We start from the raw sequence: 71,306 nt of genomic DNA, 5'->3' as shown, positions 1-71,306 counted from the left end.
TTATTTGTATATGGTGTTTTTAAAATTGTATATTGTGTTTTTTTTTTTATTGTATTTATACTTTGTATTCAATGTTACTGATACTGTTTTTGTATTTAATGTTACTTGTATGGGTCAGAGAGTAACGTAATTTCAATTCTCTGCATGTCCTGTACATGTGGCAGAATTGACAATAAAGCTGACTTGACTTGACTAAACAAAACCACCGCGCCTTGCACTGAACCAAGGGAAGTGGCGGAGTCCCACACGATCCTCGGGCTGGTGCGGTGCTCGTCAGCGGGGCCCTCCTCACGAGCGCTCTTGCATAAATGGCCAGGCAGGATCGTGAGACTCCGCAGGGGTCTGGGCCGTTGTACAAACACCCACGCTTGAAAGACACAAAGAAGATCAGACTCCGGTAGTCGCATTGTAGAATCGCTCTGTAGACTCTGGATCATGTGGGTCTTTTATAATGAGGCGGATTAGACTAAACCAGCCGCACCTGACGCTTGTTAGCCCGTGATCACTAGCCGTGCCGAAGGAGCCGATAAATCGCGGGGTGAGTTTGGTGCAGGGGAGTTTGTGGCGCAGGTCCCTCGTGGAGAGGCAGACCCGGTCACCTTCTCTGATAATAGCCACTGTCCGCCGCCGACGGTCAGCTTGGACTTTGAAGCGATGAACCGCTGACCGCAAGGAAGTATGTGCTCCTTCCCAGACCTGCTCAGCCCGCCGAAACCACTCATCCACTCGAGCCACCCCAGACTGTTCCCCATCCCAGGGACACAGAGGAGGCTGGCGCCCAAGCAGGCACTGGAAAGGAGTCAGGCCTGTGGTAGAGTGATGCATGGACTTCTGGGCATATTCTGCCCACACGAGGTACTCTGCCCAATCGTGTTGGTTGTACTGGCAGTACGCCCTTAAAAACCTGCTTAACACCTGCACCATCCTCTCTGCCTCTCCGTTGGACTGTGGGTGATACCCCGAGGTGAGGCTCACCGCAACCCCCAGCCTCCTGAAGAATGCCTTCCACACCTGGGGGGCCTCAGTCAGAGAGGATGTCCTCTGGGATGCCATAGACCTGAAAGAGGTGTTGGAAAAGGGCCTCGGCCACCTGGAGGGCAGAAGGAAGGGATCGAAATGGTATAAATTTACACCCCTTCGAGAATCGATCCACGACCACCAGAACCGTAGTGTAGCCTTTCGTCACGAAATCCACTGCTATGTGGAACCACGGTCTTTCCGGTACGGGAAGAGGCACTAATTTCACGGCAGGTAGGCTACGTGGACTCTTTGTGGTGGCACAAACAGTACAGGAGGAGACACTGGTCTGCACATCTTTCTGTAACGAGGGCCACCAATACTTCCTGGCCACCACTTCTCTCGTTCTGCGAATGCCCAGATGGCCAGTAGCTGGTGTCGTATGGGCCCATTCTATCACCCTCCCACGAAAGCGTTCCGGTACATATGTTTGCTCTGGAGGACATCCAGGAGGAGCCGGGTGATTCGGGGTCTCCTGAATGATGTCCTCGTCAAGGTCCCACATGACCGGGACAACAATCATGGAAGGGGGCAGAATGGGAGCAGGTTCTTTAGTGACCTCGCCTGCAGAATACTGCCAGGAGAGTGTGTCCGCTCTCCCATTTAGCTTCCCGGGCCGGTAGGTAATACTGAATGAGAAACGGGAGAAAAACACCACCGAGCCTGACGAGAGTTCATATGTTTCGCCTGCCAGATGTATTCCAGGTTCCGGTGATCAGTAATAACCTTGAAGGGATGTTGCGCTCCCTCAAGCAGGTGGCACCACTCCCCCAACGCTGCCCGTATGGCCAACAGTTCCTGGTTTTCCACATCATAGTTAATTTCGGCCTCCGTCAGCCTTCGCAAATAGAAGGCACACGGGTGAAGCTTCCCGGGGTTACCATGATACTGTGACAGCACCGCTGTCGTGGGCTCCGACCACTCAGCCACCGCCGTTACCTTAGGTTCCTCCATAGCGCTTCCCGTTAAGCTTATGTGATACCCCAGAAATATCACCTTCTTCATGAAGAAGGAGCACTTCTCAGCCTTCACATACAACTGATGCGTAAGCAAGCGGGAGAGGACTGCCCTCACATGCTGGAGGTGTTCCTTCCGGGTTTTGGAGAACACCAGGATGTCATCAATATACACTACCACAAACCTATCCAGCATGTCTCGGAGGACGTCTTTCACGAACCCCTGGAAAACGGCCGGAGCATTCGCAAGCCCGTAGGGCATCACCCTATACTCGTAATGCTCCGACGTGGTGCTGAATGCCATTTTCCATTAGTCTCCCGCTCGAACACGCATGAGATTGTAGGCACTCCGGAGGTCGAGCTTTGTGAAGAAAGTGCCCCCCCGGAGTCACTCGATGGTAACGGGGATCAGTGGAAGAGGCTATGAATACATCCTCGTGATCTCATTGAGCCCCCGGTAGTCAATGCATGGACGCAGACCCCCATCCTTCTTCTTCACAAAAAAACTGGCGGAGGCGGGAGAGCGTGAACGGCTAATATAACCTTGACGCAGGGCCTTGACAACATATTCCTCCATTGCCCGCTGCTCTGGTTCAGACAAGGAGTAAATACGGGACCAAGGAGGGTCGGCAGGAGGTCGATCGCACAATCCCACGGACGGTGCGGCGGTAGACGCATCACCTTATCAACAGAGAAGGCCTCGTGCAAATCCTGAAATTCGGGGGGAATGGCGTGCGCTTCCTGTGCCCGCGGGCTTTCGACTGTCGTTGCGTGCACAGGTGTTGGTGGAACAAAACACCGGGACGTACATGTAGGGGACCATGACAAAATGGTGTGCGTGTTCCAGTTTATGTATGGGTTGTGTGTGCGTAACCAGGGCAGACCTAATATTAGTTGGTGGGGGGACTGGGGTAGAACCATAAATGACATTTTCTCTGAATGAAACGGGGGAATGGAAACAAAAAGGGGGTCAGTTACTATGGATAAGGGTTCGTCCCCTAATGGTCGCCGTCCAGGGCTTTTACGGGGACTGCAGAGGATGGGTAGGGATATGACAAGTAGACACAACAGACCGTGCGATGAGTCTACAAGAGCAGGGAGAGAAACAAAAGGATGGTCAAGAACACACACAGACACTTGGATAAGAAATTGTCCATTGTTATTGGGGGAGAGAAGCTTTCTTGCTTGCCCCTCTGAGACAATTATATATAAGACCGAAGGTCCAACAGTAGGTAGAAGTTCTTTAAAAGATGTGATATTATGGCATCAGTTGGAGAACCAGAGAGATTCTATATTTTTCATTAAGGGAACACTTACAATTTGCAGGTAGGAGGAACATTGCGAGTGCCACTTATTGCTTTGTTTGCATTTGTCCCTATCTGTTTCATATTCAACTTCAATGCATTTCTATGATAATGATTCTTGTTTTTAAAGCTGCAATTACATGGCTTTAGCTGGGTTTAGCAATTGAAAAGATGGAGAGAAATAAGACTCACTGCTGAAATAGTCAAATGTCATCAGATATGCACTTACACACTCTTCAACTCAGTCTTTAGGAAAGGCTAACAATAGTTCTAAAGATACAACACCACATAAAATCGAAACAAAACAAAATGAGACAGAAACTCATGTGAAGCCTCTCTCAATTACACATACATACACCACTCGAATCCCAAACCGCCAAGGTGCCACTGAGATGCCACTGAGCAAAGCACTGTCCGGGTGCCTGTCATGGCTGCTCACTGCTCCCTAAGGGTGATGGGTTAAAAGCATAGGACACACTGCAGCACAGCACATGGTGCACACAAAGAAATGTATCACAATGACAATTACTTCACTTTCACTTCATAAGAAATATGGTGCCTGAAATATTCTCTAATACACAGTCTTGTTGGTTTATTTTCCTGAGCCATAACCCATTCACACTAATATGCAGTATTGTCTGTGAGCAAGTGCATCATCATACTGTTCTGTTTGGGCTAATTGATGCTTTTGCTTTGACTTTTCATTTAGTATTAGGAGCTGATTCCCCACAAGCTGGTGTCCCCAATGTTTGAAATTATTATACCCTAACAAAACATGAACAGCCTCAAGTACACATTTTATTGCACATCCAGACACACCCTGTGTAAACTTCCTGTCCCACTTTAGCAGTAAAAACCTGCAGCGCGTGGCTTCACTAAAGCGTTGCTTACAGTGACATGATGTATATTGGCTGTTCATTATTGCGCACAGTGCAGACAGTGGCTTCAACGTACAGCCATTTCATTGGAGGAAAACACAGTGTAAATCGAGCGTGAGGGGCAATTTAAAAAGTGTCTTCCTGAGCTGGCTGACACCGCAGTGAGGGGATGAAGTATGTAGTGCAGCCGGCAGCGCTCAGCAGAGCCTCAATAGAAGTGTCAAACATGCTTATGTGGGTGGTTTACTACCAACCTGGTTTGGAGGCTGGTGCTCTGGGAACAGCTTGACAGCATCGCCACACATTAACTGTAGACATTCATAACATTGTTTAAATATATGAAACTTACTGAAAAACTGACAATATACAAAGAATGATATAATTTGCACTGGAATTTTATATTATATAATATTTTTATATTGTATTATTATTATTATTATTATTGTTCACTTAATCACTTTCCATAACATATTAATCATGCCTATGACCATCTTGTGACATTGTCCATGCCCATCTGGTGTTCGTGCCAATAGACCAGTACACACATAATGATTCTTGTTTTTAAAGCTGCAATTACATGGTTTCAGCTGGGTTTAGCAATTGAAAAGATGGAGAGAAATAAGACTCACTGCTGAAATAGACAAATGTCATCAGATATGCACTTACACACGGGGCAGTGGTGGCCTAGCGGTTAAGGAAGCGGCCCTGTAATCAGAAGGTTGCTGGTTCGAATCCCGATCCGCCAAGCAAAGCACCGTCCCCACACACTGCTCCCCGGGCGCTGGTCATGGCTGCTCACTCAGGGTGATGGGTTAAATGCAGAGGACAAATTTCACTGTGTGCACTGTGTGCTGTGCTGCTGTGTATCACGTGTGACAATCACTTCACATGTCTAAACCTATTAATAATAATAATACCCCTATTATTTATATTATTTACACAATTTCTACACGTCACAATGGCTGGATGTGGCGAGGAAGGAGGAAGCATGCACACAACATCACGAGACAGGGGTTTATTACATGGAACACACAACAGTGGAAACATCACCAAAGAACCAGACGCGAACAGACACAAACAGTGAAGCTTTAGACAATCATACACAGGTGAGAACAATCAGGAAGCATAGCAAATCAGGATGAACATGAAACTCTGGTCCGAACCCTGGATCCGGAGTAAGCCCTTCCGGACCAGAACCTGACACTACGGTTTATGCATGTATAATACAAATATGTTGTATTATACCTTTAACAAAAACAGCAAACATAATTAACCATAACTCAGATCACCTTACCTACCTTATACCTTATCTACCACTTACACCACTTTCCATTGAAATTGTGAAAAATCTAAGTCCTGTTTTTTTTTTTATAATTTCTGAACATTGCAAGACCCCTCCCAAGTGATGGTTTTCAAATTTTCCTGAAAAAAAATCAGTTTCAACCATCTTGGTTGTATCCTTACTGCTTTATCAATTGAGCAGCAGTTGGTCACACAATGTTGTGTATAAACAATATCATAAAATATTGTGCAGCATCAGTGTGATGCTATAAGAGCTGAGTTGAAATAGTCAGATATAGCAGTGAACATTCATGGTTCCACAAACTGTCACTGTTTTGACAGTTCCCATGTTAAAAACCAACAGTCCATAAAATTACACTTTAATGAGAAACGTCTTTTTTTTCTTAACGGCTCATGTTCTGTTTCCATATATTTATGTAGTGGATTTTTTTTCTTCATCCAATTTCATTTGTCAAGCAGACAAAACAATAGTGAGACAAGTTTCCTGGCACAAACTCTGGTAGGAGTTTAAATATTCATTATGATAATACCAAAACATATAATAGTAATTGTGATAAATATTATAAAATATTTATTGCCAGGTTTTTAATATGCCAGGCTATACCAGATAAAGTGAAACAATAAGCTTACAAATGCACCTGTCGATTGTGAGAAGTGAGACTGAGTGAAGTTTGACACGGTTGAAGAAAACAGTTATATAAGGTCATTCAGCCTATAGGAGGAACAAAAAAAGAAAGTCGGGTTTCGATCTCAGTTTAGAAAAATCTCTAGTGAAAAACAGAAGTTGAATGAAACGCAGAGTTTATCATGGCTTAAAGCTAATGCTAAGAGCCGTGTCCATGATAGGGTGGGAGCTGAAATTGCCATGTCACTGCTTGTTCCAAGGGCCGTGTTAGCTGAACTCAAAAAGGAAAAATGTAAAAAATGAAACAAGTTGCCGTGAAAATGAAACCCTCAGCCTAAGGGGTTGAGACAGGGTTATGGCAGGACCATGCTAAAGAGAAATCCAAACAGAGCAGAGGAATAAACTTAATAAGAAGTGCAGCCTGTTGCTGTGGTGATTAGTGCTGTAGCTCATTTGACAAATATATATATATATATAAATCTTTGCAAATAAAATGCTAATGCCTTCCAGTCTCCTTCACTCACCCTGCAAGAAGCTGGCTTGTCACAGCCACAGAGATCATTTAAAAGTATAATTTCTTCATAACGAAGTGGAAAAGCTTTGATATGACACCCAGACTAGGACTAAGCTGACAGTTTGGAGAGAGAGAGAAATGTTGTGTTGTGAGAACAGCAATCAGGATACCGAGAGCCTATCTCTTCCCTCCAGTGAGTCCCTCATGCCAGATCAAAAAGACTGCCCAACTCAAAGATTTGACATCCTGTAATAGGCTGATGTTTTATTCATGTGTTTTATGCTGTGACATTAGACATATGTAGGCTGTTACTGTACATTACAAAAAATATGTACATGATGTACATGAGCTGCCTCCTAATCCAAACTCATTTGTAATCCTATGAATCCTATAATATTCTACCAGACCAAGAGTTCCAAAATATTAGTCTGTTTTTACTGCAGTCTTTTCTTCAAGTGGATTAAAGTGCAAATTCTGTCTGTATTCAATTGTACACCTTTGCCAACTGTATCCCACATATGATGGTGAATCACAAAGCTTTTATTTTCATATCCATTGTCTTTATTCATCATATATTATGTATAAATATAGCTATATATACATGACAGCACATCACCAACAACAGTTTTAACCACATCCTGTTGGCTAAAAATATATGTGCTTCAGCTGCATTTCAACTATTTAAAGCATGAAGGTGCAGTCAGCACAAGCAAATCAGCTTCTGAATGACACTGCTGGTTCCTGCTTATTAATCAGCTTCTGAGGGGTGAGAATATAATATGTTCATTTCTCTTTTTTTGTTCATGTTCTTGTCATGATTTCTTGTTTTGTGTTTAATTATGTTTGTTTTTGTCTTTATTATTTACTTGTTTGTCTGTTCTAAGCTTGATTTGTCTCAGTTTGTGAAAATCTTCTGTTTGGTGCTATAATTGAGCGGTTTCCTTTACTAACATAAACTATGCAAACAGGGACAGTATGTACCACTGGACTGTCCTGATTTATGTCCTGCTCACTAACTCCATCACTGCCTCCTCCCTGCGCATCCTTGAGACAGTGAAGGAGCTTGAGGAGACAGGATTTGGGCGTCCACCTCCACGCCATGGTTACGTGCTGCTGGTGTGGTACGTGCAAGTGTGTATTGACAACAACATGATGTCCTTGTGCAACCCTGCTGCAGGAGAGTACGGGTTCCATGTCTTTCAGAACCGGGGACCGAAGCCGCTGCTTCCCAAACTTGACAGGCTTGGAGGCTGCAAATACTATACCGTGGGCAACCTTCACTCCAAGCATGCTGAAGATCTGCCTTATGAGGTCAGGATGTACTATGACAAGCATGACCGCCGCAGCAACCAAGACCGCATGCTGGTGAAATATCTCACCAACAAGAACTATATTGAGGAGATCTACGCATCAGCGCATTATAACCAATCTCAGACTTACCTCATTAGTCCCTCACTCATTAGAGCACTCAGAAATCAGCAGGCTGACCAGCCCTTCATGCAACTGCCCTATCAGCACCAATACCCTCTGAGCAGACTGAAATAAGAGCAATTCACCTCATCATGTTTCTTCACTTAGCAGATGCTCCTATTTCAAAATTTTATTAAAAAAACTCATTTTTCAATTTCATATATAACAATTATTGCAATCCTTGCTAACAGCTTTAACCACATACACGCTCAAACAGCCAGACTCCTGTTAAGGTTTTTACAGACTGTTCCTTGAGGAGGGCATTAATAGTCAGTTATTTTCAAGTTCTTTGTGTAATAGTTCCAAATAAAACCAGACATTTGACAACAAAGACCAAAATCAATTGTGTTATTTCGTAACTGATATATTCTTAGTTGTTTTGTCCTTGAAAAACACTATTTACAATATCATTATGTATTTGTGCATTTATAAAGAACACAATGTTTTTATCCAAGATTGATTCCAAATGTCACCACTACGGACTTATGGGGGAAGGAAGCGCAGAGGTGTGACATGCTGGGAACTAGTGCTGCACGATGAATCTAATCTCAATCGTAATCGCGATGTCAGTCTGTGCGATTACATGAATGCAAAAAGCTATGATTTAAATGTGACGTGTTTGGTCACATGACTTTCTATTCGGTTCAATGGAGACCTCACATTCGTGACTCACATAGACATGTGGGTACACGTACGTCAACGTTGCCGCCATATTGCGAAAGGCTGTGCTGTTCAGTGAAGCATATACATGTCTATGGAGAGACGTGGATAAAAATGCCTCACTCTTGTGCTGCTTGGGGCTGTACAAACCGCTGTACGCTCCAAACCAGATCCCGGGGGATTACATTTCATAGGTAAGGCTGGACAATTGTTTTGAATATATTTGGCCATTATAAAATCCCGTTTTATAAGTCTTAACCTTAGCTAAGCTAGGCTAAGCTAGCAAAGTTATGCATCCCTGTGTTCAAGTCAGCCTCCAAACAATGTTTTGGTTAAACGTAAGAACTACAATACGGGATTTTATAATGGCTAAATATAATCAAAACAGTTGTTTAGCCTTACCAGGGTTTGTCGTTCGACAGTAATGTTTTTTAAAGTAAAGACTTTTTTTGTGATTATTTAATTTTGTAGAATATTGTATTTTGAAAGCACTGGGCATTTCAAGTTGTTATAAGTAGTTTGTATGTTTCACTTTGAAATTAAACATTTCACTATTAGTAATTTGTATGCAACATTTCATTAATATAGAAGCAAGTGCCCTTTATCATATCGCAATCACATATCGATCTCAATAATTGCAATATGTCTTTTTCCCCAAATCGTTCAGCCCTACTGGGAACCAGGTTTTATTATAAATAAACAATAAATAAATACAAATAAACAGTGCCGCGGTGGCCGAACAGGGAAATAGCAGGGGGACAACGTAAACAAACCCGCAGGCGTGTGCCGATTGCCAGAACTCAAAATCCAAACACATACACAGTTGCAAAGTCAAGTTCACGAAAATGCCGGAGATTCCGAAGGGGTGCGTTTTAAGCATTGTCAGGATTGGCCACCAGTGATGAGCCCAGCTGCAGTCAATCCTGACACCAAAACACAATCAAGGAAAGAGACATTTCATATCTGGACTAATCTTCTGGTTCATAGGCGAATTAATAAATCTTAATTTATTAATTATAATTCCTTAATTCCAGAATACTGTAAAATGGGAGATTCCAGGCATTCCATAACTTTTTTTAATGAAAGTGAAAGTAGACCCCTCACTTTCTCCAAGCTGTGGCCTTCCCCTCACCAACCAGGACAATCACCAGGGGGCCAAATGGGCAACAAGTGGCTTGATGGGAGAGACTTGTTGGGGATGGATGACCACTGTATTCCTATGTCAGGGGTTTTCTCTGGACTAAGCAAAAACTCTGAAGCCCAACTAAATGGGGAGGGTTTAGTCAGGACAGGAATCTAGTGTAAACTTTTGTTCAGACAACCTGATTGGTTCATCCGCTGTGGAGAGACAGGAGAAGAACAAGATTTAAGTATATGTTAAAATAGTTTTTAAAAACATAATTGTGAAAATGAATTGAAAAAAAAATAAAAACACCCTGAGTGCAATAGATCAAACCACTGATTAATTCTCTCTGAATGTACTGTGTTGGTGGTAAGTAGACTGAAAAGTGATACATTGCAGCACAGCACATGGTGCACACAACAAAATGTGTCCTCTGCTTTTAACCAACACACTTGGTGTGCAGTGGGAAGCCATGACAGGCAGACAGGGAGCAGTGTGTGGGGACTGTACCTCAGTACCTCAGCTGTGAACAGCCTTGAGTAACATTTACTGTGAGAAATTACCCTCTTTTAAACTTCACTTTGTCACCCTTTTCAGTTCTCAAATATCAGGCAAGCGTGTGCTTCATTCAAAGGCACTCAGTTATTAAAATTAGTTTAACCTGTCCTTGAGTTTTCATATCCTTTGAGGGAAGTACAATCTCTTCGGGCAAAATTATTGGCAGGAGAGACACTGACTGAATCATCTGATGAGTATAACAGCTTAATTACTTACCATGAGGGCACTGTCAGTGAATGAGTCTTTCTTTTACCCTTTCGCCTTGATCAAGCAACATGAATGGGTAAGATACACAGTGTGTGCAATGTGCACTTTTGCATTTATTGTCTAAAGATGACTTTCTGCTGTCATGGCAGTTTTTACTTTTAATTTTCCCTCAAATTCCACATTTCTTTAAACATTCAAATACTCCAAACTTAGCAGTAAGTGTCAATGTTATCTAAAATTGCTACTAAATTGCTATTTATATCTGTTACTTTAGCAGAATAATGTGGAAAGAGAAATAAAAACTGTTATATTCAGTGCATAATTCATTCTGAAAATGCATGACCACAGGCAGCTGCTTTTATTAACTTTTGTTAATCTTCACCAATTCTCCTGCACCACTTCACTGCTGTGTTCCCTCCTCTGGCTTCCTGTAGCTGTCCACATCAGATTAAAATTCCTGATGTTTGCCTACAAAGCCAAGGAAGGGTCACCCTCCTACCTCAGATCTCTAATCACTTTTCACTCTGCACCTCGAACTCTTCGATCTTCCACCACTGATTCACTGGTACCATCATATCTCAAGGTACTAGGAAATGGAATGGACTTTCAATAGATGTCCAAACTGCTGGGTCATTAAATATATTTTATATTTTTTATATTTAAAAAAAAAAACGTTTTGTTATAAGTTGTTATGTGAATGGTATCTACAGGCTGGGTCATAGTTTCAGTGGTGGATATTTAAAGCACTGATGTAAGTTGTGGACAAGAGCCAAATTAATGTAAATGTAATTTTTTTTTTTCTACTTTCAGGGCCATTCAGAGACAAAAATAGCACAACAATAGCGCACTGTACAGAGGAGTTTATAGAAAGGCTTTAAAAACAGATATTTTGCCCCGCCCTGCATTTGTGATTTCATGTCTGGAGAGGATCCTCCATTATAAATCAAGTCTTTTGATCAAGACAAACAAGTTGAATTTAAAGAAATAAGGAACAATGTCAATTAATTTATGCCATCCTGTTTCTCAAGGACAGCATTAAAGCCAATATTGTAACCAAATACTATATTCTATGTTGTGTATCCTAACCTGCTAAAGAACCTAGATCAGATAAACAGTAGCAACAAGTATGGGTGTGTTTGTCTCACTCTCAAACACACACACATAGCTACAATAGCAGTATTGGTATATTGCTATCATAATTTTCCTCCTCATCCTTAAATGAGAAAGAAATTAAATGGTCCAGATGGGTCTGCCAGTTCATGCTGAACTGAGGACACTTTCATTCTTTCACTCTTCTTTTTTCTTTACCGGAGAAATTCTTTGACAGAATTGTAAAGCAGCAGAATGAGCAGATGTCTAGGGATGATTAATGTGCCTCTTTGCTTCGGCTCAGAACAGTTGTGTGTGTGTGTGTGTGTGTGTGTGTGTGTATGTATGTGTGCACGGCTCTAAGCAGTAATAGCATCAGTGCGCCTACACATTTTATCTCACAGATTTTTTTTTTCATCACACTCTTCCACTCCTGTCTTCAGTGCAATTCCATTTAATTTAGCTCACCTTGGGGTACTTTACTGGCATGAAAACATGCACATTTGTATCATGCAAGTAGGGCTTCAACATATGAATCACCCAAATAACAACAAAACACAGAAAGAACACAATGAGAAGGGAAATAGACTACTTTGTGTATTTTATGGTTATGCTGTTGAATATACAAGTGTGGATCAACTGCACAGCAACTATATGCAACACTGACAACACTGCCATTGTCTAGGTAACATTTTGGTATAAATATTTATTCGGCTTTAAACATTTCTGACTGAAGAGAGCCCACAGTGTCATCTGTGATGGAAAGGGCTGTGCAGAGACCGTAGACAATCTTCCCCACTGAGTAGATTAAAATGGCTGCTAATGCAGGAATCAGACACAGAGTGATGACCCTACACACAGCGATGGGGTTTTATGCCTCTGACTGAGTGCTGACTGAGTTATGAGGGCTGATGCCTGTGGATGATGCTGCCTCCTTAGGTGAGCCATCTTTAGATGGGTCAACTGTTAAAACAGATATGGTTCTGCGAGACCAGTATATAGGTTTGCCTTCAGCCACCCTGGGTGTTAACACACACCCATGTAAAACGCAAGAAATTTCTGTGGAAGTTTGGGACAAGGCTGATACATGAAAAAAATCATTTTTGGAGTAGAAAGATGGTGAGTTTGTGTGTGTGTGTGTGTGTGTGTGTGTGTGTGTGTGTGTGTGTGTGTGTGTGTGTGCATGTGTGTATGTGGTTTAGAGGGCTGTGAGGCACTGCACTGCATATTCAACTCTACCCAGAGCCACCAAAGAGCAGGAATGGAGGATTTGTGTGTTCAGAGGATTAGCAGCTACAGCACAGAGATAGTACAGAGGGAGATGAACAGCTCAGGAGTGATGCTGCTGGCACTGACAGAATGAGAAAAGTGTTGCTACAGACACACTCTGGCAGTGTATGCCTGACCCCTAAATGTTGGTCTGGGAACTGCACTGTTTTGTTGCAAGATAAATTATGAATTGAGCAATAGAGAAATTTCTTTTCTTAGCTTGAAATGCATTCAAGTCTTTGCTGATGATAATTTGGTCTTGGAGTGTCTGTGGTTCCACCTGACATCCTGTCCATGGGTGTCCATGGCAGATAACACATATCTGGGATCAGCTTGATTTCCTGCATCCTTGCAAATGTAATAGTGTTTAAATCTGACCTCTATTTTTCATGTCTTTGCTTTTACTGTATGTCCAAATGCAACCTATAGTCAGCCCTGTCACGCACATTCCCCTACATACCTCACAACAACGCAGACCTCAGAATCTGTGAAGAATCTATTAAATTTGCGTCATGATTTCCAGCACATTTCTAGCTTTCTACATGCAGAGCCTACTGCAGCCAACATGCAGCTATAAATCAGCCTTCAGCAGTGTAGCGTGTAAGAGCCCACCCATTGTCCTCTCACGAGAAGCCTATTAAACTCCACAGCAGCAAGATGCTGGACACTATTCCACGGTAAAGGGCTCCTATTAAATATTTACACTCTGCTTAATATTTCACACAGCTATTTTGTATTTAAATTGAATTTAATATTTAATATAAATACAGGCATAAGTGGGGAAAATTATTCTCAAACATTTCACTGCAGTTTACCAAAGGCAAACAGAATCATAGACAATGAAGAAAAAAATGTACATTGGCCACATCAGCCACAACATTAAAATGATGATTAAATCAGTTTTATAAAGGTTTGCGTGAAGTATAAGAAGATTTACATTGTTAAACAGTGTATGCCCCGTTCCTATTGCTGTCCGTCACATTGTCAATTTCTAAGGACTGATCCATGGTTCCTTACATGCAGTTATCTAAAGTCTTTTTTAATTAAATCAATCTGATCACATGGGAAGTGCCACAGGGGCATCTAATAAAGTTTAGCAGAATAATCTCTTCCACCATGTTTTCATTCATGTTACACTTTCTTTTTACATTATGGTATAATTGCTTACAGTAGGGTGAATGGATGAGAGTTTTAAGCCTGATTTAAAGAAATTATGCAATTATAAATACAAATACGGTCACAAGAGGTTTTGAAAGGCCAAGTATTCTCCCTCATAAACAGCTCAAAGCTGTTGCTCCATGTAACAGGAAAAGACCTGGCACAGCGAAAGCAGAGGTGGGGCAGGTCAAGTGAGCAAACAGAGCAGATGATCAAGAGAGACTCGAGCCAGGCTGGAGAGCCTCTTGCCAATACACCTGAGCCAGCCAGGGTAATTGATCACCACCAACTAGAGCCAGGGTGGACATGTGGAAAGTCTCCCTTTGTGTCTGAAAGTGTCATTTCAGCACGTGGCGCAGCATGACCACAGCCATTTCTCTACTTGAAATTATTCATCGAGGAGCTGGGTACCAGCTTTTCAATGTGGGAGTAATGGCTCTGTTACCACTCTCAGACTCATGAGCATGAGCCACCTGCTATGATTTTTAAATGGGTTTCTGTGGGAAATTCAGCCCTGGCATTTATCTCCTAAATGACCATTAAACAGTGAATGGTGTGTATACATTATATTGATTTTCACAGTTCTTTGTGAAGACACTTTTGGCACATGAGCTGGACAGTCAGTCAAGATTTACCAATGAGTCCCAGGCCAAAGCTGAAAAATATATGGAATAACCTCTCCTAATAACCTAATAACCTATAATTCTTAAAGTTCCAAAAGTAAAGATGTGCTTTAGCTGTGTCACAGTGTTTTTGTGTATTGAAATCCTGGAAAAGCTATTTCAATGTGTTTCGCGATGTCATCCAATGTGATTAACATATCCATTCCTTAGCAGTCCAAAGCCCAGCAAATTACAATATTTTGTAATCTCATAAAAAATAAAGTTCTGTCATGGACAAACCTGCTTTCATTCTCTAAATACACGGCTGATCAATGTCAAATTGACAAAGCAAAAGAGGCAAAATAATCAAGGTCAAAAAACACACACCCTCACCACATGAAAACATGCATATCTCAAAGTCAAAGCAACAGGAAAGGTTGCTGCTTTCATTAAGCTAGTGCATCAGTTATCTTAAGATAGCACCAGGCTGGGGGTGGGGTTGGATGTAGAGGCGATGGAATGCCTGAAGTGGGAGGGCTGCACCAGCATCCCATCCCAATTACTCAAATGTTTATCTCAGGTCTGCACAGTGGTCCTGATTGGTCCTGCAGAGATGACTGGTATTTGGGGCTGAAACGATTCCTTGAATTAATTGAATAATTTGAATTTTAAAAAGGTGCGATTTTTTTGCAATAGCAGAAAACAGCGGCAAGCTTAAGAGGCAGAAAATATTTTCCGTTGCTGTGACAAATTTCCGCCATTAAAACCCTTGCGCTGTCTCCAGCATGACTAGTTTGGCAGTGGGTCAGTAATGGTGCGATGTGGCATTTCTTTGTGGGGCAGACAGCCCTCCATGTGCTTGCCAGAGGTAGAATAGTGGGGCAGTGGTGGCCTAGCGGTTAAGGAAGCGACCCTGTAATCAGAAGGTTGCCGGTTCGAATCCCGATCCGCCAAGGTGCCACTGAGGTGCCACTGAGCAAAGCACCGTCCCCACACACTGCTCCCCGGGCACCTGGGTGATGGGTTAAATGCAGAGGGCAAATTTCACTGTGTGCATCGTGTGCTGTGCTGCTGTGTATCACATGTGACAATCACTTCACAATAATTGCCATTAGGTACCGATATGAGATCCTCAGACCCCCTGTGAGACCTGGTGCGGTTGGACTGTGCAGCAGAGTTCTTCCTAATGCAGGACAAAGCTAAACCTCATTGGCTGAACTGTGTCAGCACTTCCTGTAAGACAAAGGCATTGATGCTATTGAGTGGCCCGCCCCGTTCCCCAGACCTTAATCCAATTGATCACATCTGGAACATCATGTCTCACTTCATCCACCACACACCACATTGCACCACTGACTGTCCAGGAGTTGGCGGATGCTTTAGTCCAGGTCTGGGAGGAGATCCCTCAGGAGAACATTCACAACCTCATCAAGAGCATTCCCAGGGATTGTAGGGAGGTCATACAGGCACATGAAGACCACACACAGCCTGTAGGGTGTTTTACAACTTTAATTTTTGACTCCAAAATTGTGTAACTCCAAATCCAAACATACATGGGATGATAAATTTGATTTCCATTGATAATTTTTGTGTGTATTTGTTTCCAGCACTGAAAGGTTTTTGTCACAACAAACTTGGGAGGCATCCTGTCACCTCTAAAGAACTACGAGAACCAGGAAACGTAAGCTGTCATTACAAAATGGTCACGTGAATGAAGCACAGGTGGTCTCCCACACAGACCATCATTTTCAGATGGTCACGAGAAGCAGGAATTAAGATCTTTCCCACAGACATCTCACCCTACGACATATCCTGTGGCTATTAAGAATTTTGCTACCCGTCTTTTTATCCAGTGCTGTGTGTAACATTGTTTAGGTATGTTGGATTGCTTTCTTATCATTCAATACTGTTTTATTTGGACAATAAGGAAATAATATTTACCACCTCTGCATAAGATTATGTATTATAATAAATAAGATTTTTGTGAACCATAAAGAGTTATAGTTATTCTGTCCCTGGTGTGATCAGTTTTTGTAAGTCGGTGCAAATCCTCAGGGTAATAAGTTCAAATTTATTTCAAATTCAGTTCGAATTTATTAACCAACTACTGTCCACTGATCAAGACATATTAAAGTCAGTGCAAATCCTCGGTGCAAGTCTTTGGTTCACCATAACCTTTATAAAGGTTTCCATTCCCTATTGTCATCGAAGATCAAAATTGCTCAATTGTAACATTTAGCATCAAGAATCGTCATACATGCTAAGTCCTTCACCGTTGTCACATGATTCCATCCATGTGACTGGGAGCAACATGGAAACGAGGTAACGTGACTCCTACAAATTGGCAAGATGGCCACTGCCAGCTACTCAGTCATTGATTGACACACATCAACAAGACTCTTTCTTCGAAAAGTAAGACTGCTCCTGACCTTATCTTATCCTCTCTCCTGAACTCCTTCCTCTCATCCTGTCCCGTCCTTTCAGATTCCGTCATGGGGCTGGTAGGCGGCTTTTTACAGCACATTCAACAATGTAAAAAAACAAAGTATTTAATAAGAATATTTAATTCATTCAGATCTAGATTAATTGAGCAGTGTATTTGTAAATGTTATGCTTTTAGTTATAATCTGATGAGTAATATTTAGTTAGATTTTTTTATATTAATTTTTTTTGGTGACACTGATTTGGTTGTGTTTTGTTCATTATCCTGATTGTGTGCAACTGTTGTATTTAACTGTTGTATTGAGTATTTAAATGTCGCCTCTTATATCACTTCCATGTTGGGTCCTTAATCTGTAAATCCTGTAATAGTAATAAAGTAATAAAACAGCTTAAAAAGGAGCCTTTTTTGGGGTGCCACCCAAAAGCTTGCCAAGGGCTCCGAATTGGTTAGGACCAGGCCTGCACCTTCAACCCTTGATTTGATTTGAAACTTTATTTGTTCTTACATACAGTATTTCACAGCAGGTTTATGTTACTGTGTGTATTTATTTGTTGAGTTGAAAAAAAGAATAACAGCCAATTGCTTCTGCATTTAAACAGACCTTTTATGTTACACAATGCACTATCAATATAATTTAAAATGCAAAATTAAATTTTATTCAAATACTACTTAATCTAATTAATCAATGAAAAAAAAAAAGGATAATCTATTAGTTTTATTAATATTGTATTAATAGTTAAATCCCTGGTATTAGAATGATTTTCATTGACGGGGACCGATTGGAGGGCCTATTGGAGGGAATTTAAATCACAGACGTTTAGCACAGACTAATGGTACAAACATCAGAGGGGGGAGCTGGAGAGGCAGGGACTTAAAGAGGGGAAGAAGGGGTAAGGGATTTTCTTTATTCCTGGATCCCCTGAAGGGGTTGACAGAATTACAGATTTTTTTGTCACACTGCTGATCCTGGGTAATGTGCATTCTTTGCACTCCGCAGACCTAAGCTGAAGGGCAGGAAACAAAAACAGGAATACCATAGTATACCATAATTAAGTAAGTACTTAGTGAGATGAAATATCATTCTCCTGGACCATTGGTGCAACAAGTCAGGGGCTGAAGTCATTTTAGTGTGTGTTTGTGTTGGGGGATGGGGGCAGCAGGGTGTGGAGCACACAGTTCAGTGTGTGAGGGGGCAGCCTGGTGTGTCTGCATAGCAGATTACGGTAAACAGTTGGTAAACAGCGGCTCGCACAATCCTCTGAAGTGCTCTGTGGTCAGAGGTGTGGCAGTTTCCAGACCAGACTCTAATACAGCTGGTCAGGCTGCTCTCGATCGTGCTTCTCTAGAAGGTGTTGTGTATGGGTTTCAGGAGGTGTACCTTCCTCGGACTGCTGGGCTCTTTTTTTGTTGGACAAAGTGAGGTCTTTTGTAAAAATTTAGTGCTCATTGCTCTCTTTACCATGACATTTTCCTTCCGGGTCCATCCTGAAGTCAACAATCAGATTTTGTCCTTTGTCTTATCAACAGTAAGAGACAGAATATTGTTCATACACCAGGCCCCCAGCACCCTGTCATAGTTGTCTCTAGTAAGTGCCACAATTGGCAACTTTATTATGTGGTTTGTGCTTGAGCAGGAGGTGCAGTGGTGAGTGAGGTGTGTGAAGAGCAGTGGACATCCCTGGGGATGCCTGTGCTCAGTGAGAGGCAGGGTGCAGGTTTCTTAAGATTCACTCAGTGTACATGACTTTAAACACTTTAGAACCCATATGAACCCATGCCAACACTGGGAGAACATGCAAACTCTGCCCTTTTACAAGGTCCAAGTCAGGATTCAAACTCACAACCTTGGCAGTGTGAGAGCATGTCTCACCATGGTAATGTAATTCATGTAATTATTTTAGTAATTTCTCACATATATTTTATAAAGTCACCATGAATATGAAAGTTTGTCTGAGCATGAGTGTGTCAGATTGTTACGTATGGAGATTTAATTTATGAGAAGATCTGGAAATGTTGTCCATTCCTTTTTACTAGGCTCAAACATGGAGGTCAACTCCACCCTTGTTGGTGGGTTTGTGAATTGTATGTGAATTGTGTAGGCCTTGGGTTTGAGGCTTGGTGTTTGGGCCTAGAGTTATGTGTTTTCTAATGTTTGAGTTGGAGCTGCCTTTTGTTTGATGTTTGTATGTAGAATTGTCTTTGAGGTTTATTATTTTGGGGTATTTACATTTTTGGTGTTTATCTTACTTATTTCTGTTCAGTAATTCATGTATGATTCTTATGTCCTATGATATTTATTAAGCACAGCAAACACAGTGAATAAAAATATTTCTTATACATTCTTTCCTGTTTTATACATATCATAGGTTACCCTAGCACAGTGGTTCTCAACTGGGGGGTGCGGACACTCTTGAGGGAGGGTGCGAGTAGGCTACAGGATGGAAGGGGAAAAAAAAAGTACTGTCATATTCGTTTTTTCATATTCGTCATTTGGTGACTCAATTGTCAAACACCCCTCAAACTATTTGCTATGGATATGAACGGTGCAGAAAATCAAACCATCCAAATTCATTTTTATGGCAGACGCTCATTGCAGAGGCTGAAAACGTATACAACGTGAGGTTGTATTTATACGACGTATGTATAAAACGAATAAACTAGTCAGAATATAGGCTACAGTTAACTATTTCCTTTAGTTTTTTTGAAATACACGCGCACACGTCTCCTCCCTATTTCAATCAGCATCTGAGCACCTATCAGCAATGAGAAAACAATTTGCAACATACTTTAAAGAGCACGCCCTTTTGCGTGGGTTCGGGATCTGTTTATGTGCACAGCAAACAAGCTATCAATTGATATGCAGGAACAACGTATTGAGCTGAAGTGTGACAGAAGACTGAAGGAACTCTTTAGCTCCTGCCCTCTTTCATCATTCTGGGCAGCATCGATGCAGGAATATCCTGAACTCTGTGATGTCGCCTTTAAGATTCTCCTTCCTTTTGGGTCAACATATTTGTGTGAGGCAGGATTTTCAAAAGTGACTGCACTAAAAACTAAATACCACAATCGTGCACAAATCGAGGATGATTTGAGGCCATGTTTATCAAACATTGAGCCAAGATTTGAGGATCTTTGCAAGGCAAAGCATGCTCAGTTCTCACATTAACATCACCTACCTGCATCACCTAACTGCCAATTATAACAATAGCCTAGCACTGGGGCCCCAGATGCAATGAATCAGCTTTGGGGGGGCCCAGCTTGCAAAAGGTTGAGAACCCCTGCCCTAGCAACACCAGGACATAACACAGATATGGAAGCTCGATAAGAAGGTAAAATACAAGGTGGTGGAGAGAAAGGGCAAATGGAAAGCTGTGAAAAGAGTTTAAGTGGATGTGTCCTAACCTCTGTGGGAACATGGAAAGGACAGACTTTATTAGATTAGGCTTGATCTCCACTGCTCAAGGCCAGAGACATCAGCTGTAAATGACAGTACAGGGCAGGAGTTTATTGATGGTCTAACAGTGCCCTCTATAGGTGCACACATGACCTGGGTCTCAGCAAATTCTGAAAAGGGTATTTTTCATAATTCATGGCTGTTTCATCAGCATGTAGGAGACGACTGGTTTTCACAAGGTGCAAAAAAAGAATGCACCCAAACTGCAATAAAAGTACCATCCCCACACACTGCTCCTGGATAACAATGGCTCCTTTAATGCAGAAAAAACTACAACATGTTCACTGGTGTATCTGATGAAGCCATGTCCGCTGGTATGGCTGATGGGCATAACAAGCCCTGAAAAAAATACTATACTTTTGAGATCAGGCTTTTTGACATATGCTATATTTTAAAATATTAGTGTTATTCATTTGTTAAAAGTGTACAAACTTCAGGGCTATTCTCTGGGAAATGAAACCAAAATGGTAAAAGAATTATCTAACTATCAGAATCAAACCCGCAGGCGTGTGGCGATTGCCAGGAACTGAAAAACATACAATAGGTAAGTAACAGGATTCACATAAAATGTCACAGCCCTGACCGGCTGCTCCGAAGTTCCTTATAATCAGGCTCCAGCCATGACCCTAATTCCTCACACTTGCTGTCACCCCTCTCCCTGGCATCACTGGTGGGTGGCTTCTTGGCACTGAAAATGGTGGTCTTGTCTGTCTGTCCTGTCTGTCTTCTGCCTCCTGCAGGGGACTGGTTGCTGCAATGAGTGTGGTTGCTGGTTGTGGCACGAGTGTGGTGGACACTCGGGAAACAGCTCGACCGGTCCACTTAGAGTAGTGCGGGGAGTGGGCACGGAAGCTGCAGATGGCATGGCACAACTGCAGAGACCAGCAGAGAGCAGGATGCTGTGCTGCTGATGGTGGTGGGTGTGATGGTAGTAGGCAACTTCTGGGTGTGGTAGATCTCATCGGGAGCTTCAGGATCATCCATACTGATGATGTATCCGAGCCAGGGTGTGATCCACTCCCAAAGGAAGAACCTGCCCTGGTTCCCAATAGGAGATATGTCTGCTCAGTCACCGTGTGCTTTGCTGTGTTTCACAATGACAATCACTTCACTTTCTTTCTTTCTTGATAGCATTGTTAGCATAACACAAGACATCTTTTCAATTTGACACATTTTTCATTTTTGGAGAATGCATAGGGAGGTCCAATATTGAATATTGAATATTGTCATTTTCTCTTTTTTCGTTAGCTGTAGAAGCCACTTGCACAAACCAGTTTCCATAGTTCTTGGTTTATTTACTTCTATTGCTGTCATGTTTCATGTGCTCAATTAATGCCTGGTAAGGTTTGTCACCATGTTTATGTACAGCGTAGTATTTTAATATATTTAATATATTTTCACAAGGCTGAATTGCTCCATTAAGCAACATGGTTTAGGAAGTTTCAATACATTTGTCCTGATATGGAATATTGTTCAGTGCTTGGGCACTTAATCAGATCATCAGATCATAAAAAGCTAATGGCACAAAATACTCAACCAGCTTGTAGTGTTGCTTATATTATAAGGAGAAACATAAACAGGATTGTGCAAATGACAGACATGTCCAGTGATGCTGTTTGTTTGAGAGGAAACCCATATACAGTGCATCCGGAAAGTATTCACAGTCATTTTATGTTACAGAATTTTTCCAACATAGATTGAATTTGTCTACGCTGGATTATCTCCACCTCCCCTTTTACCTCCCATGTGTACAAATGTGTACATAGAACACATACTTGTTATATGATTTATGGAATACGTTCTTATGGTACAATGAGAAAGTCATGAGTGCAAACCAATAAAAAATGCCAGAATGAAAATGTTTTAAACTGAATGGCTTTAATGAGCACATATGTAGATGATCTCACAGGCTTCTATATTTCTGACAGTTAAAACTTATAAAGCCAATGTTCAGATGCAGTAGACGTTACATGTCATACGTGTAAACAAAAAAAAAATCTGATTAACCAGATCATTTACAGAATCTGATATTTTGATAATTGCAGAGAAGGTCATGATTGTTGCATGGATGGAACATCGCTTTAGCTGCAAATATTTTAATTAATGTAACCTGAATATGGAGTTTCCATTTGTTTGCACAGAATAAGTCCAGGCCTAGAACAATAACCCTTATACTACAATATCTCTTAGACGTAAGTTGTCATAAACCAGTTGCATTTTAGTGGCATAGGTATCCTTGCAGAGCCACTGCAGGATATGATTACACTTTAGCGCCATAAAACTTTAACGCCATCAATGACTAGAAATATACAGAAACCAAATTTTCTAAATAGGTCCACAGACTGGATATATATCATGGTATACAAAAAGATGCTTTCTATCACAGGCAAGGAGTATCCTGGTGATATGCATTAAATTCTTTACTCTCTTTCTCCATTGTTTTATTCAAGGCTCGTTCAACCTCCAGCATCATAGGCAGTGGACCCTCATACTTGTTGGTTTCAATGGCCTTCAACTTCTCCTTGTAGTCTTCAGGCAACCCATTCTGCTCTGCCCCCATTACTATGACCTGGAAAAAAGCAGAACAAACAAACCCTTCACAAAGTGTCCAGACAGCCCTCTTTAGTAGATTCAGCTAATACACGTATACAGGGGTAAAAATACACATTCAAGTACATTTGGGATCCTGACTGCAAGCCTGAAAACTGGAAAACTCCAAGGCACACATCAATCACTACACATTTAGATCCAGGTCTGACATAGTGCTTTACTGAAGCTCAACAGGTGGATATTATACTATTACATATATAGAACTTTATTAATAACTCAAGAAGGTTCCCCAGGGAAAGTCAGTAAATGTTCCAGTAATTTGTGACATGGAAAGGTAACAACACTGATTTAACTTAAACACAAATGCACCTAGAAACGCATGAAGAAATGATTCATCATACACCAGCACAAGCTACACAAAGAGAGAGAACACAGAGAACAATAAGTTACTGTCAACCAAATGGCTCTTGCATCCACATGCTGGAAACAAAGCTGAGAAAACAAAGGAAAGCTCTGTCACAGTCACTGTAAAGGGCAAGCTGAAAGGAAAAGCTCCAGAAAGTTTAATCTGCTTGGCTCCTCTGCAGGCTGTAATGATGGCAAATAATTGAGCCCAACTGCCAATTGACAACCAGTACTGCCTATGACAAAAAAGTCTAGTTTTTTCAGTGTGTCCAGATGCAGTTTTTTAGAGGGGGTGGCATTTTAGGGGCTTGGTTCAATAATGCCTCTCCGATGTCCCAGCTGCTACTCGTACCCTATTGTCTTCCCAACACAAGAGACACAACAGACAAGCGAGAAAAGCAGCAAACACTAGAAAAAAAAAAAAGAGTAAAGCACTACAGAGCAATTGTCCTTTGATGTCCATTGTTGCTGTACTGACATTGAAACTCTAGAACTGCATTTGACTCCGGAACTCATTCAAAACATCTGTATCTAATAAAAAATGACCTCCTCTGTATACTTGGCTGTTCCAGGGTGAGAAAGAAATAAGTACCTTCAGGTACTGTGGAGAGGGGAGAGCGTAGACACAGCTGTTCATGATGTACGTCCGGCAGCTCAGCTCCTGACCACGGGTCCACACTGACACCTCCATTGGACTATAGGCCCCTAGTCGCACATTCTCCTGTCTAACAGTGGCAGTCAAGCACAAAATTTTATAAAATGTCCCATGTAATCCTTAGGTTTTATCTTTCTGAGGACAATTCACAACATGAATTAAACATTTGATATCATCTTATCTACCTGTCTAAAGACTCAAGGTCAGACATGTTCATCCTCCAGACCACTCCCCATACTTCATCCCCTGGGCTGTGCTCAATTGTGGCCACACCACCATGCCAACGGTCACTGGCAAGGCCTTTATAGTTCCCAAAAACCAGCTTATAGTCCTGTTGGGACAGAGAGAAAGTTATGTTTTCAAGTCTTTATGAAGACCAATCACTGCTGCAATGTAACACTACCAACTAACCTACGACAATGCTGCATATTTTCTAAGATCCTTCTAACCCTCTTCAAATGATCCCTTAGCAAAGCCTCACCTTGAGCCTGGCCACACAGTGGACAGTGGCTGAGGGGTTCTTCAGTTGCAGTCTCTCCTTTAGAAGGTTGCTCCCATAAGCAAAGTACAAGAAAGTTTGGTTGTCCATCCCTTCAGAGGCCTCTAATGGGAGCGCAAGAGGGAGGAGAAAGAAGAGACAGGACAGGGAAAAGAAAGAGTAAGAGGGAGAGGTTGATTTTTCAGATACCGCAGTATTCCACAGATTCTAGAAGTGTTGACACGGGTCACCAACAGCATGACAGAGACATTTGTTGCCTTGCTTTTATACTGTCGCTTGCATGCCATTCTCATGGTAATCCACTGATCCTGTTGCAGGCCGCACAATGCATCAGGCAGCCAGTGGCAGAGCATGCCCCATGACTGAGTGTGACGGGATCAATCACGCTACACCCTCTATTGATGATGGGAGGCAACTGCAAGAAATATGTCAAATGAGCATTTTACCTTCTTCCTTTTTTTTTGGTGTGCATAACTTAAAATAAATCATTATTCATTGGGGCAGCTGTTGGCCTAGCAGGTAAAGAAATTGACCCCTAATCAAAAGGTTGCTGGTTCGAGTCCTGAACCATCAGGAAGCCACTGAGCAAAGCACCATCCCCACACACTGCTCCCCAGGTACCTGTTATGGCTGCCCACTGCTCACCAAGGCTGATGGGTTAAAATCAGAGAACACATTTCCTTGTGTACACAGTGTGTTGTGCTGCAGTGTATCACAATGACAATCACATTCATGTATCACCAATGCATTTGGTATTGCACACCTTCACTACAGCACTGGATTACAAATTTACTTCAGCATCAAGAAGCCTTCACCAGACATGATGGTGACCATGTCTACACCAGGAAAGCCGTGGGTAGACACACAGAGCCAGTAGATGCATGGGGTAAACGCAAAATCCAGGGACTCCTCCGGCCGTGTTTGGAGGAAGAAGGAGTATGAGTACAACCCCAAGAACACAGGACCCGAAACCTCTGGCTGCATTCCTCACTGTTTCTGGCATGGAGACCCACAAGGAAGTGATTCTGGACTCTTGAGAGAGTGTGGTCTTTAGGCATCTTCTGCGTTTCTGTGGAAGACAGAAACATCTGTCACGCTTCCAGGTTTGTTGAGGTAGGAGATGCAGAAGCCCAATATTTATTTACACAAAAGAAACATGATGCGATGGCCAAACAGGAAAAAAGAAATAAACTTAAAACAACCAGTAGGCATCTGACTAAGCGTCAAGAAATACGGAAAGTAAATATCCACTTTAATGGACTCTTTTAACGGGTGCTGATCACTGCAAGCTTCTGCTCATTAGTACGCATAATGAGGTTAAAAGAGTGCATTCATTGGTATGATATGATATATGATATGATAATTGATTGATGTCAGTAAGAAGTAAAGAAGTTCATTCCCTCAATTATTACTCAAGGGTTGAACCAAAAATAACAAAAAAATGTTTATTTTGGGGGGAAACACAATCAGAAGCATTAAGAGAAATGAACAAATACACCATGCCTCATGCTAAAGGAGGGTCGTCTCTGGGTGTGGCAAGGCAGTCACCGCTACCTGAAGTCAATGTACACCAGGTCCAAGGCGTTGAAATGGCTGTGCAGACTGGTACATGGAGTGGCTACGCAAATTCTTTATGGTACATAAAGAGTCACTGACAAATACAAATGTCACATACCGGTATGGGGAAACGTGGAACATGGGTTAACTTCAGGATTCATGTTGGAGAACTGCTCTGCCTATTCATGAGGCAGACTGGTGATACTGAAACCATATCACAAAGGTGGAATCAGCATCAACTGTACACGATCAGGGCTTGCACCTCCGGTGCACCGCCACCCCCAGTGATCCCCAGGGATCCCCAGCTGAGAATCACAGTACTCCTAGGCCACCACTCTGGGGAAAACAGGCAAAGTTGATGGATGACGTCTCCCCGATTTGTTCTTCCTCCATCTTCAACCCCCTCGTTTGCTGTCTTACACTGTCTTCCTGGAGGGGGCAGAGCCACCGAACGTGGACTTGCTGAGCCGTGCCAGTTGGTGACATTGGGCGATGAGCCGATTCTCAATGTCCATCGTTCCCTTCCCTCTTTGGTCATGACAACTAAAGTGCTAAGCATATTAAAATATTCCTCTTCTTTATGAATTTTGTCACGTTTCATTTAAATAGAAGCAGAATTTAAGTGAAAGTGAATTGATTGTGATACACAGCACAGCACACGGTTCACACAACGAAATGTGTCCGCTGGTTTAAACCCATCACCCTTAGTGAGCAGTGGGCAGCCATGACAGGCGCCTGGGCAGTAGTGCGTGGGGATGGTGCTTTGCTCAGTGGAACCTCTGTAGCACCTTGGCGGATCGGGGCTGCTTCCGTAACTGCTAGGGTCACCACTGCCCCATTTAAAAAAACAAAAAATCGGGAGAGAGCAAACGCAATCCCCCGCTACCAGAAATAAAGCAGTCAAGTTTCCCACATTTGGGGAATTCACAGCGGTCAGCACAGCCGGAGTGCGATGGCTGAGCCTTGCCCTAGGTGAACCGCCTTCTTGATCATGGTATCTTACCTGCCAGGTAAGTATTGGTCTTACTGACAATTGGTCTTTGTCAGTAAGATGGGTTTGCTGTCTGTCATGCTGTTTAATGCCAATTTACATAGTAAAAAGTACAAATACGATTGATTCATTTTGGAGATATTGGGGATGCCGGTACTGCTGGTATGTGAGCAGTCAAATTGATGAAGCTGAAGCAAAGTCAGCCTTCTCTTGCATTCCGTCTCTTCAATACATATTGGACCAATCCATATTACATGCCATAGTGCAGTGTTCAATAGGTCAGGATAGTTTATTGTCATATACATATTAGTAATAAAGTATTTTAGTAACTTTAGTAAGTTTTAGTAAGTTATTTGATTTACTTTAGTAGGACAAAGAACAAATGTAAACAACTGCAACCATCTAAAGAACTAAATAGAGGTGTTTAAGTTATATTGAGAAATATTGAGAGTTCCTCACAGAAGGGGAACAGTGAAAGTGAAAAAGGATTGTTTAGAGTTGAAATGTTATTTTACACATTACTAAAGGGTCAAGGGATATTTTCAACCACTTTGAACACTACAATTTTACCTGGACTTTTTAATTCAGAATATGAATGGAAAGGATTAATTAGGCAGACATAGAAAAGTGTGTAAACCACTTGTGTAAACAACATATTGTGTTTTCTGTCCAACATTAAAGTCACAGCTGGTCACTGCATTGTATTATCTAAATGCTGGCATTCTTTCACTGCTCCAGAACTGAACAATGCACCTCTGTACTGTATTGAGTGTTTACCAACGACATATAAGCATTTCAGTCTTATGATTCAGTGCTAGTGAAATAGTAGAATGAGGGACCCAAAAGAAAACTCTTTTCAAAAGCAACAATCAAAGGGCTAAAACTTGGAAGAAATTAAAATGAATCGGCTCATAAAATGTTTATTATTTGTTAGAACCTAACCAAGACTTAACATAATACAGCTTCAGTACATTGCATTCTAAAATGCAATTTTAAAAATGACTCACCTAGCAAAGGCAGGAGCAGCATCCCAATTGCTGGCACCAGCAGGATGATTTGGGGAGATTTAGCACAGATCATTGTCTTTCTTTTCACTTTCACTTGAAACACAGTCACTGGCAAAAAGCAGCTTATATTGACCAGTGGGTGGAGCCTATGTGTTTATTCATGTGCCTCCAACTCCCTAAGAGGATCAAAAGGGAGAAGTTTCTAGTCACTGTGCACATTCAGGAATGTGAGAATGTGCCTTTGATATACACTCACTGTACAACAATTATTTTGTTTAGCCCAAAATCACAAGCACCTCATGTCTCAATAGCACAAAATATTAGTGCTATTCTTCTTATATTTTAATTTTTCTATTTCCAGCTATGAAAACTTGTATTTCTTCAGGCCCAACATACTACTTGTCCAGTATATTTATTATTATATTATGTTTTATTCCATAGCATTTAATATGACTGTTTACAAAGCCCTAACTGTTATGGAAGGCTGTTATACTAATACTGCACATGTGATCTGTGTGCCTTCTATGCTGTGTTTTTTTTATTTTGTTACAATACAATATACAAAAAACAGGTTCCACAATCCAGAAATTTCTGGCAGGTCCTGTACATTGTCCTGTACAAGGCACCATCTTATAAAATAGATAATAATAAGCATAATAATGCTAACCCATTGTTTAAGGTGGGAGGTCAATAAAAAAAACAGCTCTGTTACAATAATAAATACAAAAATGCTAAAACCTGTAAAATATAAATAATCTGTTTACAACTGTGCTTATGTTTAGGTATCTCAGAAAAAGTTAGCTTGATGGCATTTTGCCCCTAATTATATTACAAACCCACACATTTATAACACCAGTATGCTCTAAGAGCTGTCAATCCAAACATGGAAGTTCCAAACTATCTAACAATAGTGAAAATATATGCTGCCAAAAATGAGCAAGTATGGGACATATCTAATACATATGTAAAAAAAAAAGCTTTAAATCATTGTAGACCAGGAGACAGGGAATTGAATATCTTGAACTGGAATGTATCCATGCTGTTCATTTTTACCTTCATGTGTTCATGTGTCACTCTTAATGCTTTTAAGGGTCTTAAATACAACCAAGTACTCATACAAAAATCTAATCTGTCAGTTCTTTGTTGGCAAATGCTACCAAAATCAAACAGATTTTAGATTTTAATAAAGTAATTAGGAAAAAAAACAGAAGCATTTAACACTGACTATTCATACCACCAGGTGGCAATGCTGGGTTGTTTCAATGATAAATTAATGAAGGTTCATGCTAACAGAATGTTCAAAATTTACATGGGTCTGTGCCAGTCCAGCTGCCACAAAACATAATTCAGACAGCAAGCTGCATTAACTCAATTATTAGTAGCTCAGTCACATACAATATTGCAACATATTGCAACAATGGGCACCATTTTATTTACACTGGTTGGTAAAATTATACTCATCAAATACAGAATTCTAAGGATTTCATTGACAAAATCTGTGGACTCTCAATCGAGCCAAGTGGGACAGCATTTTCATATAATGTTGCATCTCAGTATACATGCATGCGAACAGCACTATCAGTCAAGACTGTATAATGTCTATGACCAGACATTAAGACACAGAACACAACTAAGCCCCGATCAGTTTGTTGCTGGAGTTGTGCTTGAGTATAAGCACAACAAACAGAAGGTGAAATAAGTATTGAACAAGTGCTATGATGCAAGTGCTACAGGGGCTGTTCTTTTGCAGATGGACCAAGATGGAATTGATCACACCGTCTGCTACCTCTCTAAGACAGCACAATAGAGAAGGAGGTGTTGGCACTTCTACTGGCACTGCAGTATTTCAAGCCAAGCCCCTGAAGGGTAGGGGGCTCTCTAGATGTAGAGACGTGGACAAATTACTGTTGTGGCTGTAGGTTGACAAACAAATTGGGAGAGGGAAAGAATATGTGAAACACCGGTTTATTTTTACATGGAGGTGATATAATAGACAAGACCAGGACCAACACACAGCACACTACACACACCCAATCACATGCTATAGCTCTTGTAACATGCTATAGCTCAATGTCCACAAACCGACTCCTAGGTGCCTCCCCTGACTCCTGTTGCGCGGCTGGAACACTGGAGATGGACCCCTTAAATAGAAAATGCTGCTAATCACCGCACCGTCAGGGGATCTTTATCAGTGACACTGAGGGGGTTCCTCTCTGAATTCCTCCCAAGGATTTCTCCATGAGAGTTTTCTATTGAGTTGTTCCTTGTGTCCAGGGAGGGTCTAAGTTTGAAAGATGTCATCTGTAGAGCTTGTTAAATCTTACATTGATACATTCTGCTTGTGATTCTGACCTAAACAAAAATAACTTGTTGTTTTTGTTGTTTTTACTGTAGACATTTCTCCACTATTTGCCAGTTCTCACAGGTCTTTTCCAGACTTGGGCTTCTCAAAAAGGTTTTGTTTTCCTGTCACTAACAACTTTAAATCGTGTCGATTGGAAGTTTCTCGAATAGAACACAAGATGTCCACTTCCTGCTGGGAACCTTGGTGAAGAATTCAACATCTGTCCATAAAAAAAAAAGGAAACAAAAAACTTGCCCCCCTGGGCCACTTCAAAATATATGGCCTCCCTGCGGCATCCCTTAATCTCTACATTGCAGGAGCTTCTACCCCAGGGGTCCCAGGCTCACCATGTGGGATGACTATGAAACCACACACTGGCCCACAGAAAAGCGCAGCAATTGCATCATGCACACATTTTTCTCAGGCTGATGTTGAGTGTTCTTTCAGCAGGGCACAACCAAAGCCAAAATGTTGTTCAGTTTTACAGCTGTGTTATTAGCCAGCATGCAGCCTTGTGGGGACAGTGTCTCATGCATGTCATGCACCCCGGTTTTGAGGTGCTTGGCTATGGGGTACGATCCACACCTACCCTGATTCTCATCCACCACAGTCACAGCATTGAAAACATAGGCCCCCTACAGCTTCTTTATTCTGTATTGTGTGGGCCAGATCCCAAGTAGGACACAGCAAGCCACTACTCCACATGCACTACTGCTGACTGCAGCTGCCCAGTAACCTAGATGCAAATTAGTACCATGTAGCTCTGTGTTGCTATGGTCTTGAAGCTAATTCAAGAACTTATACAGGAATTGTAAGGAATGCAATCATTATGTTCAGGTAACAACCACAAGCACATTTTGCATGTGTGCTTCAGTCTCCTTTGAAGTATGTTCAGATTAACAGCCATGCTTGTTAAAAGGGTGTCCCACAGGGTGCCTGACAGTTGATTAATGCGCTTTCATGCCAGGTTGCTTTTCAAGAGACCTCTATTTTCTCTCTGTCCCTTAAGATCAGATGGTTATTCACATGGGTGCCTCAGCAGACATGAAAGTTTTTATTTTTATGTATTTTTGAAAGATTACACCACTCATGGATTAGTTCTCTCAATGACAACACATTCTGAAAAACAGATTTTCAAAAATATTGGGGTAAATTCCTAATTAAGTGAATTTAACTATTACGTGAACTATGTGAACATTACTGTGAACTAGTGACTCGTGTTCTGTGACTCACGTTTCACTGTAGGCTATATGATTAAAATTGAATTTTTATACAAATTCAAAGGACTGGCTAGATATGTCACACACTTGATCATGGATATCATATGGGAATAAAAAATAAATAAATGTGTGACCTACGTGTAGGGCTTACATTTACAGCATTTGGCGAATGCTCTTATGCTACAAAATGTCCATCCTTGAAAATCATCTTTTGGTTCACTAGGAACGAATCTGAAAATAATGTTGTCTTATTAACTCTTAATAACCTAAATTCTTTTTTAAAATATACATTACAGGTCTTTTTAATTATTTCCAACAAAGGAATGTTTCTAGATTGTGTTTGAAGGTCTTTAGTGATTCAGCTATTCAAACATCTAGTGGAAGTTCATTCCAACACCGTGGACCCAAGACAGTGAAGAGTCAACATGAATGCTAGGACCTTTAGAGATGACGAACCAGTTGAGCAGTGCTATAGGATCAGAGAGTTTGAGGATCCCTCCCGAGTTTGGAAGATGAGAGTGTCTGTAGCTGATTCAAGAGGTAGGGAGAGAAAGATTTGGCATTTGGAAGAAGTGAAAGGGCAGTTGTGAAGTTGGACAACTGAAGACTAGGTCCAAGATTTTTCCTATTTTGCATTTTGAAGAACAACTGTTGTTTATTAAATTGAAGGAATTGTGAAAAGAGGACTGAGGACTGGAGCAGGGGGATTGAAGTCTAAGCAGGATTAGTGCTGGTTTTTGAGTTAAGAGTTTTGCAATTCTCAGCATCCAAAACTAACACACAGGTTGAAACTGAGTGCATATTGTGAGTGCTGGACTAGGCTAATGCCTGCCTCATATAATATATATTACAGTTGCAATCAGTATGTCAAATGTGTTCTCACTGCAATTAGTTTATTTCTATCATTGAATGAAATACAAAATGTGACTTTAAAGAGTTCAATGCAAAGTCCAACGACAGTCAAATAATAAAATGATTGAAACAAAAAGTCTGATATCTGATAGATTCTCCCAGCAATTCCTTGCTGATAAAAGCACCCCCCCCCCCAACCCACAACCACACTAGGCAATGTTTCGTAAAAAAAAAAATAATAATGAACGTACGAAAGAACAAAATAGCTGGACACTGAACGATTCACTCAGTCCAATAAATCCATGCAACCTCGGAGGCTTTCTACAGTCTCCGGCAAGCAGCTTGTCCCTCCCCGTTAGCGGGTCTCATTAGAATAAGCAGCTCTGCGCGTTTATAACACAGATGTTCGGTGTCAAGGCAGGGTGCTCCGGGCAGGGAAATCTCATATCGCTCGAAGGACGCAGAGATGGAGAAAGACGCGCGACCGTCGTGGGACAATCCCACGCAGTTCGTCCTGGCCTGCGTGTCCTACGCAGTGGGGCTCGGGAACGTGTGGCGCTTCCCCTACCTTTGTCAGATGCACGGCGGTGGTAAGAGGTCCCGCTTTACCTGTCCCCCTCCTACAGACAGCAAACCTTAAATCGGGGAATACGTTTCAAATGTTATAAAATATTACATCATCTTCTGCTCAAGTTTTTACATTTTGAGAGACCTGAACTACAGAATTTTACCAGTTGATAAAACATTAATACAGACCGTTGTTTTCCGTATTTTCATTATCAAAATTTAGTGGAGTTTTTGCTTATGTGTATGCAAGCACAATAACTGCTTGATTTGAATGAACATCTTGTAGTACCCAGGAGGAAGCCGCCTGGACTTTGACACTGGAGCATGTCTGAGTTCTCTTTGCAGAAGAAACCCAGAAACGTTCACTGCTTTCTTACTTTTAATGATTGGTTCCAATGATGTTTGCAGAAAGTCTTGTAATCATTACTGACCTACACCAAGATGATTTTAACTAAATGGACAAAAAAGGTCACCAGAACAGGGCTGTTGAATTATTGCACTTTAAAACCTCGGAGCACACTGGTTTCCTCAGTCGGTTAACTATTAACCACCAGCTGTAGATATAATAGGATGCAGATATTCTGCAGTCTTCAGAGAAGCTTTAAGAAAATATGTAATAAAAAATAGGGGTGTGTCACAATAAAAAAAAATAAAAGTGGGAGTAAAGGAAGATAAATAGAGTGACTCAATAGTAAAATGCTGATTCATGTATTATAAAAGGTTGTTGTGGCTTCCCATTGTTTCAACAATCAACAAGAGTTTAAAAAATCCTTTAAATTACTGTATGTCTCATCATTGTTGTAATCTTCTAGTTTTGTAAGAATCTTATCTTCTGATAAGATGTTGGATTTCTTCACTGTGACATACAAATGATCAGATTATTAACTGTCACGTCAGCGAGCAAGGAAGCACAGAGTCGGGACATTCTGAAACAAGGATTTATTAATAACTGAAACGAAACCCGCGCAATGGCTGAAAACAGGGGAATAAAAGGGAGAACAGAAACAAACGCGTGTGGCGATTGCCAGAACTCAAAACACTTAACACGACAGAACAGTTGTCAGGGTTCACAAACAAGGTCAAGTTCACCAAAATGCCACCACTGCGGAGGGGCGGAATCACAGGCTTTTTAAAAGCCGTCCGGATTGGCTACAGCTGGAAACAGAACCTGTGGCCAATCCTGACATTAACAGCTAAAGGTTTAGAGTTGTGTGGGAAATTATGAAAATATTAAAAATTGTAGATTTTATTTACTCTTCTGCCAACTTTACTTTTACTGATCTTCAGTATTTGAGCTACAGCATTTGCATGTTCTATACCTTCAGTTCCTGGAAAATAATATTAGAGTTAGTAGAATATTATATACAAGCAGGGTCTTAATTAAATTGAATTTTTATAAAGTAAAAAGTGAAGTGATTGTCACATGTGATACACAGCAGCACAGCACACGGTGCACACAGTGAAATTTGTCCTCTGCATTTAACCCATCACCCTGAGTGAGCAGTGGGCAGCCATGACAGGTGCCCGGGGAGCAGTGCCTTGCACTGACGGCACCTTAGCAGATCGGGATTTGGCAACGTTCTGATTACGGGGCTGCTTCCTTAACCCCTAGGCCCCCACTACCCCGGTCTGCTTCCCCATGTCATTGTGCGTGTGCGAGGCCCGCAAGAAGGCGGGGTGGATCTGCTGCGGGGTCTGGGTGCTGACGGTCGGCGCCAGCCTGCCCATGTACTTCAGCAGTACGCGTGCGCAAATGAAATGCAAAAGTGGAAGTAAACACTCTGCTCCTGGTTTATTTCTTGTTAATCTGTGATTAACAGTCAGTGAAATGTGCTTTGTGTGATACGTTCAAATATTCCAGCCTGCTAGTCCTCATCCAATGTAATCCACTATTGCAGCAGAACCCTTGACCTGTACCACAACAAAACCAGAGGAAAGCCAGCAGGAGGCATTAGACTCATTAGTTGTTATTTATTATCCTTCTGCTTTCAATGAACCTGTCAGAGAGAAAATACCAGGTGACTCAGGAAGTCTTATCTGACCAACACAAGTAGTATTCATAGAGATGGCAATGTTGCAGTCTCTGACATCAAACAGCAGCCAAATGAAATCTCAGAACAAGTGAGGCACGTGGACACCAATGGGGTCACTAGGAGCTCACAGCTGGAAAGCAGCACAAAAAGGTTAATAGTGTAATAGTGCTATTAAGAATCTGAGTAAAATATTTTCTAGGGGGCTCGTAGTTCTTAGTGATGGACTGGTCAAAGTGATATTACTGCCCTAATGACTGTGGCAAATTATATTACTGATAGTAAACAACGTTGTGCAGCATTGTGTTGATCTGACTGAGGCATTTGTGTCAGTGGACCATGAGCTGTTGCTTAAACAGTTGCCTAAATAGTTGGGTAATGTTATGTAGATCTAACACAGTGAGTCTATGTAGACGGTGAAAGCATTATGTAAGGTTATGATTTAGGTTATGATTTAGGTTTATTTAGAAGTGTGTTCATTATGTTCTGAATCTGCAGTTGTGGTTTTCTTGACATTTACTTCAGCTAGTTCAGGATTGTTTGGTGTTCAATCATGTGTAAAAAATTGGTAAATGATTGGGGAAAGTTAAGTGGATGAACACAGTAAAGAAACTTTAAATCTATTCCTGTATGTCTGACTGTCCTTTTTGTGTGAGGGGCACCATCCTACCAACAAACCCAAACATGTTTAAATGATAAACAGATAACCAAAGGTTCTAAATTGGTATAAGCTAATTTGTCTAGTTTTATACATGATTATGTGACCGCTTCCTTAACCACTAGGCCACCACTGCCCCAATATAGCTATTGTATATTAGTAAGGAAGTCGTTTTTTTTTGCTGGTAATCAATTATGGTACTTTTTTACTTATCAATAGAGTCCGAATTCTGTATATCATACATCTCTGGTACATGTCAATATTTTAAAAGTCTCTTACTCATCATTGCCTCTTTTGTGATTTTGTGCAAAGGACTTCACTGACTAACTGCAGGCAACAAATCTGGTTGATTTTTATCTGTAAAACAATAGCAGTTTACCACTTCCAGTTTACCACTCTAAACTTCTGTGTCCCAGCTCTGGAAGTCATCCCAGCTCAGGATGTTTTTGGGATAGGGAGGCAATTGTATTGGGGTGATAGGCACATCATTTTGTGTTTTCCATGTAATGTGTACAATGTGTGCAGGTGTGCCTTATATTGGGAACGTTACCAATAGACAACCTTTCTCGATGTGGCATCAATTTCAACATTATGTTGGTATAAAAAGCTGGTATTGTCAGTAAGTCATTCCAAGTTCATCATTCAAACAGCCATGAACACATGACGTCACTTAATGGACGAGCAGCGTCACCTGGCCATGGCGCGCCTTCGAGTCGGTGGCAGGCAGTCATATGTTGCTCATGAACTTGATGTGTCTAAAAGTGTCATCAGCAGACTTGCAGCAGACACAGAACTACTGGCAGAGTTCATGACGGACCCAGGAGTGGAGCCCCACAAGCGACTGACCGCAATGATGACCAGTACCTAAGGATGCACTCAGACATCGTTATGCAACTGCCATACAGCTGCAAAACAGATTTGGTTATTGTACATGGCTCAGTCACTGCACGTTCTTACCTCAGAGATGTCATGTTCATGGATGATATTGCTCCACCAAATCGTGGCAGAATTGTCACAGCTCAACTTTAGGAAGTTGGAGTGCTTCATGTGGTGTGGCCATCAATGTCCCCTGACCCAAACCCCATAGAGCACATCTGGGACCAGTTGAAGCAGAGACTGAATGAACGTACCCCACCCCCACGTGACCTGGCAGAACTGCGTGTAGCACTTATGTAAGAGTGGAACGCATTGCCTCAGAACCCATTACTGTCAATTTGTTATTTGGGGCTATCCCTGTTATTGTCTAAATATTTGGGGTAATAAATATTAAACTAATGAAAATGGTGTTTCTTCTCATACATTATTAGTAATATCAAAGGGAACTTTTACTTAAAAGCAGTCATTCAAGTAACAATATATAAAACATATTGCGAGTACTGCACTTTGGGATGACCAATTACTGGAATATGATGTGCATTATGTAAAAAAAAAAAAAGAGATTAAATATTTAATCTAATTAGAACCTTTTCAAAATATTTTGAATAATTCTATATAGACACATCACATAGAATATGAACAAGGCCTTGGACACTTTTTAGGCAACAAGTGGATGATTTCCTACCTATAGGTAGTCAGGCTACCTCTGGCGAGCACATGGAGGGCATTGCAGCCCCCCCCAAAGAAGTTTCACCCCACACTATTACTGACCCACTGCCAAACCTGTTATGCTGGAGGATGTTGCAGGTAGCAGAATTACATTTTTACATTTACAGCATTTATCAGACGCCCTTATCCAGAATGACTTACAATCAGTAGTTACAGGGACAGTCCCCCCCTGGAGCAACTTAGGGTTAAGTGTCTTGCTCAGGGACACAATGGTAGTAAGTGGGATTTGAACCTGTGCTCAGTGTGAACCTACTTTCACACTGAGCAAGGGTGCCAGTGGCTAATTTGCCAGTCTTGCTGTTCACTGTGCTGAACGGTCTTGTGCTGTAAGCAAACCACCACCTGTGGACATCGGGTCCTCATACCACCCTCAATTGTGTAGACACATGAACATTTGTGGTCATTTTGCAGGACTCTGCCAGTTCTCCTCCTGTTCCTCCTTGCATTAAGGTGGAGGTAGCAGTCCTGCTACTGTTGACCTCCTTCGGCCTCCTCCACATCTCCTGATAGCGCCTCTGGACACTATGCTGACAGATACAGCAAACCTTCTTGTCACAGCTTACATTGATAAAAGGAAGACATTCATCTAGAATCTTTAGATGAACTTGTAAATTTCTTATTGTTGAGGTGGTAGTAGCCTAGTGGGTAACACACTCGACTATGAACCAGAAGACCCAGGTTCAAATCCCACTTACTACCATTGTGTCCCTGAGCAAGACACTTAACCCTAAGTTGCTCCAGGGGGGACTGTCCCTGTAATACTGATTGTAAGTCGCTCTGGATAAGGGCGTCTGATAAATAGTCTAAATGTAAATGTAACTTGTGTACAGAATCTACAACAAGAGTGAACTAGAAACCAAAATTCCAGAGGAAATTTTGATGGACCTCTCCGGGCGTTTTTCGCAGAGCGTCCTTAAAAAAGTGGCCGAAGGACAGGGTGTCCTTTATAAAGTGGCAGAAGGAATGTGGCCCGAAATATTTGCCAGTCAGTGTACTCAAAGCCAGAAATGGCCTCTGCCGGCCAGGTTTTCCCCTGCTTCAGAACCAGTTTGTGCGCCTGATGAGCGATCTGTATGATGGTATTAGTAGGCTCCTGTTTGGCCGAGATAGGGGCAGGGCTCCAATGCAATGGTGACGTTAGTGTTTACGAGATCCAGTTTTTCATCCCCTCTCATCGCAAAGTCCACATTTTGATGGAATTTAGGGAGAACTGACTTTAGATTTGCATGGTTGAAATCTCCGGCAACAATGAATGGTTCGTCATGGTGTACATTCTGCAGATTGCTAATAGCGCCATACAGCATGCAGACGTTGCAGTAGCGCGGGATGGAATGTACACTCCGATAATACAAACTGAGGTGAATTCCCGTAGTAAATAAAAAGGTCTGCATCTCACAGCACCAGCGATGAACAGTAGCTAGAGACTAGCTAGAGTCCTGTCACCACAGCGTTCTGTCACGGGGCAGTGGTGGCCTAGCGGTTAAGGAACCGGCCCCGTAATCAGAAGGTTGCCGGTTCGAATCCCGATCCGCCAAGGTGCCACTGAGGTGCCACTGAGCAAAGCACCGTCCCCACACACTGCTCCCCGGGCGCCGGTCATGGCTGCCCACTGCTCACTCAGGGTGATGGGTTAAATGCAGAGGACAAATTTCACTGTGTGCACTGTGTGCTGTGCTGCTGTGTATCACATGTGACAATCACTTCATTTATTTTTTTTTATTTGATCTTCAAATTTCCCAAATTGTCCCACACCACCCCTCTGCTACGTTCCCTCCACTGGCTCCCAGTAGCTGCACGCATCAGATTCAAAATACTGAGGCCGGCCTACAAAGCCAAACATGGAGTAGCACCATCCTACCTCACAGCCCTTATTATACCTTGCACTGAAACCTCCAGTACTGCTCGCCTGGTCATCTAGACTTTTCTCCGTCTTGGCCCCACGGTGGTGGAATGAATATTTAGATTAAATTGCAACCTTCATATTGTCTGACTTGTGTATAAAAACTACAACATAGTGAATAAAAAGAGTATTCATAGTTGGGGGTCCTAGTGAACTAATGAAGAATTGATCACTTCATTGATGGTAACATGGAAGCACGTTGTAAGTCGCTCTGGATAAGGGCGTCTACCAAATGCCTTAAATGTAAATGTAAAACTAGGCTAGTGTGTTGCTTGTGAAATGAATGGCAATTTGGCAAGCATATACAATTACAATTTGGAATGCAAATTCAATTATATTTACTTATTTACCACAACGTTGTAGTACTTTATCGTGAAGGGTGTGCTGATCGCGCCTAAACGCACGGGTTCTAGTTACCATGTAATCAGTTCAGGGAGTCAGAACAGGGTCAAAACCAGTGTAACATTCCACAAAATGCAAGTAGCACATCACCATACAGAGGACATCGCTGGTTTTCGTATGGTTGTTTGTGGCCACCGGGGGGTTTGGTGTGCCTTCTTCTGAGTTGGAAGTCTCACAGGAATCATGACTGGTACTGTGACATATTTTGAGTGACTAAAAAAAAGATCACAATCATCTTCTAATTTCGGGGCAGTGGTTGTCTAGCGGTAAGGGGGAAGCGGCCCTGTAATCAGAAGGTTGCCGGTTCGAAACCCGATCCGCCAAGGTGCCACTGAGGTGCCATTGAGCAAAGCACCGTCCCCACACACTGCTTCCCGGGCACCTGTCATGCTGCCCACTGCTCACTCAGGGTGATGGGTTAAATGCAGAGGACAAATTTCACAATGTGCAACTGTGTGCACCGTGTACTGTGCTGCTGTGTATCACATGTGACAATCACTTCACTTCACTACAAAACATTTTTTAAAGGTAAAAAAGGTCAGGTTGAGCCACTAAGTAATTTTTCAGGGTGGAGACACCATCTAAGCCTGACTTGATCCCATGGGGTTATGAATCTTCAACCTTCTGCCTTGGATACTAGTATTTAGGATGATTTCAATCTCCAGTCTTTAATAATTAGGACTGGGAAACCATTCTTTCAGGAAAAAATAGTAATATGATTTTGCTTATAGGTGGGTTTATGATCCCCTACCTGCTGATGCTGGCATTGGAGGGGATTCCTCTGTTCTACATGGAGCTGGCCATTGGGCAGAGGATGCGCCTGGGAAGCATTGGAGCCTGGAATGCCATCAGTCCTTATCTGGGTGGAGTGGGTGGGTTGTCACACTTTTTCATAGTTTAAATTAACACATGACATTTATTTCACAGTAAAGGATTATGCCTCGTTCTAGACTAAAAGGGATTTTAATGGAGATTTAATTTCACTGGAGTTCCCTGTTAGTCTTGGACTAGGCGTCATCCATGAATGGAAAACTGACCTATGTCTTCAGATCAGTATTCCTGAATACCCGCTTGACTGCAGAGGCACAGGTGATTACAGAGGTAAAACATTCATCATGACACAAAAATCCATGCTGATACAAGGGGTATGGAAGGTATTCAGGCCCCACTCTTATTGCAGCCATTTTCTAAAAAAGTTCTTTTTTTACATTTACAGCATTTATCAGACGCCCTTATCCAGAGCGACTTACAATCAGTAGTTACAGGGACAGTCTCCTTAATGTACACACAGCACCCCATATTTACAGAGAAACACAGAATTGTTGACATTTTTGCAGATTTATTAACACAGAAAAACTGAAATATCACATGGTCCTAAGTATTCAGACCCGTAGCTGTGACACTTATTTAACTCAGGTGCTGTCCATTTCTTCTAGTCATCCTTGAGATGGGTCTGCGCCTTCATTTGAGTCCAGCTGTGTTTGATTATACTGATTGGACTTCATAAGGAAAGCCACACACCTATCTACTAAATACTGAGCAAAGAGTCTGAATACTTAAGGCCGTGTGATATTTCAGTTTTTCTTTAAGGGGGTCTGAATACTTTTTGTACCCACTGTAAATTTGTGTCAAGAACAAGTATGTGACATTCCCTTTTAACTGATTTAGCATTAAACTCATTTTAAGATTTCTGATGTGCATCAAAACAAATTATAGAGTGAGGACCATTTGCAGTGTTTGCACATCTGACATCAGCATATTCTTTTCATGTACCATCAGGCATAGCCAGCGTTGTGACTTCCCTCTACCTCTGTCTCTACTACAATGTGATCAATGCCTGGAGTTTTTGGTATCTTTTCCAGTCATTTCAAGTGAGTGTAAATATTTAGCAGCAAATAAAATAATACATTTTCATCATACAAAAGACAATATTCTATATAATGTGATTCAAATTAGGCTGTTCATGCAGAATATTTAAAAAGAAATAAGATTAGCTGTTGCTTGGTGTTTTTGACAGTAAAAGACAAAAAAGTCTTTGTGTTATATCCACAGTCAGTACTGCCATGGTCAGAATGCCCAATAAACAACAACCTCACAGGCTTTGTGGAAGAGTGTGAAATTGCCACACCAACGCAGTACTTCTTCTACAGAGAGACCTTGGACATCTCTTCGTCCATTGACGAGAATGGTGGTGTACACATGGGACAAGCACTCTGCCTTCTGCTGTCCTGGATGATTGTCTACCTCTTCATAGTGAAAGGCGTGAAGTCCACTGGAAAGGTACATTATGTATTTGTGATTTTTATTAGATATACATTTATGTATACACTAAGCAATTGGTCTCCCTGTTTCATAATGTATTAATGTAGAAATAAATTGTATATATACAAATATACAAATAATATTTGTATTATTCCCACAAATGGAGAATCAAAAAATAAATTAATATAATTCTGCTATGATCAACAAATTGTAATCTTTCCAATAAACAGTAAAAGTTGCCAAATGCCTTAAAAGTTAGTACATATTAATATCAGTTTTTAAATACTGCAAAATAAGACTTAATGAATGGAAGAAATACATATATAGCAGAATTGAAAGTGAGGTAAGTACAAAACTTCAACAAGATACATCAGATCTGATTGCCTATGCAGCAATATCTGGAAATGAAACATTAGACATTTTAGATTTACATTGTATGAAGCTGATAAGACAGGTTAAACATTGGCAATATTCAACCTCAGTTGTAGACAGAGAATTTAATAATTACAGAAGTTGTAGCTTGTGAAATGTCCCTTAGGCATTTAAGGCACCCTTGCAGCTGACAACTGTGAGCCAAACAAATGGAATAGTTTCCACACAATTTTCAATTTGCAGATCATGGGGATCACAAAGGCTTAATGGAAAACTTGTCCAAACAATTTCTTTTAAATAATGTCGAAGAGATAATGTTGACTAAACTTACAGAAAGGATGACCTTTTAATCCTGTCTAGGTTGTGTACTTCACTGCAACCTTCCCGTATATTGTGCTTTTCATCTATCTGATCCGGGGTGTCACACTTCATGGTGCTCTGAATGGGGTCAAGTACATGTTCACCCCCAAGGTATTGTGTTTTTATTATATGCCATGCATTTTATCAGTAAAATCAGAAATGCCATTATTTTATCCAGAAATAAGGCTTACCAGACCTTTTTCTAGTAATTTGGGAAGAACACTTATGCAGTTATATATGTATGAACACTTGCTGGTAGCTACTTAAAGCATATGGAGGTGCAACTTGCTAAAGGACAATCAATCAAACATTATTTTGGGTGTATTTACTTAATTGTTGTACTATAAAAAGTAAACTGTTTCTGATTTTCAAACAAATAGTTTAAAATTCAGCCTACAGCCACAATAGAAAGAATTCGAAAGATATTTTTTATTGAATGACTGACACCCAATAGTATGTCCAATAGTAATTGTGCCCTCAATTGAATACAAGCCAGGCCTAAAAAAGCAGAGTATCCCCTTTTCAGAGTTCCACTTTTGATTCACCAGTCCATAGGATAGTATGCCTAAACTGTTCAAGGTCCTACCATGGATGCCAAGACACTGTAGGTAGAATAAGAAAGTATAAGAAAGTCATGAAAATTTATATATGTGTGTGTGTGTGTGTGTGTGTGTGTGTGTGTGTGTGTGTGTGTGTGTGTGTGTGTGTGTGTGTATAAAAATCTCTCCTGGCCCCAGTGAGGCATTGATAGCAAGTCTGTCAGGCACCTCTGGTTGTTTATGACAGTGTGCAGAGGAAGGCTGACATTGTCCATAATGGCATGCAGTTTGTTCAGTATCTTCTGACACTGCTGCCAGTGTCCAGCTTTATGCTGGCCATAGAGAACACCACATCAGGTGTTGAAAGACCACAGTAAGTCTTCAGGACTTACAAACTGCATTGGCAGGTGCTGTGTATTGTATGCCCAGTTTGATGACCACCTATAACTTGAGGTACTTATAGGTATAGACCAGCTGTACCTCCTCTCCCATGATTTGAAGTGGTCTGGACCTCCCACAATCTATCACCAGTTCATTGGTTTTTGAGGTGTTGGGCTGCTGGTGGTTTGTATGGCACCAGACTCCTCTACTCCTCTTCCTGTTCATCCCTGATGATGGCCACAAACGTCTGAATGTGACATGATTCAGTGAATCAGGTTGAAGAGGAGGGGGAATGGCACAGGTCCCTGCAGTGCCGCTGACCACAGTGTCAAATTTGATGTTCTACAGCCTGTATTCCAGAGCGCAGGCACTCTCCCAAGTCTTAGTCTGAGGTTGAAGACTCGTTGTAGTGGTTGACTGAGTTCAGCAGCGCAGGTCTTCAGAAGCCAGGGACACACCTTGTCTGGGCATGCTGCCTTCCTGGGGCAGCATGTCCCCTGATCTGATCTACTGTGTCTGATAGGGGGTTGGAGGATAAAAAGGAGGACACCAAGATGTTATTGGGAGGGGGCCAGGAGAAGGAGGGTGCCATATGAGGTATGGGAGGAGGGGAACATTGACCTTGACTTACAACGTTGCATTGCATTAATTGATGTATTTTAAATTTCATTTAAGTACTAACAATTAAATAGCACAGTAACACAGTAACAACGTTTTTTGCTTCTTATGATTTATAAGCCGGAAAGTCAAGTGCAGAAACATCTCAAAATCTTTTGAGGTATGGTGATTCACTGAGTTTGTCTGAGTTCTTTATGTTTTTGTACCTCAGCTGGAGCAGCTGGCCAACCCCCAGACATGGATTAATGCAGCCACCCAGATTTTCTTCTCTCTGGGACTAGGGTTCGGTTCCTTGATTGCATTTGCCAGCTATAACCATCACAACAACAACTTTGAGCACCAGGCCATTATGGTATCCCTGATCAACAGTGGCACCTCCATCTTTGCCAGCATTGTCACCTTCTCCATCTATGGCTTCAAGGCCACTCTCAACTATGAGAACTGCCTGGAGAAGTGAGCATTTACAGTTATTTTACATTTTGATCAGTAATTTTAGTATATCTATGCAACTTAATTAGAATATCACATAATAATAAGTCACTGCCTGTGTAATCTATGACCAAGTTCATCATGAATCTAATGTTACACCATATAGTCTCCAAGATCAGAATGGCCTTTTGCTGTTATCTTAGTGTACGTCCTGTCTGGGATGCAATGCTAGGGGCAGTGAATGCAGACTCGTCACTGAAGGGTTGCAGGTTCAAATTCTGAACTGTTAAGGTAACACTTGATTAAGGTACCTTGATCAAGGTATTGTCCCCACACACTGCTCCCCAGGGGCCTTTCATGACTGCCGACAGCTCACTAAGGGCTATTGTGATCCTTCTGGAAGGGCAGATTCGTAATCTTGCTGTGCTTTTTCAACCTTAATTGCATTGTGTGAAGATTTCAATTAATTTAAATAAGTTCACCAAACAGATTTATATCAGTTCAACAGTGACCCCACCCCACCCCATTTGGGTTGTTCATAAATACCAAACAGGTGGTCCATTTTAGCCACATCTTAATAAGAACCCAAGAACCCATATGAGGAGCATGAGTCATACTTGACTTAGCATTAGTTTTACAGACTAAACTGTTAACACTAACCTTAAATACACTTAGCTTGAATTTATTTGTTTACTCAACAGATTTTTAGGTTTACCTCAAAAAAAGTTAATCTGGGATGATGGTGTGTGTGTTTTGAAGTCTGTGGACTGATTTACTTTTGCTCCTCTTCAGAGTGAGAGTCCTTCTCCTGAACATCTTGGAGATGGCAGAAGACTCCATTACACAGGACAACCTGGACTACTGGATGTCTGAGCTGAACCGTACACAGCCAGAGCAGTATGCCGGTCTGAGCCCAAAACTGGACAGCTGTAATCTGGAGTCTGAATTAGACACAGTAATCAGATTAATTATTCAGTTACTTGTATGAACATCTTGTATGTGAGGTAAAACTGCCACAAATTCAGAATGAATAAACGTATGCATATCTATTGTATTGTATCAAGGAAAATATTACTACCTGTAGTAAGCCCATTGAGACATAAAGTGATTTTGGGCTATATAAGAAATAAATGTTGTTGTTGTAGCAATGTATAAATGTTATATAGAGAGAGCGAGAGAGAGAGAGATTAAGTCAAGTTTACTGACAAAGATTGGTTGCATTTGTGAGGTCCATCTCTCTGTCTGTAGGCTGTGGAGGGCACAGGCCTGGCATTTATAGTTTACAGCGAGGCCATAAAGAACATGCCAGCAGCACAGCTGTGGTCGGTGCTGTACTTCATTATGCTACTTCTGCTGGGCATGGGCAGCATGCTGGGAAATGTCACCGCCATCATCACCCCACTCAGGGACTTCAAGGTGCTGGCTCGCAACTTCAGCAATGGCACGCTCAATGGTGAGAGTAGAGTAAGAGAAGTAGACAGGGGACTATTTTATAGTCTATGAATAAATAGGACAGTGGGGTAAACATGTAATTTTATTTGCTGCTCTTGTAAATTTCCCACTTGTGGGACTAATAAAGGTCATTTTATCTTGTCTTGTATGTGCCCAGGCTTGGTTTGTCTCCTCTGCCTGCTGCTGGGTCTGGGATTCACCACACGATCAGGAAATTACTGGTTCACCATGTTTAATGAGTACGGAGCGACATTCTCCCTACTTTTTATTGTCCTCGTTGAGGTGATTACTGTTGGATATATCTACGGACTGAAAAGGTGGGTGTGTGACAGAGTATGAGACAAGTGAATAATGAAAATAAAACAGGGCTATTCTGGCTTAACAAATATTTGGTTTTGCCAATTCTCAGCTATCTCAGACTTTGAATATTTTATTTAATTTTGTCTGGGATTAAAGATACAGAATGGCGTGTGGACATGGGGGTATGCCAAAAAGCAACGATTGTTAATATTTTTTTATCTTTACCTTTTATCTTTATCAGTTTGTGTACAATTGTATTAAACCATTCCAAGTGACCTAATCCTCACTTTTGCAAAGCATGCATCAGTCTCACTGGTGGTACCTTCAAAATTCTTTTTAAAATATCAGCTCAGTACAAAAGGGGGCTGTTTATAGACTCCCCAAAACATTTCTGCCAGTGCCATAAATGTGGATGATAAGGAAAGAATGTGGACTTTTCATAGTACAAATGTGCTTAGAATTCCCTCCAGCGCACATTCAGTCCGGATGGCTAAAATTCTCAATGAGGTTGAATAACTTAAAAGAAAAAACATAATTTGAAATAATTTCAATAACACCTAAAGTGTACTCACATAAATGAAATTGCTACATTACATTACAATCAGAAAGGGGATTCAACAGAGAAAATGACTTTACCCCAGTGCTCAGCAGTCCAATTCCTGTAGTTTTGCAGAATATCAGTCTGTCCTTGATGGTTTTTCTTGGAAACAAGTGGCATCTTTGCTGCCCTTCTTGAACCAGGCCATTCTCCAAAGGTCTTCGCCTCATGCAGATGCACAGTGTCTGCTGCCATTACTAAGCAAGCTCTGCACTGGTGGCACCCCGATCCCACAGTTGAATGATCTTTAGGAGACAGTCCTGGCACTAGTTGGACTTTGTTGGGCACCCTAAAGCCTTCTTCATAACAATTGAACCTCTCTTCTTGAAGTTTTTGATGATCTGATAATTGTTGGTTTAGGTGCAGGCTTAGTGGCAGAAATGCCACTCAATCAGCATGACAAAATGATCTCCAGCCTTGTCCTTGCCAACACTCTCACATGTCAACAATGATCACTGAAATGATCTCGACAGGTCTTTTTGTCGCATGGCTGAAATGCAGTGAAAATAGTTTTTGGGGATTAAGTTCACTTTCATGGCAAATAGGGAGTATTTCTGTCATTCTCAAAACATTTAGCCATGACTGTAAAGCTTATATTCTTAATATTTATTGTTAAGAAATTTGGTCAACTGCTGTTAATGTGCTCTATAAATAAACTGACTGACTAACATCAAGCACTTTTTTACAGCTGACCAAAAACTGACAATGGGCTGACTTGTGAACCACTAATATTAAGCATCATTTGTAGACTTGATATACTTTACAGGCTTAATGTTTGATCCATTGATCTTTCACATCCAGATTTGAGAAGGACGTGGAGGACATGTTGGGGCGTCGCCCCAACTGGTACTGGAAGATCATGCTAGCAGGAGTGAGTCCAATTCTCCTCATCAGCCTCTTTGTGTTCTACATCATCAACTACATCCAGGGAGGAACGCCCACCTACCAGGCCTGGAACAAAGACCTGGTGAGTGTACCCAAAATAGACTACTTCTAAAGACACTTCTAAAGACGTTATAGTTGGTACAGAAAGTATTAAATTAAATATTTCACTCTTTGTTATATTGAAGAAATTTGCTATGATCAGAATTGTTGATATTTTTGCAGATTTATGCAAAAACTGAAAAAGTTTGAATGGTTTGGGTGCTGTGTGTGAGGGAAAAAAGATCTTAAATGGCTGAAATATAAGAGTGAAATCATTTTGGGGGTTGGAATACTTTCCATACCCACTGTAGTTTGCATGAACTGGCTACATGCAAAGAACTTGGCATATTATTAGTAGCACTGGTACAGAGGCTAATTTATTAAAAACTGCTAAGGATCTCATCGGAGTGAGAAATTTCGTTTATAATAGTAATATCAAGTTTACCATGAGGTTGGTCTTATGAGCTTGTTGTGCATGTAGTGGTGCTCAATAAAGTGAACGGGTGGTTGTGAAATCCTTTGCTTGTTTGAACAATCAATTTGACAACCAACTACAGTCAACATTCATAACCATGTTTAAACTGTTCCTCATCCTGTCTCTGCAGGGGAAGTCAGTGGTGATGGAGTACCCATGGTACGGTCAGGCCTTCATAGCCCTTTTACTGGTCTCCTCTGTGAGCTGCGTGCCACTCAATGCCCTCTATGCCTTCTGCATGAAGAAGCAGAAGATCATCCAGAGCCAAGAGTGCACCATCAGTGCTATTTCTGGGGTGTAGCTATGCTCACAATGGCCTCCAAGTGTTTTGATAACAGACCCAACAGATTCTCAAACCTGAATATTGAGGAGTAGACATTAACATTTACTACAATTATAAGTCGCTGTTTTAAGAAAATTGTGAGGTTCAGAAACTACCCTATTATTTAACTACAGATAAATATTCAGAAAATAATGAGCAATAGCACAGCCTTCCCCTGAATAGTTGCACAGACATCCTGATGGGACCTTTAGATGAACACTGTCAAAAGTGCATGTAAACCATGTTGCTAAAACATTTAAAGCAATCAAAATGTAATATATATGTACATAGTGGTTTTTCACATTGTCATTATAGTTTTAAAAATTAGGGATAAAATGTCAAGATTTGACCAAAAAAAAAAAAAAAAAAAGCAAGATACTGTACTGTACACACTATTCTGGCTTTGTTTCTACTGATCTGAACACTTCACAATAATTAAGAGCCAAAGTCATGAAATTACTTTCTACATTTCTGCATACATCTTTGTCAAAAATAGATTAACAAACAAATGAGAAATACATATTATAATTGATTTTTTATTTAGTCTGGAAAATAATTGCAGCAATAGTCATTTAGAAGTTCTGAACACTGGCCTGGAAGAACATTAGCCCATTCATTTACAGATAGCATCCTCAAATGAACTTTTCACTTCAGGTCTTTCTACAACATTTATATGATATTTAGCAAAACTGCTAATAAGTAACAAGTATACCAATGGCTTAATCCTGTCAACTTCCTGTCTTCTTCTGATGTTCTTTTAACATTACCATTAGCCAATTTGAGATAGCTGCCTAGAACTTACCTTGGTATCTTTGCTGATTAACACACATTGTTCTTGTTGGCTGACCACTCCTGGGGAGGTTCTCAGTAGTGTCAGTTTTGTGCCTTGGCACAAAACCTCAGCGGCACCTCGGTGGCTCAGGATTTGAACCGGCAACCGCTTCCTTACCCTGTAGGCCACCAGTGCCCCAGTGCAGTGGTACCAACAGTTACAGTGAACCAGACCTTGTGGTAGACTTTTAACAGTGTGTCAATTAAATGGCTGTAATAGCCTAGTGGGTAAGACACTCTATAAACCAGAAGACACTAAACCCTGAATGTCTCCAGAAGAAAAGTCACTACTCAATGTCAATCAGGATAAGTGTGTCTGATAAATTATGTAAATGGATAACGTACGACACAGCAGCACCAGAATTTTTACATATTATGGCATTTATCGGACACCCCTAAAATTCAGTCACAATAGTAGTAAGTGAGGTTTAAACCTGTGACCTTATGGTCATCTGGTTCATAGGCGAGTGCGTTTCCCTCTAAGTCCCCAATTATAAAAATTGCACTTTGTGAGATTATTTAAAACTAACACAAGTTTCCCTAGCCTGTCTATGGTCCTTCAGTGGCTAGAAATAGCGATAGGTATAAAGTGTGCTTTGGCCATTCTGTTTCGCCATTCATAAAGCAGCAGCTCAGACTTTCTGATCTGGAATCTGGATCTGGAATGTCACCCCTTATGTCATCATAAGGTTACCTCCCCTTTTTCATGATTTGTCCGCCCAGAGAATTTCCCAACCCTCCCCTAAAAATGGAACTCCACCGACTATCCTGGCTGAAAAACTTGTGAATCATTGCAGTTGCTCGGTCATCAGATGTAAAAATGAGTACAATTTTTTTTTAGGTCTGTCACATGAGACTAAAGAACCAGTGGGTTAATAAAAAATATTTCTAGAAAACATGAATTCCTGTCTGCGCCAAACATTGGTGGTTGGTGAATGGTATCTCAACCTTATTTACATTTTAAAGCTACACACACCGAAATGACGTTTCCTGAGGAAATCTCATTGTGTGACTGGCTAAAAGTCACTGTGATTCTGCAATTTCAGAAAGAGACTTCAGATGCAGTATTAGGGGACCAACTAAGACACACACACACACACATATATATATATATATATATATGCATGCATGCATTTAATGCATGTGGAGGACTTCTTGTGTGGCTTCAAGAGCTATGTAGCTGCTTATTTTTCCAGTGCAAAAAGTTTGGAAAGTTTGAAATTTTGTGTTTGGTCCTATTAGCACGCTTGTTGGTTTAGGTGCAGGCTTACTGGCAGAAATGCCACTCAATCAGCATGGCAAAATGATCTCCAGCCTTGTCCTTGCCAACACTCTCACATGTTCAAAATGAACATTCAATTAATTACATATTGGAGATAATTACTCATAAAATGCAAATCAGAGTGCATTGAAAACTTAATATTTAATCTTCAACATGACAATCAAAAGAGCCAAAAACAAACTTAAATAAAGTCTTCCATTAGGAAGACTCTCTGTGATTTAGCACAACAAAGAAACATGGAATGCAAACTTCATCTTCTAGGCCCTCCTCTTCCTCTCCCTCTGCCTCGGCCTCTCCCTCTTCCCCTGCCTCGGCCTCGAGCTGCCACTAAAAGACAAGGCACTGATAAGCAGGCTGAATAAATGGCATTGAGTGTATGTTGATTGATGCATCTCCATTTGGGTAGGTGTTGGGGGAGGTTGCATTAATCGTCATTTATTCACCTCCACACTGAACTGAATTAATCTTGAGGCCACTGGGATAATATGAATCACATGACAAGAGATGTTCCAGCTGCAGCAACACTACACTAATCCACTTCTGGGACCAACAGCTGGAACACACAGCTCCCTCCATGACTCACATACCTGCTTCCCTCTTCTTGGACTTGATTTTGGGCTCAATGTCCACCAGGAGAGTGTCCAGCGGGAGGCTGTCGGGCAGGATGAAATAGCGTATGTTGTTCCCACGGATACTGAGTGTCTCTAGCTGCACCGGCTCTCTGTTCTTCAGGGTCATTTTTACAGCTTTCAGGTGCGTGTTCATACATACATCAACACCTAGAAGGAAGGGCGGCCAGACTGAGTGTTAGGGAGACTATTTAAGACGAGAGACTACAGTGGTTAAATTCTTTTATTATTTAAATAAATCACGCAATCGTTTCCCCTTATTGTAACCCTGAGCGGGCTGGTCCTCACCAGTTATGGTCCCGTGCACTTGCGTGCCGTTCTTCAGTTCAATGGTGACCGTCTCATGGCTTAGTTTCATGAGGAACCTGCAGAGAGAGACAGAGGAAGATGAATCAGCAGGGAGATGATGCACAGTACCTGCAAGGGCGTGCGTTGCGATGCACAGAAACAGAACGGGCGTTAATAACACACGAAACAACGCGCTTTACCGCACGAGCTTCATATTCCCGGAAGATTTAGGAACAGCGCAGCAGTAATTCTAGCGTAAGATAAAAAATAACATCATTTGGTTTGGGTGAATTTTACGTGTTTTTCAGACAGCGCCATCTCCCGTCACTCTCTCAACTGGAGGACCGATTTTCCTGCTCCCACTGCCAATCAAAAATGATAAATACATTGTATGCATATTAACTAACAAAGGGAGAAAATGTTGTTGTTGACGTGAAAGAAAGGCTTCCTGATGTGTAAGCCTAATGCTTACACAATATGCTCTGGGTTTGGTTTTTATTATGTAAATTCTCTTTAGTGCCCTTTGAGAAGGTAGGGGGCGTCCTGGCTCCAACTTTGTGTGTGGGGGTCTGTTCTTCAGTATTGTTCATGGGACCACATAATCATTATAAAATGAATGTTATTTATAATGCACTTTTACACAAAACCACATGTGTTGTTCAGAACAGGTTGGTGAATGATCCTATGAGGATCTCTTTATTGTGGTGGTTCAAACTTCAATGCTACCTAGACGGTCATGTCCATGAAGGGTTTGCATCCATCTCACCTTGATGCACTTTTGTATTCAGCCTTTCAGCTGGAGAGCCTAGTGTGTGGTCACGTGGCACATTACAATGACTGTGCAAGACATCTGTCTTGCCTCTCTTCAAGCTTTCCATTAGGGCCTTTGCACTACGAACAGCACATTCTACTAAGATTTTGGCTTGTGGGTATTCGGGCTGCTCGTCACATGAATGAATGAAGTCTGTGAAGCGCTGACTGATGAACTGGGTGCCATTGTCTGAAATGACCTTATGTGTGCTGCTATAGACATTCAACCATGACTAAACTACTGTTGGTAGGTTTATTTTTGTAGTCTCAGCATAATGCGTTGCAGTCTATCTGGAGCTGAGAGTATAGGCTTGACTTGAATCTGTTTTCCATAAATAGCAAATCTCAGTCTGTGTTAATGTTTGGGGTGAGTAAAAAGCATCAAATGCCTCCTGGATGATGCCTCCTGATGATGCCTCCTAATAAACACATATTCTACAGTTGGTACTCAATAGTCCAACATGATGCATTTGAGAAAGAATCTGTCCATGTGGCACTGAAGTTACTGGACTGCAGAGTGGTTTTCAACTAGTCATGGTCCACAGGATATGTCTGCTATGATGACACTTTCCATTTGAAGATCCCTGAATCTTTAGCAGTTATGTTGCTTGGTGGCTGTTTTGTCCCTCTGGTAGATTTCATGCTGGTTCGCCTCACTGCTCACTGCCAGGAACCAGGATCTAGAGAAACTCAGAGTGAACCAGATTAGAGTCGGGTGGCTGGTATTGAGTGGTTTTGGTAGGTGCCCATGTACATGCGCAATAATCTCTATTTGGGACAGCCTAGGTGAAATGATCGTCACAGTCTACGCTTGGCTAAAAAGATGTGTCTTTAGGCTGGACATAAATATTGACACTGTATCTAAGTTCCGAACATTAGCAAGTAGGCTGTTCCAAAGCAGGGTAGCTCTGTAACACCTGCTGAGAATTTACGGTACCAGTAAGATCCTGGAGTCTTGAGATCGTAATTCTTGTGTAGGGCAGTAATCTGTTAACAAGTAATCAGGGACTAGTCTATGTTGATCTTTGTATGTTAATTAGATAATTTTATAGTCAATGCAAAGATTTACATATAGCCAGTACCTTGGTGACAGAATAGGTGTTTTGTTACAATTTTCTTGATCAAAAAAGTCTTGCGGCAGTATTTTGAACTTGTTGGAGTGGAGCATTACAGTAGCCAATTCAAGCTTTTCCAGACCAGGTCTGGACAGTAACTAATTGAATTAAAGCAAATGGTAAGGGGAAAAATGAAAAAACACGCCTGTTTGTGCCCTGCGCTGTGTCAAGTTTCAGCACCATGTAAATTACAGAGGACTCCTGATGGTAGCATCCTTACTTATAATATAAAACCTAATAATAATGCGTGATGGCACAACCTTGATTGAACGTAGAATCTATATGAATACAATGGTATTGTGTTTTTGATGCATTGTAAAATAAAAGTTTTAATGCTGTTTATGGTACAGATATTCAACTGTTTGCTTTTATTTTGAAGAAAATCTTTTTAAAAGAATAAATAATAATCATTATGGATAGTAGTTTTCTAGTGTTCAGTTAACTGTCCTCTTTGGCCTTAATTGGACATTTCTCCTACTGGTTGGATTGCATTGGAGTGTGCACGTGTGTCCATTCACTTTGGCTAATCTGGTATGGCATGTTTAAGCCTTTTATTTTGCCTTTTGTACAAAATCCAAGGCGTTATAGTATTGTGGAATTTCAGACAGGAATGCCAGTCAATCCAAGAACTCAAAATGCAACTGTATAGCGTATCACAGATAACATATTTCCTCACTATCATTAAAATATTTTGTTATTAATAGTATTAATATATTAATTAGAAACAGTATTCACAACTGCAAGAACCCATGCTGAATAACAGAATAAATATCATTAGCATATTTTATTACAAACCTGTCTTACAGCACTGCTTGATTTAAAATATTAATTACAGATATTGCCCTGTAGCAATAGAGATCTCTATGTCCAGATGAACCAGAAAATAAATCCAATTACAGGTGTATTTTAAATAATTGAAATCTTAATGAAACATGAAAACTGCTGAGTCATCAAGGTCCTTAAAAACTATTCCTGTAGACAGTGAAGTGTGGGTACATATCTAGCAAGAATTATGGATTTTTGAGCATTTTCAGTACACTGAAATAATTACATATTTGTACATATATCACCATTGTTAGAAGGGCATCATTCTAAACTTTTATACCTTCCTCTGTTAGTACCCCATATCCAGTTTACAAAAAAAAAAAAAAAAAACAGCAATGTGCAGCATGAAGGAAAGAACACGAACCATTGTGATAGTGTTGATTTTAATACATGAAGCGGAAATCAGTAACGCTATGTTTCCAAATGTAAGTAGCTCAATATAATCTATAACGATAACTTTATTCTTATATAAATAATAATTAAGATTGACATCATAGCTAATCAGATATTGCACAGCACTGTAGAGGTTGGATTACATGTTTTTATATATATATATATATATTTATCTTTTTCAATAACCCACACTGTGTTATTGATATAACACATGATGTTTCATTTGGACCTCTCAGGCTGAAATGCAACTGAAGCTCCATTTGTTTTCCAGTCTTTGAATTTTAAGAAAAGAATACCCTGCTCTATAGTAACAGACACACTATAATCATAAGGCAGACAGTAAAAGAAAATGAACAGATTTGAGCAGAAACTGAAGAACAGAAGAAAAAATATTAAGGGGGAGAGGGGGCAAGACAGAACTGAAATGTGTGGCACAGTTCAGTGGTGAATGATGTTCCCACATGCAGCAGAGGTAGGGTTGCAAACCGAAATATGGGTGATTTAGATTTGTCCTTCCCGGGGCAGCTCCAGTTCCATATTCCAATCACAGCCTGGTCAGCCAATAAAAAAAAGCATGGAAAAACTCTGCAAGACATGGGTCCCTCATTTGGGGTTGGCAATGCTAAGCAGGGAGAAGGACCCCCAGGACTACAGAGGGAGCTTCAACTCAATAACCCCTATGCATCAGAAGAACAAGACCCTGGTCCCTCTCCAATCTCATCCCCAGGTTAGCAGTCATTTGTTATATAATTGCACAAATTCAGTTATTTAGAATTAAAGGAAGAAAAAATCAAGGCAATCATAACAAATTATTATGCATAGCAGAAAAGAAACCACAGAAGCCACTTTAATTAACGCGTGCATGGCAGACACAGAAACTGGCACAGTGGCCTACACTGCTGAAAGCTGCCACAATGCGTGTGTGAAGACCATCACACCTCGCATGTTTCCAGTGCAGCAGTGATGGGCTTTGGGCATTGACAAGATTTGGCTAAACGGAGGCCAGGGGCTAGAGTGGCCTCACCGCATCAGCCAGAAAAGCAAGACAAAGGCAGGTGTACAGACAGGCAGAGAAGAGAGAAAAACTAAAGGTTGTGGAACAGCTGAATGATGGACCACATTGACACATTTGGGCAAAATTCCATTAGCGTAGACAAACTTTTCGAAGCCAATAATAAGCCTAAACAAAGAGAAACAGAGACACAGGAAGTCACAGACAGCAGAAGTGAAGTAAGGGTGAAGTAGCAGTGTGCTGTAAAGAATTTTGTATTGTTACTCACTTGGTTTAGTGTGTGTGTGTGTGTGTGTGTGTGTGTGTGTGTGTGTGTGCGGTGTGTGTGAGACATTGAAGAGATCTGTGTGGACAGCAGCACTCTGAGGTCACCCTCATCTAGTCAGTCCCTGTCTGACACACGACCCCATCCTAAATGGTCCCACTCCGGCCCCTTCCTCTCATTTGTCTCGTCTTCCTTTGACCGTCTTGATTCGCATCTCCTTTACCCCAATTTCACTCCCTGTCTAAGCTCAGTACAGACTCCAGGCCTGCCGCATTCTGGGAAATGAGGAAGAAGAGGAGGATGAAGATGGCGTGGTGGAAGCAAAGATGTCGGCGGGACCCAGCTGCTTTCCACACACACACATTCAGTCCATCTTCTCCTTCTGCACCAGCTTTGGCGCATCCACAAAGTCCCGGCCATTGAAGAGAATAACGCCGGCTGTCACCACGCTGGCTGTTCCCCAGAACAGCACGTAGGCCAACGTCTCGGTCCAGGTGTCCCCTTTGGGTCAGAGCAAGACTTTATCATTCAATCAGCAACCCAACACACACAAAACAACCACAACACCCTTGTAAGAAGAGAACACAATATCCATGATCCCATGTTGCATGGTAACTGCACTGATTCTTCTATTAAAACTATAAGTAACTATAATAAACCTCCAATGGGAGAATGAAAGATTCAGGATCATTCAGGTCAGCTGAATGAATAAGCTAACCTCTGCAGACATGAGGAAATAGCATGGGCAACCTCTACAGGCATGAGGGGAACAAATCAAAGGCTTTAACACACTGGAATGACATTCCTACCGGCCATGAGCAGGCAGATGATGCACATGGAGAAAGCCACAACCATGATAATTGGCAACTGGATAGAAAAAACAGAGGATTTAAGCCATTAAATACAGTCCTACATAAATAGCATATATGAACAGACTACATGCATCACTCACCGTAAGGAACTTCCAGTCTTTGGGCTCATGGAGTGGTGTGTTCAAATCTGCCTCATCCACAGCATAATTACCCAGGAACAAATCAAGAGAGTCCTATAGGAGAAGTTATAATAGACAAAAAGAAATAGAAAATAAACACTGCTCAAAAAAATAAAGGGAACACTTAAACAACACAATGTATCTCCAAGTCAATCACACTTCTGTGAAATCAAACAGCCATGTGAGATTGATTGTTAATTAGTGTTGCTTCCTAAGTAGGAAGCAACACTAATTAACAATCAATCTCACATGCAATTAGCAAGTCATCCCAAATAAAGGTGTGGATCTGCAGTTGGTGACCACAGACCACTTCTTAGTTCCTATGCCTTGTGGTTGATGTTTTGGACACTTTTAAAAGCTAGCAGTGCTTTCACTGTAGTGGTAGCATGAGACTAAGTTTACAACCCCACCCAAGTGGCTCAAATATTGCAGCACATCCAGGATGGCACATCAATATGAGCTGTAGCAAGAAGGTTAGCTGTATCTACATTTACATTTACAGCATTTATCAGACGCCCTTATCCAGAGCGAATTACAATCAGTAGTTACAGGGACAGTCCCCCCCTGGAGCAAATTAGGGTTAAGTGTCTTGCTCAGGGACACAATGGTAGTAAGTGGGATTTGAACCCGGGTCTTCTGGTTCATAGGCGAGTGTGTTACCCACTAGGCTACTACCACCCATCTGTCAGCATAGTAGTCCTGAGCATGGAGGCGCTACCAGGGGACAGGCCAGAACATGTGGCTGGAGTGTGTTAGCAGTCCCTGCAAGTTGTTCCAGCATTGATGCTATGAACTGGCCTGCCCGTTGCCCAGACCTGAATCCAATTGAGCACATCTAGGACATCATGTCAGGCCAGTACATGTGGCTGGAGTGTGTCAACAGTTCCTGCAAGACGGAGGAATTTATGCTATGGACTGGTCCGCCCATTCCCCAGACCTGAATCCAACTGAGCACATCTAGGACATTATGTCTCACTACATCCACCAATGCCACATTGCACCACAGTTGGCAGATGCTTTAGTCCAGGTCTGGGAGGAGTCTCATTTTGACTTGTTTTAAGGACTTTCCATCAAAGTTGGCTCAGCCTGTAGTGTGTTTTTACACTTAAATTTTGAGTGTGATTCCATTTCCATCCAATTTATCCATCATTTGATTTGTGTGATTTTGTTATTGGCACATTGAACTATGTAAAAAAAAAAAAAAAAAGTATTTATAAAGAATATATCATTCATTTATATCTAGGATGTCATTTTTATTTTCCCTTAATTTTTCTGAACAGTGTATTTACATTTGAAACACACAGTTCTATCCCTGAAGCATCATAGGCACAATAAGAGTATGAGGGGGATCAGGCACATGACATTGTTTAATTTGATGAACAATGTCACTAGCCTTACTACCACTCCCATGACGGCACACACTTGTCTGAAACCATCTGAGAAGTTGTTCTTGTAGTATCTGATCATAGAGTTCCAGCCGTCCATCAGCAGACCCACGTGGGTCCTCTTTCCTGTGCTGCAGGTGAGAAAGAAATAGGTTTAAAGACCCAACATGTGAAATGTGTGGTATTTCATGAGTATATTATAAGCACGACTGACCGTGTGAAATCAGTCTTCAGTGCCCCTGTGCCAGCATACTGTTTGGCACAGGCATTTGCATTATCTGCCCATGCTGTTGAATAAATTTATATAATGTGATTGGTGAATTGGCATGTCTGTAATGAAATGCAAAATAAGACTGTGGACTGTGGATGGTTAATAGAGATGGATGGTCTTACCATTCTTGTAGACCTTCTCAAAGTCCATCTGATCCTCAATTCTCTGACCCAGGTGCAAGACTCCCATTCTCTACAGGTAAATGAAAAATGTATAATCATAGGAACTGCATGTGGCTTTTCAATGAGGAAAAAATAAATAATTTGCTTCACATGGCACCTAAAACAGTAGTTTTGTTTTCAAAAATTATGAATCTGGTTTATGAACTATTAAAGAGTGTGAAATGCTGGTGTTATAACTATTGGGCACAGAAGCCTTAGAATAAGTTGTTTTCCAGCTGTGATGTGTAATCAATATAATATTATGAATTAAGCATTTTGTTTCATAAAATTTGTGTTATACTGAGTAAATATTTTCTTGATGCAATTTTTAGGTTACATTTCCCAGTTCTATTCACAATTGGTAGTCACCTCTAATTGTGACTGTAGGGAGTGCCGGGCCAACAGGCTCTGGATGACATTGGTGCGGTCTAGGCAATCCATACAGTTACTCCGGAATGTCCCCTCCTGCTGTCCCTGCACTGTGCCGTCTGCATCCACCAGGAAGTAGCTGCTCAAAGACCATAAATTTTCTTATTAGGGTAGCATCTTTTTACCACTCATCAACTGATTTACTGGATAAGTTGAATGAACATATTGGATAAGTATGTATTTATATATGTAATGTCTGCAAAGTGCATACAAATTGCACCCACCAATATCATAAAATTAGCATTTGTGACATCATACGGCCTAATCCACAGAACCTTAAAATCAGTATACAGGGACAGTCCCCCAATAGCAACTTAGGGTTAAGGGTCTTGCTCACAGACACAATGAAGTAAGCGGGGTTTGAACCTGTGACTTTATGGTCTTCTGGTTTATAGGTGAGTGTGTTACACACTAGGATATATAATATATCTACAAATGAATAGACAGAGTACAAAATTCCTCCTCTCACCCAAAATCATCCTGTGTCTGCGCCACCATGTCCACCAGAACCTGCAGGCGGTGCCACCGCATCCTGCTGCACTCTTTATGGAAGTCAAACGCAATGTATCTGCAGATGCACATATATACTTTTCAATATGGAAAAGGCAGAAACCCAGTTGCACTGTAAGACAATCCACTTACTTTACCATGCCATTTCCCAGGCTGGACACCATTTTGGCAAAGGCTTGTTCCAAGGGCTTCTCTGAGCCTTTCTGATTCACCTGATCAAGAACAGCAGAGAACCCCACAGTTTATCACAGCTCTTCATAACATGAAGTACCATGTAACACTTACCAGGTTTAGAATGATTTGCTTCCCATATGTGATTATCTGCGAATCAAAATGTCTTTGAAAACCATCCAGCTGTCAAGGAGAAATGAGGACAAAAGTATGTAATAACAATTAACAGCAGAGAGGCAAAGAACTTCTTCAAAAGTTCAGACTTACATGGTTGAAACTTTTACTGATCTGTGGTTTGGGTTTGTATTTTAGATTGGGCCTCTGGGACCAGTAAAAAGGAATGGAACCTCGAGTCTGAATGAGCAGAGTAAAAAAATGAGAAAGCAACAGCTTGTTTAAAGGGTTCCTATGTATTTTCAAAAGTGTATACAATTCCAAAATTCCATTAATCCGCATTTTATTTTTTACTTTGTTTATTCAATGAGTCCACATTAATGAGAATGATCAGTCACACAATTCCTTTATGAAATAAAAGCAACAGTGTATTCATCTGCTCCTCATACTTCCTTTACTTCAACTTCATTCTAGCCTACACTTCGTTACACAATTTTTCTGGACACAGTGATTTTACTTGTTGAAGACAGAATGAGGCAAAAGTCTCAAATATTGGACCTAGTATATTTCCTCCCCCCTTATACCATTTCATATGGTGTAGAATGTTTTCTGATAAAATTCACTTTAATAAGGTTAATTAGAAACTGCCTCTGCAATAGCCTGAAAACCTATACCTGAAACAAGACCTGTCGCAAAAGAAATGGAAAGTTACCAGCGGGTCACTGAGGAAGAGGGAATAAAAGACAATGAAATAGAACAATAGAGATCCTCCTGTTACAGGTGTTTATTATGGACCTTTAACTTCTGACAACCTTCTGGGTCCTGGCAGTCACCCTGCAACAGCCTACTGCAACTTGCATGTTCCTGGAAATTTCCTTCTAACACCTTTGTTGGCTCCTTCCACACAGCTCATTAAATTAAATGAACTAAATGAGTCCTTTCACCCAGAACATGCACAGCAATTACTTAAAAACACAGGCCTTAACAAGCTTTCAAAACTTTGTTGTTCAATGAGCTCAGGTAGTTGTGAACACAGAGAAAAACAGCACCAGAAGAATAATAAAAAGTCAGCGCTCTAGAGTGTAACCAATTTGACCTAATTTCTCAATGGTGCAACTAAAAAAAATGATCGGGCGATCAGGGAAAGTCATTCGGGGGAAAGGTATCCATGGTTCAAAACACAGACAGTGTGCAGTGTGTGGGGATGGTGTTTTGATCAGTGGCACCTTGGTGGTTCGGAAACCAGCAACCTTCTGATTATGGGTCCGCTTCCTTACCCGCTAGGCCACCACTGCCCCTGGTAGCCTGTACTTGTCAGAAGGACAGAGTGGATGTAGCCATGGATTAGAGCTTCAATCAGGCCTTAAATGTTAGACCCAAGCCCAACAGTTACATCTTTTTAAAAGTCTGAACCAGACATTATTGTGGCAATGAATAAGATAAGATAAACCTTTATTAGTCCCACAAGTGGGAAATTGCACTTGTCACGGCAGAAAGTGGACAGAAGCAGAAGGTAAAAGCATCACAAAAAAATAACATAATGTCAGCCAAAATGACTGTAGCAACATTCACATGCGTTACGAGTCATTTGTACATTTTTAAACAAACATTTTCAAGGTTATCTTGCTTAAATTTCAGCTGAAATTTAAACACCAACAGTTAATTATACAATAATTATTTTAAACCCAATTCTTGTAGAATTGGGTTTCAAATAAATAACTTTATGTTAAAGAGTTTGTTAGTTAATCATTTACATGTCAATATTGTCCATATGGAAGAAGAGAAGAAAAAAAAGGGAACCTGTAAATCTGCATTGTTAAATGCAATCCAGTCCAAAATTTGGTGCACCTAACTTTAGTGTTGGTGCACCTAAGGGTGCAGCACTGCAACCAGTGCAAAAAAATGGTCTGAAGCTGCAAGTTCAAGCAATTGAGTACAAGTATGTAAGAGTGTGTGTGTGTGGGATTGGGGGGATGATGGTGAATGTACATAGCATACCTGCACAAATGATGCTTTTGCTCCATTGTACTGGATTATCTGTTCCGTTTCCACAAAGTTAGCAGCATGTCCCTCAGAGTCAATCCCTAAGTGAGTGACAAAGAACAATAAAAAAAAAATAGAAAAGGAGCAGACACTTCCAGGTTCAGGTACATCCCCATAGTTCATATCACATAATCATGGCACTCAAAATTACATTTATCAATAAAACCAAACAAGTCACCTCTGACATAGTAGCGTACTCCTGCTCTAAAGCAGCTCCTTCTGGAGATCAGGTTCCAGTCAAACATCTTGCCATTGATGCAGCAGGACTTCATAGCAATAACTATGCAAGAAAATATGTCAAGGATCAAACTTATCAGCTTCCAAAGTGACTGCTGAATAATTGTTTATCTCTTAAGGTGCCCAGGATTTAGAATTTAGAACAAGAAACTGTGTCAGGCCCAGGCCATTAGTTAAATAAAATTATCTATTATATTTCAATGCTGTATACAGTTGTGACCAAACGTTTTGAGAATGACAAACACTGGTTTGTTTGATGCAAATATGTTCAATTTGCATATACTCCAGAATGTTGAGGGTGGTAGTAGCCCACACTCACCTATGAACCAGAAGACCCAGATTCAAATCCCACCTACTACCATTGTGTCCCTGAGCAAGACACTTAACCATATGTTGCTCCAGGGGGACTGACCCTGTAACTACCGATTTTAAGTCGCTCTGGACAAGGGCGTCTGATAAATGCTGTAAATTCCCTCTCTGCCATGAAAATGAACTTAATTACAAAAAATATTTACATGACATTTCAGCCTGCTGAGGCTGGGCCTGCTGAGATCATTTTAGTGATCCTCACATTAACACAAGTGAGAGTGTTGAGGAGCACAAAGCTGGATATCATTCAGTCATGCTGACTGAGTTAGAATAGCAGACTGGATGCTTCCTCTGTCAACCGTGGTTACCTGCAAGGAAACATGCACAGTCATCATTGCGTTGTATAAAAAGGGCTTCACAGGCAAGGATATTGCTGCTACTAAGACTGCAAATAGATCAACCATTTATTGGATCATCAAAACTTCAAGGAGAGAGGTTCAAGCGTTGTGAAGAAGGCTTCAGGGTGCCCAAGAAAGTTCAGCAAGCACCACGACCATCTCCTAAAGATGATTCAGCTGTGGGATTGGGGTGCCACCAGTGCAGAGCTTGCTCAGCAGGCAGGTGTGAGTGCATCTGCAGGTGAAGATTTTTGGAGGATGGCCTGGTGTCAAGAACGGCAGCAAAGAAGACACTTCTCTCCAAGAAAAACAGCAAGGACAGACTGATATTATGCAAAAGTACAGGAAGACTGCTGAGGACTGGGGTTAAGTAATTTTCTCTGTTGAAGCCCCTTTCCGATTGCTTGGGGCATCTGGAAAAAAAATTATCCGGAGAAGAAAACAGGAGCGTTACCATCAGTCCTATCTCGTGCCAACAGTAAAACATCCTGAGATCATTCATGTGCTTCTCATCCAAGGGAGTGGGCTAACTCACAACTTTGCCTATGAACACAGCCATGTTTAAAGAATGGTACCAAAACATCCTCCAACAGCAACATCTCCCAACCATCCGTGAACAGTTTGTTGAAAAACAATACCTTCTCCAGCATGATCTAACACCATGATATAAGGCCACAGTGATAACTAAGTGGCTCAGGGAACAAAACATTGAAATTTTGGGTTAGTGGCCAGGAAACTCCCCAGACCTTAATCCAAGGAATGGGTTTCCAACACTGCAATTATTGACTCTTTGCATAAACTTGATGTAATTGTCAATAAAAGCCTTTGAAACTTAAATTATACTTCAGTACACCACAGAAACACAGAAGCAGCAAACTTTGTGAAAACCAGTATTTGTGTCAAGGCCACAGTAAGATGCGTTTCCATGTCAATCAAGACCATGGATCTGTGCTGGATACCAGCCCCACCTAGAAAATATACTGGTGGTGCAACACATGCTTAATGAATCAGAAGGCTAGTCTGAATCAGCGGATGAAGGATACAGCCATGGACTACAGGGTAGACAAACTTGTGCAGCTGTAGAAATGGGGGAAAAAAACAAGAGTGTTCAATCCAATGAAAATACATGGTCACAGATAAACCCACAGATAAAAGTAACAAATTTACACCACACACTTTTTGTGTTTTACAGTAACTCTCACTCACTACAACTATCACTCACCACTATGTTTAATCTAGCTTTAAACTACACTGTCTTTTCATCGATTATAAAATGAGGTACGTCCATTGTTAATTCATTTCTGTTTAAAAACACATGATGCCAAGGGCTGAACCTGTCAGTGTGTATGTATAAAGTTAATTTAAAAAATACATTCTCCTTGGATTCTACATCATTTGTTTTAAGGCTACATTTAAATTGTGATAATTCCCATTATAATTTATACATTTTGCATTACACTTAATATAAGAAAATTCCTAATAATTCCTCAAGGAATTCTCTAATAAGACTATCATGGGTCCCCAGACCCTGCTTGGAACCAGTAGTTAAAAGAGGTGGTTGTGAGATGATGGAAGCTTGAATCAATAAGACGAAGGCCTGTGGTGTAAAGCTGGATGGATTGGTCCCTACCTCTGGCTGAGCTGTGAAGTCTCTCAGCAGGTGTCCATTCCACACAAACCTCTGGTCAGCCTGGAAACCGTACAAAGTTACTGATGAGGATTAAACAGTGAGATACAGGCAGTTGTTACAGACAAGCAACCTGTACACATCTCTCTCTCACTGCATCCTAACAAAGTTCAGGAATTACTACTGTATAGGTCCTTTCCTCTTACCCGTTCCAAGAGACTCATCTCCTGAAACTCTGGGCTGGTGTTGGCCAGGCGCTGCAGTGTGTGTGTCAGATCATAATCTGTGGCGAAGTAAAAGCCATCTGTGTTCAGCACACTGTTTATCATGGATAGGAAGGTCTTATTGTCTTGCATCTAAAAGGACACAAAACACAAGAGAATAAAATCTACTGGGTACAAACCCTAAGGCAGAATCAATTGACATAAGGCAAGCCAAAAATATTTAAAATGCTAATGTGTCACAATTTCCTTCGGGAAATTTTCTGATTCTGATTTAAATCGCCTTGGCGGGGAATCATCAAGGTTTTAAAAAGGAGGTAGAGCTTGTGGACAGCACAACCGATGAAAAATGTTGAGCCTCATACCAGTGTACTTTGACATTAAATGCATTATGTACACATTACTACTGCAAGGCCCCATTAATTAGGGCAGTGGTGGCCTAGCACATAAGGAAATGGGCTCGTAATCGGAAGGTTGCTGGTTCAAATCATAAAACACCAAGGTGCACTGCTACCCACGCACATTTCAAGGGAGCTCACTAAGAGTGATGATTATACACAGAGGACACATCTCGTTGTGTCACCGTGTGCTGTGCCGCAGTGTTTCAATCACTTGATTGACAGATTTGGATTAAGCACAGTCTGAAATGTATCCAAAGCAGATAGAACTTCATTAACCTAAAAATGTGAAGAGTTTGGGGCTGATATTGGTTTTATTTGTATATGTATTACTGTTAATATTATTGCTCTTGAGATTTGTTCACTCATTCAAGTAATCAGTTGCATTTTCAGCATTTCTCTGAAAGGCCCAGTCAGTGCCCAATTCTACTAATTTCTACTATAGAGCCCTACTGTCTCTGGAATGTTTATACCAGTGTGGTTTCTGGTTTCCGATGCTGCACTGTTTGGTGTGTTTGGCGCGAGCTAGTATTACGTCCAAGGACTTCCTGAATTACCTCTGAATGAATCACGCTAATTCACCAAAACGTAAATTTTGGCTCCTTCGCTAATCCCATGAGCATTATGTGAGATGTACAGCTTGACGAACTCCGTCAGTAGTGAGGATTTCACCTGTGGGAAGTGTAGGAGACTAGTTGAAATGACGGAGAAAATAGCCGAGCTTGAGGAGCGCATCCGAAATTTATATTTAATTAGGGAAACAGAAGTCTTAATTGACTCTTTTCTAGTTCCGGACGCGCACCAGCCCAGTCAGCCGGGCGCCAGTACCAGTAGCGCCCTCCGGACAGCAGCGAGCTTCCGTGGCGACCCGCCAAGCTCCCCCACCACCTGGACACTGCACACCGGTTCACGTTCAGAACCGCTTCTCCCCCCCTCCGCGAGGCATCCGCTGGGTCTAACAAACGACTGGCTCTAGTCATTGCCGACTCTATAGTTAGAAACGTGAGGATACCGGCACCAGCGAATAAAACCCTTTGTTTTCCTGGAGCCAGAGCTTGTGTCTAATATGGGGACTCTGTGACAAACTGGACTTTATAATTGACACTGCGTCAAAGTGAAGTGAAATGAGGGTCTAGGATTTTAACAAAAAGCTAGAGAAAACAGATAGGTTTTGAGATTGGATTTAAACACTGAGACTGTGTCTGAGTCCCGGACACTGACAGGCAAGCCGTTCCACAACTGCGGAGATCTATAGAAGAAGGATCTGCTCCCAGCTGTGACCTTCTGCACTTTTGGTACCAGTAGTGACCCCGCACTCATTAATCAAAGGGGGCGTGGCGGTTCGTAAAGAACCAAAAGTTCACTCAGGTATTGCGGGGCGAGACCATTTAGAGCTTTATAGGTCAAAAGTAGGATTTTGTAGTCAATCCTAAATTTGATGGGTGCAGTGATTGTAAGACTGGGGTGATGTGGTCAAATTTCCTAGTTCTAGTTAGAACTCTGGCTGCAGCATTCTGTACTAGCTGGAGTTTACTGGAGTTTAATGCGTTGCAGTAATCTAACCTTGATGTAATAAATGCATGGACCAACTTTTCTGCATCATGCATTGAAATGATATATTTCTTATTTTCGCAATATTTCTAAGGTGAAAGAATGCTATTCTAGTGACATTATCTACGTGCGAACTGAATGAGAGACCTGCATCAATGATGACACCTAGATCCTTCACTTCAATACTCGGTGAGATAGAAAGGCTATCCAGGGTTATTGTGTAGTCAGCCAGTTTATGCCTGGCTGCTTGAGGCCCAAGTACAAGCACTTCTGTCTTGTCAGGGTTTAACAGGAGAAAGTTGGTGAGCATCCACTGCCTAATGTCCTTCAGACAATTCTCTATATTGTTCAGCTGCTGCCTCTGATCTGGCAATCCTGACAGATACAGCTGTGTGTCGTCAGCGTAGCAATGAAAGCTAATACCGTGTTTGCGGATGACGTCACCTAAAGGTAACATGTATAGGGAAAAAAGTAACGGACCTATGACAGAACCTTGTGGAACCCCAAACTCTACTTTACTATGTGAAGACGAAACACCATTGATGTCCACAAACTGATATCGGTTGGTCAAATATGATCTGAACCATTCAAGGGCTGTTCCCTTAATCCCAATAGCATTCTCTAACCTGGCAAGGAGAATAGCGTGATCGATAGTGTCAAACACTGCACTCAGATCAAGCAGGACAAGCAGCGAGATGCGTCCCTGATCAGATGCCAACAGCAGGTCATTAACCACTTTAACCAGCGCTGTCTCAGTGCTACGATGAGGTCTAAATCCCGATTGATATACTTCATGGATATTGTTACAGTCTAGGTATGCGCTCAGCTGCTGGGCTACGACTTTTTCCAAGATTTTTGATATAAACGGAAGGTTTGATATCAGTCTATAATTTGAAAGCTGACTTCGATCAAGATCCGGCTTTTTAATCAGGGGTCTAATGACTGCTACCTTGAACGAACTTGGTACGTGGTCAGTGCTAAGCGACGAGTTAACAATTTTTATCATATCGCAATCGCATATCACAATATTGATCTCAGTAATCGAAATATGTCTTTTTCCCCAAATCGTGCAGCCCTAATATCGGGTGCTATTTGCTTAAGGAACCTTGTTGGAATCGGATTCAAAGCACAAGTACATTGATTTGACGATGAGATTAAATTAATTAATTCATGCTCTTTAATAAGGTTGAATCGTTCTAATCGGTGGTCATCTATTAGAAGATTATTTTCCATGTAAACATCGGCGGAGCTATTTGTTGTGCTTTTAATCTTCTCTCTATTCGCGACAATTTTAGTATTAAATTAATTCATAAAATCATCGCTACTATGATGATATTGAGTGGTCGCATCCGTTTCTGTCTTATTCCTGGTTAGTTTGGCTATAGTTTTAAATATTTGTTTTTTTTTTTATATTTGTTTTTGTCTATTAACAAGGATGGATACGTCGATCGAGCCGTGCTAAGAGCCTTCTTATAGTTAAGTAGGCTCTCCTTCCAAGCTATTCGGAATATGTTTAATTTACTTTGACGCCATTTGCGTTCTAATTTCCGGGCGGTCTTCTTAAGCGAGCGCGTGTGATCATTATACCAAGGAATTAAGTTTTTTTTCTCTTACTATCTTCCTTTTGAGGGGAGCGACTATATCTAACGTACTACGCAGTGTTAATTCTAGACATTTGGTCACTTGGTCAAGTTCAGCGGGGTTTGACGGTGAGTTTATCAGCGTTGATAAATCTGGTAAGGTATTAATAAACCTCTGTGTCATACTTGATGTAATTGTCCGTTTGTCTCTATAATGAGGGGGATTGAGTTTGTTGTGTCTGAGACATATTTTAAAAGCGATGAGGAAATGATCTGAGATCATTTCAGATTGCGGAAGAGTAACTATATCTTCTATATTTAAACCGAAGGTCAACACAAGATCGAGCGTGTGACCACCTTCATGAGCTCTTGTGGTTAAGCTGGCTGACTACATCATAACCCTGGATAGCCTTTCTATTTCACCAAGTATTGAAGTAAAGGATCTAGGAGTCATCATTGATGCAAGTCTCTCATTCAATTCACACGTAGCATTCTTTCACCTTAGAAATATTGTGAAAATAAGAAATATCATTTCAATGCATGATGCAGAAAAGTTGGTCCATGCATTTATTACATCAAGGTTAGATCACTGTAATGCATTACTGTCTGGATGCTCTAGTAGGTGCATAAGTAAACTCCAGCTAGTTCAGAATGCTGCAGCCAGAGTTCAAATTAGAACTAGGAAATTTGACCACATCAACCCAGTCTTACAATCACTGCACTGGTTACCCATTAAATTTAGGATTGACTACAAAATCCTACTTTTGACCTATAAAGCTCTAAATGGTCTCGCTCACAGCTGGAAGCAGATCCTTCTCCTATAGAGCACCGCAGTTGTGGAACGGCTTGCCTGTAAGTGTCCGGGACTCAGACACATTCTCTCACAGTATCTGTTTTATCTGGCTAGAAACTCATTTCACTTCACTTCGACACAGTGCCAATTATAAAGTCCAGTTTATCACAGAGTCCCCCTGTTAGACATAGACAAAGTTAAATTCACCCTAGTTAGGGTACCGGGCCACTGTAGCACCAATATACTACTATCACCACATATTTCAGTATCAGTCGTACGATGCCACCGTCTGCCGCTGCTTCTGTTTGTTTTCTCTGAGACACAGAATCAAGCACCCAGACTACTGGCAGACCCCAGTGAAGAGACCAGCAAATAAATCCTGGTTCCTGACAACTGCTAAATGAGGACATAGCATGAAACGAACCAGAGGGTCACCACAGCCGCCACCACCACCGTTACCACTACAGCTTCAGGGATCTTCAAGTGGACCAGTAGCATCATTATGGACCATAACACTGGACTACATTCTGGAATTCTGGACAACTGTAGGACTTATTATTATATTGTACAAATCATCACCAGCCCTGCACTGACACCATTTGCAGCTCACTCTACCCTGGAAGGGGGTCCCTCTCTGTATCACTCCTTCCCAAGGTTTCTTCCTTTCTTTTTTTTCTGTGGAGTTTTTCCTTGTGTGCAGAAGGGTCAAGTGTGGGGGGTATCAACTGTAGGGCTTGTCAATGCCCATTGAGACATACTGTATGTGATTTTGGGCTATATAAGAAATAAATGTTGTTGTTGTTGATTTACCAGGCATCAGAAAAGTCACTCACCTACTTCTCTTATCATCTCCATGTGTCCACTCTCAAAAGTTTGTCTTATCAAGAACTGGGCTCTTTAGCTACAGTCATAAAGAACAGGCCTCTGCTGTGTTTCCTCTAATATTGAGTGATTTTATTACATTTTACATTTACAGCATTTATCAGACGCCCTTATCCAGAGCGACTTACAATCAGTAGTTACAGGGACAGTTTCCCCCTGGAGCAACTTAAGGTTAAGTGTCTTGCCCAGGGACATGGTAGTAAGTGGGATTTAAGAGACCTGGGTCTCCTGGTTCACAGGCGAGTGTCTTACCCACTAGGCTACGACCACCCTTCTTACCATTTTTAAATGACCTTGGGGTTAGGGCTACAAACCAAATAGTGTGAGCACAATCCAGGCCCTTGGGATGCATATGACAGTGTGATCTCGGTGCTGGTCCCAAGCCCGCGTAAATGGGTATGGTTGGGTTTCACTAGGGAAGGTGCTTTGCTCAGTGGCACGTTGGCAGATAAGGATTTGACCCGGCAACCTTCTGATTACAGGGCCACTTCCTTAATCGCTAGGCTACCACTGCCCCGGTGCACCTGACAAACTGCCTGCACAGATGATCCTGATTGCACTTAAAACACTAGTCTTTGAAAAATGAAAAAAAAATAGATTCTTAAAAGAACTTCATTTATGAAAAAAAACACTGATACTAGTTGAGAGATATTAAATGAGCACACCAACCTGACCATCAGTAAGGTGCAGAACTGTCTTTTGGTAAGAGATGACATCGAACTCCACAGCTTTCCACACCACATGACCCAGCAGGTCTCCCACTTTGCGCTTCTTTGTGACCACGATGATGTACATTCCTGAAGACAGAGATATTTATTCAACCAAACCAGGCTAGTAGAATTAAAAAACACTATGAAGAAACACTTTTTCCCCCCAGCCATA

The 71,306-nt window shown here is 41.3% G+C and overlaps 4 protein-coding genes and 1 non-coding gene across 9 annotated transcripts in view; 1 reads left to right on the top strand and 4 right to left on the bottom strand.

Moving 5' to 3' along the window:
• Window positions 1-22,490: 22,490 nt before the first annotated feature.
• On the bottom strand, window positions 22,491-28,388 carry ggctb (gamma-glutamylcyclotransferase b). 3 transcript variants are annotated; one of them, XM_028976263.1, is made up of 7 exons: window positions 28,294-28,380; window positions 26,414-26,499; window positions 25,730-25,807; window positions 24,721-24,842; window positions 24,425-24,570; window positions 24,177-24,309; window positions 22,491-23,198 (listed from the first exon to the last, which is right to left on the bottom strand). In XM_028976263.1, exons 2-7 carry the CDS (start codon window positions 26,454-26,456, stop codon window positions 23,010-23,012), a joined length of 711 nt encoding a protein of 236 aa, XP_028832096.1. In that variant the 5' UTR covers window positions 26,457-26,499; window positions 28,294-28,380; the 3' UTR covers window positions 22,491-23,009. The 3 variants fall into 3 exon arrangements, with proteins under 3 accessions (XP_028832096.1, XP_028832095.1, XP_028832097.1); XM_028976262.1 differs by lacking the exon at window positions 26,414-26,499 and having other exon boundaries at window positions 28,294-28,376; XM_028976264.1 differs by lacking the exons at window positions 25,730-25,807; window positions 26,414-26,499 and having other exon boundaries at window positions 28,294-28,388.
• Window positions 27,150-27,313, bottom strand: LOC114789399 (U1 spliceosomal RNA). The gene has a single exon (XR_003749661.1). It is a non-coding gene; the product is annotated as a U1 spliceosomal RNA (small nuclear RNA).
• Window positions 28,389-33,104: 4,716 nt separating the features above from the next.
• Window positions 33,105-49,273, top strand: slc6a20 (solute carrier family 6 member 20). The gene is made up of 11 exons (XM_028976261.1): window positions 33,105-33,299; window positions 40,603-40,743; window positions 41,651-41,742; window positions 41,924-42,151; window positions 42,866-42,976; window positions 44,615-44,856; window positions 45,625-45,787; window positions 46,081-46,285; window positions 46,442-46,601; window positions 47,984-48,149; window positions 48,712-49,273. The coding sequence occupies exons 1-11, from the start codon at window positions 33,176-33,178 to the stop codon at window positions 48,880-48,882; spliced, it is 1,803 nt and encodes a 600-aa protein (XP_028832094.1). The 5' UTR covers window positions 33,105-33,175; the 3' UTR covers window positions 48,883-49,273.
• Window positions 49,274-51,138: 1,865 nt separating this feature from the next.
• Window positions 51,139-52,380, bottom strand: LOC114788762 (small nuclear ribonucleoprotein Sm D1). The gene is made up of 4 exons (XM_028977634.1): window positions 52,134-52,380; window positions 51,934-52,010; window positions 51,604-51,795; window positions 51,139-51,343 (listed from the first exon to the last, which is right to left on the bottom strand). Exons 1-4 carry the CDS (start codon window positions 52,145-52,147, stop codon window positions 51,267-51,269), a joined length of 360 nt encoding a protein of 119 aa, XP_028833467.1. The 5' UTR covers window positions 52,148-52,380; the 3' UTR covers window positions 51,139-51,266.
• A 2,669-nt stretch (window positions 52,381-55,049) lies between these two features.
• The window catches only part of sacm1lb (SAC1 like phosphatidylinositide phosphatase b), a 17,879-nt gene continuing 1,622 nt past the window's right edge, over window positions 55,050-71,306 (bottom strand). For all 3 annotated transcript variants that reach the window (XM_028977502.1, XM_028977503.1, XM_028977504.1), the window contains exons 4-20: window positions 71,094-71,221; window positions 65,206-65,355; window positions 65,003-65,062; window positions 64,416-64,449; window positions 62,607-62,708; window positions 62,384-62,469; window positions 60,539-60,625; window positions 60,386-60,454; window positions 60,233-60,312; window positions 60,060-60,158; window positions 59,531-59,669; window positions 59,123-59,192; window positions 58,944-59,016; window positions 58,767-58,860; window positions 57,306-57,398; window positions 57,163-57,220; window positions 55,050-56,854 (exon numbers count right to left, since the gene is read on the bottom strand). In XM_028977502.1, the coding sequence (XP_028833335.1) occupies window positions 56,718-56,854; window positions 57,163-57,220; window positions 57,306-57,398; window positions 58,767-58,860; window positions 58,944-59,016; window positions 59,123-59,192; window positions 59,531-59,669; window positions 60,060-60,158; window positions 60,233-60,312; window positions 60,386-60,454; window positions 60,539-60,625; window positions 62,384-62,469; window positions 62,607-62,708; window positions 64,416-64,449; window positions 65,003-65,062; window positions 65,206-65,355; window positions 71,094-71,221 (1,559 nt within the window). In that variant the 3' untranslated portion in view covers window positions 55,050-56,717. The remainder of the gene's footprint in view (window positions 56,855-57,162; window positions 57,221-57,305; window positions 57,399-58,766; window positions 58,861-58,943; window positions 59,017-59,122; window positions 59,193-59,530; window positions 59,670-60,059; window positions 60,159-60,232; window positions 60,313-60,385; window positions 60,455-60,538; window positions 60,626-62,383; window positions 62,470-62,606; window positions 62,709-64,415; window positions 64,450-65,002; window positions 65,063-65,205; window positions 65,356-71,093; window positions 71,222-71,306) is intronic.

This window comes from Denticeps clupeoides, chromosome 4, assembly GCF_900700375.1.
Source record: "Denticeps clupeoides chromosome 4, fDenClu1.1, whole genome shotgun sequence".
Taxonomy (NCBI): domain Eukaryota; kingdom Metazoa; phylum Chordata; class Actinopteri; order Clupeiformes; family Denticipitidae; genus Denticeps; species Denticeps clupeoides.
This window is presented reverse-complemented; position numbering and strand designations above follow the sequence as displayed.

What these genes read in the sequence shown, in the direction of transcription:
- ggctb (XM_028976262.1), bottom strand. Translation starts at nt 28,366, where the DNA reads ATGATCTGTGCTAAATCTCCCCAAATCATCCTGCTGGTGCCAGCAATT. An exon ending in GCTGCTCCTGCCTTTGCTAG is followed by an intron (nt 25,808 to 28,293) that starts GTGAGTCATTTT and finishes TGTCTTCCACAG; the next exon opens with AAACGCAGAAGATGCCTAAA. An exon ending in CCTCTCCACAGTACCTGAAG is followed by an intron (nt 23,199 to 24,176) that starts GTACTTATTTCT and finishes GCTTTTTTCCAG; the next exon opens with GTCATAGTAATGGGGGCAGA.
- slc6a20 (XM_028976261.1), top strand. Translation starts at nt 33,176, where the DNA reads ATGGAGAAAGACGCGCGACCGTCGTGGGACAATCCCACGCAGTTCGTC. An exon ending in TTGTCAGATGCACGGCGGTG is followed by an intron (nt 33,300 to 40,602) that starts GTAAGAGGTCCC and finishes TTTTGCTTATAG; the next exon opens with GTGGGTTTATGATCCCCTAC. An exon ending in GCGTGAAGTCCACTGGAAAG is followed by an intron (nt 42,152 to 42,865) that starts GTACATTATGTA and finishes AATCCTGTCTAG; the next exon opens with GTTGTGTACTTCACTGCAAC.
- LOC114788762 (XM_028977634.1), bottom strand. An exon ending in AGTGCACGGGACCATAACTG is followed by an intron (nt 51,796 to 51,933) that starts GTGAGGACCAGC and finishes CCTTCCTTCTAG; the next exon opens with GTGTTGATGTATGTATGAAC. An exon ending in GTCCAAGAAGAGGGAAGCAG is followed by an intron (nt 51,344 to 51,603) that starts GTATGTGAGTCA and finishes CTTGTCTTTTAG; the next exon opens with TGGCAGCTCGAGGCCGAGGC.